General features: G+C 41.4%; 5 protein-coding genes across 5 annotated transcripts; 4 read left to right on the top strand and 1 right to left on the bottom strand.

Annotated features, from left to right (window-relative positions):
• Positions 1-6,143: 6,143 nt before the first annotated feature.
• hyal6 (hyaluronoglucosaminidase 6) lies at positions 6,144-8,596 on the top strand. The gene is made up of 3 exons (XM_070831084.1): positions 6,144-7,076; positions 7,430-7,519; positions 8,111-8,596. The coding sequence occupies exons 1-3, from the start codon at positions 6,144-6,146 to the stop codon at positions 8,594-8,596; spliced, it is 1,509 nt and encodes a 502-aa protein (XP_070687185.1).
• Positions 8,597-20,859: 12,263 nt separating this feature from the next.
• Positions 20,860-32,983, top strand: hyal4 (hyaluronidase 4). The gene is made up of 5 exons (XM_070830455.1): positions 20,860-20,881; positions 28,114-29,103; positions 30,579-30,668; positions 32,020-32,499; positions 32,903-32,983. The coding sequence occupies exons 2-5, from the start codon at positions 28,147-28,149 to the stop codon at positions 32,981-32,983; spliced, it is 1,608 nt and encodes a 535-aa protein (XP_070686556.1). The 5' UTR covers positions 20,860-20,881; positions 28,114-28,146.
• Positions 32,984-36,947: 3,964 nt separating this feature from the next.
• LOC139201705 (hyaluronidase PH-20-like) lies at positions 36,948-39,149 on the top strand. Its single transcript, XM_070831100.1, has 3 exons — positions 36,948-37,862; positions 37,978-38,067; positions 38,565-39,149. The coding sequence occupies exons 1-3, from the start codon at positions 36,948-36,950 to the stop codon at positions 38,892-38,894; spliced, it is 1,335 nt and encodes a 444-aa protein (XP_070687201.1). The 3' UTR covers positions 38,895-39,149.
• Positions 39,150-44,151: 5,002 nt separating this feature from the next.
• On the top strand, positions 44,152-48,233 carry LOC139201847 (hyaluronidase-5-like). The gene is made up of 3 exons (XM_070831277.1): positions 44,152-45,096; positions 47,620-47,709; positions 47,820-48,233. The coding sequence occupies exons 1-3, from the start codon at positions 44,152-44,154 to the stop codon at positions 48,231-48,233; spliced, it is 1,449 nt and encodes a 482-aa protein (XP_070687378.1).
• A 117-nt stretch (positions 48,234-48,350) lies between these two features.
• On the bottom strand, positions 48,351-52,339 carry LOC139201193 (low affinity immunoglobulin gamma Fc region receptor II-like). The gene is made up of 6 exons (XM_070830454.1): positions 52,309-52,339; positions 51,457-51,495; positions 50,384-50,656; positions 49,978-50,220; positions 49,073-49,195; positions 48,351-48,901 (listed from the first exon to the last, which is right to left on the bottom strand). Exons 1-6 carry the CDS (start codon positions 52,337-52,339, stop codon positions 48,801-48,803), a joined length of 810 nt encoding a protein of 269 aa, XP_070686555.1. The 3' UTR covers positions 48,351-48,800.
• Between the last annotated feature and the right edge of the window lie 6,083 nt (positions 52,340-58,422).

Raw genomic sequence — 58,422 nt, 5'->3', positions numbered from 1 at the left:
TTGCTTATTTTCTACTGTTGTTTTCTTTACTCTTTTTTTTCTATTGTTGCTGCTGTAACATGTGAATTTCCCCCTATGGGGGATCAATAAAGAAAAGTCTAAAGTCTAAAAACATTTTTAGAATGTTTTTTTTTGCAGACAACATGATGAAGACTTGAAAACACCATTTTGTTCATCGTATTTAGAGATAAAATGTAAATACAGCATGATGGAACATTTAACTTTACTTAAGAAAATCCAGAACAATTAACATTTTGAGACTATTTTTGGTTTCTAGTTTTGTGCTTGTTAAGATAGTTTCCAGACAATGAATCCTGAAGCCATTGGTGACCCCATGACCTTTCCGGTTGCACCACCATAAATTTAACATACCCATCAACCTCAGCTGCATTTTGGTGTTCGTTGCTAAGAATGCCTGGTTGTTTTTTTCTTTTTGCTGTGGAGGTAAAAGCCCCAGGTAATTGTAGTAAACAATAGATCTTTAGACCCTAGAATGTGCTCCGGTCTGTCTACTGTCCAGGACTTCATCTGCTGCTTGGTCCAGTAAATGAGAGTCCTGTTGGGCACAGATGAGGAGGGGCCAAACTAACAATAGTGGGGCATCTCTGCCCCGAGATCAGCCAGGGACCCGAGAGAGGGGGGACAGTGACAGAGAGACAATTCATCAGCGTGTCAGCTGAACAGCTTCTACATCTTAGGTTTAAAACACAAAAGACGAGGAAATAGTCCAACAGAAGGCCTTGATCCTCAGCACAGTCAGCAGGGACAGGAAGGTATGTTGTCTTCATCATAACAAACCATAAATGGCAGATTTGGTTATCACAGGCCCTGCAGGTCTTTAAATATCTACATCCATTAAGAAAAAAAATGAGCACAGTTTTTAAAATTTGTGCTCCTGCCATTTCTTGGTTCGATGATCTTTAGCAGGATTGTCATGACATTCTGACATTGATGATATTTGAATGAAATTTATTTCAAGCTTGGGTTGAAGTGAAAGATTTTAACACTGATTCTAAGCCTGGTGGACGTTACTTGAAACTGTATTAGTACCTACGCTCCCACATGGACACATGCTAACACTGCCAGCCTATGTTGAAGCAGATACACACACAGTTTAGCCAATTTCTTACATCTCTGTCCTTGTACTTGAGAGCTCCTTTCATACTGTTTATGCATGTAGAGAAACGCTCGACAGACCTTTTATGGTTATGGTCGCGGGGCTATGATTGGATTTGATTGCTGTTTGAAGGAGGGGTTTGGCGAATGGTCAGTTGAGTGATTTCTAAAATGACCACGAGCTGCACGTGTGAAAAGTTTAAATTAACTGCTGAGAACCAAACAATGAAAAATCAGTATCTCGTGGCGATTAGAGGAAGTGCAGCTGAAAACACTTCTGACTTAAACGCTGGGCTATGGGCACTTACATTGAGTCAAAGAAAAATGAATAGATTACGTAACACATGAATAATTCTTTAGTCAAGTCAGTGACATGGTAACACGAGTTGTGACAATTTGTTATCAACGTTAAACACCACCTTTAGGCCAAAGTGTGAATTTCTGAACAACAGTAAAATCTGAGAAAGTGTGTGAGGATTAAAACTGTTGGTGGCGAGTATCTAATCTCCACCTTTACCAGCTGCAACATTAAAGTGATATGTGCATTGATCTAATCTATCTATGAAATGAGCCATACTGCATAAGAAAAAAAATGTAAATGCATAAGAATTTTTTTTTTAAATGCAGAAGAATGACATTTTGAATGCAAGGCTTTTACTTGAACTAGTATTTCTACAATCTTCTGAGTACTTCGTCCACTGCTGGATAAAACATTTGACCGATGGACAGATGAGAGGACAGACTGGCTTAATGACTAAAATGTGAAAGTCAAATGGGAAACACAGCTTGTCGTTGCTGCAGCAGTGAAATGCCTGAACGTTGGTGTTAATAAAACCATAAAATCACATCTGGAAAATGCAGCAGAGAGACCGCAGCCTGAAAACCACACGTGAGCATAATCAGGACTCCAGTGAAACCTGGAAATGAACCAGATATAATCAGTGTGCTTGAGAGTGATATAGTATAAAGGCCTTGGTAGGTTTCAAATGAACTAGTCTGCTTTATAGTCCAATAAGAACTTTTTGAGGCAGACTGAGGCCTAAACCGAGTTGCACTGTACTTTTTATGTGTGTTTACAGATGACAGTGTTGGACGGAACAAACAACATCCTATTTAGCTATTCTTAGAGCCTCAGTAGTGGAGCTAAAAATGCAAAGTTTGTCCCGAGAGTGGCACGAGAGGAAAGATCATGGAGTCATTTCAATTTAAAGCGGTTTATTCTCTGGAGGAGCATGAGAATCCAAAACATGTTTTCTATAAATTTGGCATATATGTATATTGTTCTAATGTAATGTGCAATGATATTTCAGTCCTAATTCTGAGCATGTGAAAGGATGTTTTGAACATAGAAAAATAATTTTGGCATGCGCATATATTACATTTGGGGAGACATTATTGTGCAAAGAATAATATATGTTGAGCAAACAGAAATCTTTTTTGTTCTCCATACATTTTTATATGTTTGCTATAATGTGCATTAGCGCACATTGATAACCTCTTTCTAGATAAACTCTAGTGTAATGATTGGTCAATAGAGAGGTAGGGAAGAACTGGCAAAATGGTCTAGAAGTGTTTCTGTTCCTCAGGACTGTCTGACCACATAGGAGAAAAATAATCACTGGAGGCAGGGAGCGTAAACTATGAAGTGCAAAAACCAAAATATATTGCTGCAGTTTCCCTCCACAGCTCCTAATTAAGTGGAGGAGCACCGTGTCAGTGTTACTGTTCTCTCTGTTTAGGTCTTTTCAGCTACACAGCAGTTTGAATCATTTCTGATAATCCTCAGGTCTATTCAGACCAGTTCTGATGGTTGTTAGGTTTGGATCAGGTCTCTTTTTTTCAAGGATCCGTTATGGATTTGGTCAATGAAGATCTGCAGTCTGGAGATGCACACACAAACACAGACATTTGAAAGTCTGACTCAGACGTTTTGTGGTTTTAAAGCCCCCAAATACACACATACACACACACACCCACAAAGTCCATGATGTGTGGTGTTGCTGAATAACGACAGTCACTCTGTCTCTGCTTGTTGGACATTAACTCCTGGATCATTAACTGCTAATTCGAGGCTGGCCTCATATTTTCCAGATTACACTCTACAAGCTGGTCATGAATCAAACACACTCGCTCAGACCCATCCAAGACCAGCCTGAGACCCCCGAACACATCACCACATCTGCACGCACAGCTGCCAAAGTGCCACAGATAAAATCCAGCTAACACAAGCTAGTTCTGAGAGCTTTTTTTCCTCTTCAGTAACTTTATTAAATGAATATGACGAGAATAAAATACTAGAAAGATTGAACAGCCAAGATGAAGTAGAAAGAAGCCCATAAATCTACTGTGACTCACTAGCTTAGTCAGCCTCATTAGCTCAATTGCTAACGGGACAATAAGTTCACGCAGTTTTTTTCAAAGGCCAACGTCTGTATCATAAGCGGTTAAATAAACACTGCAAACAAGTTTGGACAGCTTCCCATGTCGAAATGGCTTGCTATTACTCAGTGTGAGTTTACATGTAAGAAGTTAATCAAGGTTGATTTCAATGTGAAAAATTCACACTGTCCACTGATTGTGGCAATTGTATTGGAGTGAAGATGATTTTACCATTTTAAATGCTGGTCTGACCAGGACTCAGCAGTGAGCCACACCAGAGACTCTGTGAGGCTGTACTTTGAGGGACAGTGCTGACATGCTCATGATAACAATGCTAACAGGGTGACGTTTAGCACAATCCAAGTTAGTTGTGTTTGCACGCTGACATTATAGCTAATTAGCACTAGGCCTAAACACAAAGTACAGCTTTGTTCTGTTTTGGTTTTGCATGTGTTTGGATATAAACCGAAGTAATGACTAAAGTCTAGCCTAAATTAAAATAAAGTTTTGATCTGATGATGGTGCTGAATGAAAAATGAAGGGTAACCAAAAGTATTGCAATTCATCCTCTAAAGACCATGAATGTGTTAACTAAATTTCATGGTGACACATTCAGTAGTCATACTTATTGAAATATTTCAGTCTGGACCAAAGCAATGCACCTAAAGACTGACATTCCCACCTCTAGGGCCATGCCTTTAGTATGGCTGAAAATCACGAGGGTTAGCTCACATTGACTGTTTACCTCTCTGTCCTCATCTGGACACAATTAGTTGAGTTCAGCTGCTTTTTAGCATTCCGTTGCATCTGTCTGAGACAAAACATCAAACTGAGTCTCCTGTGTCAGTTTGGACCCAGACTTTGTGTTTGGGGGGTCTTTCTTGTGGTCTGGAGAATCAGTGTTTCCAGAGGTTCTGGATCTTTCTGTGGTCTGGAGGACAGCCTGAGTGGCTTCACCAAACTCTGTTTGTCTTGGATAAGCATCATCAGAAAAGCCATCCAGCTGGGAGGATTATGAAACTTTTGAGTAACACACAGCCAGAAGAAATGCTTTCCTAAGCTGAGCTGGACTTGAGGAAACTCTTTGATAAATTATAGCCTTCTTAAAATGTTTTGAAGGAAACATTTAGACAATTTATTTGTGACTATAACTCTGAGTCCTCCATCTTCCACCATCTTCTCCTCCAGCCTTCCATTCACTGATCCATATCCAAGATTGCTGCCATCATAAAGTTCTCGTGCCATTAAAGTTATCCGAGAACATCAACTCCAGGCCACTCAGATGAATGAAAAGTTTAAATGATCGGAGAGGCCTCAGCCCACCGGTGGTTTCCTGCCCCGCAACTCTGGTTACAATCCCACTAACAGAATGATGGGAGATTTTCCGTGGCGTCCTTGGAGTCAACCTCAGTGGCCATGTTTCCCAAGAGCGGGTCACAATGTCTTTCCCCCAACTTTGGAAAAACTGAAATATGAATTACTTGCAGATGAGGGGGCGCCAAGAGCAATTAGATGGGAAGGGTAGTGGGGCTCTTACATAAAGAGCTGGAGGGAACAGTTTCAGAGGAGCGACAGAGAAGAAAATAAAAGGCAGAACTACAAAGAGAATAAATATGTGTACTTAGTATACAGAACGGGGTTTTTAAGCCTTACAGCTGTAGTTCCCAAATAAAATTACAGATTTAGATTTAGCATATTTCATTTAGAAATAATTGCTTAATTCTAAAACTATTCAAAAACACATGGATCATCTTGTCTGTGTGTCACCCTATAATTTTGTTTAAAAATGTAATTCTGTTTTCAATAATGTATGTCTAAAATGTTCATATAAACGAGCTCAAGAATGGCAATTAATATTTTTGAGCTTAAATCACAAAAAACTACTGATCAATTCTTATAATCAGACAGAATATCTATTTTGTTTATATCTATTCCATTGTTGTTTCAGTTGACACAGAAGCTGTGGTATGAGAAGAGGTGAATGCTTGCCATGTCCATTTAAGAAATATGTTGAATTATTTCGACTTAAAATATGTGCAGCAGCAAATATCTTGTCAACATCAGTCACTATTTTTTATGGATGTAGTTAAGTAGCTAGCTATGTAGGAGGATAAAGTGATGCTGACTTTCTTTACTGCCACAAGAACAGCTGAGAAGTGCACATATCGCCCATAAACCCTTAATAGCTGTGTCAAAATCCTCACATGCAAATCTGCAGTAGATGGGTTCTCAACCAAGGCAGCATTATATCTCTGTGATGTTCTTAATTGATGAAATAAGTAAGAATCTATTAATTCAGTCCTGTAGTAAAACCTACATTGGGACCTCCTGATTATGTAAAAAGCATCTCTGAGTGACTGGTTAGAAAATGAATGCTCTTCCTGTCCACACCATCACTGCTGCTTTGGGATTTGAACCAGCATCCTATTCATCACAGACCTTATCCCTCTGAGAACAGGGGAGCTTTGTGTTTTGTTGTGTCGTGGAATTTAGAGCATTCACTTCAGTGATTATCACCCATGTGTCCTCTCACAGTCCTGCCTGGTTAACTCTGTTCACTGAAGCTCATAATGTGTTTATTTTCTCTCCAAACATGTCAATTCTCCCCTGTGTAGGACCACTAATTGCTCCATGAGGAATCAGGGGCCATGGTTCTGATGGGGCTTCGTCTCCTGGCACTAGCCTTGTGGGTTGGCATTGGAGTAAAGCTCCAAGTTCAGGGTGACCAGATGAAGCCCACCCGGGCACCTCTAATCCCTCATCGGCCTTTTGTTGTAGTGTGGAATGCTCCTACTGAGTCCTGTCGCCTTCGATTCAAGGTGGACTTGGACCTTAGTGTTTTCGACATCGTAGCAAACCTCAACGAAACCTTAAGCGGTCCAAATGTCACCATATTCTACCACAGCCACTTGGGATACTACCCATACTACAACTCCGGGGTCCCTATCAACGGTGGACTGCCACAGAACCAGAGCATTTCCAAACACCTGAGCAAGGCCCGGGCTGACATCGACAAGCTAATCCCCCACAAGGATTTTCGAGGCCTGGGTGTTATTGACTGGGAGAATTGGAGACCTCAGTGGGTCCGAAACTGGGGCTCTAAGGACATCTACCGCAACAAGTCAAAGGAACAGATCCGGAAACTTCACCCAAACTGGCCAGAGAGTAAAGTGGAGAAGGTAGCGAAGGAACGTTTTGAGAGAGCCGGGCAGAGCTTCATGAACCTGACCTTAGCCCTGGCTGAGGGTCGCAGGCCGGACGGGCTGTGGGGATTTTATCTGTTCCCAGACTGCTACAACTATGAGTATAAGGAGCACCCGCAACGGTACACTGGAGAATGCCCCAACATTGAGCACGTACGCAATGATCATCTAATGTGGCTTTGGAAGGAGAGTACAGCCCTCTACCCGTCCATCTATCTGGACTACGAGCTCAAGTCCTCTTCCAACACTGTCAAGTTCGTCCACTATCGAGTCAAGGAAGCCATGAGGATCGCAGCCATCGCCCGTACAGACTTCGCATTACCTGTGTTTGTCTACTCCAGACCTTTTTACGCCTACACATTTGTGGTTCTCTCACAGGTACGTTTTATGTTTTTTGATACATCACACCTCCTTAGAGCATTTTAGATAAGCAGAATGAGTCAACCACCTGGAAAAAAGAAAAAAAAAATGCTCAAAAACCTTCATGATTTAACCATGAACTTGATCTTTCTGCCATAGTGGTTTCTTGGTTGGCCCTGATGGCGGTATTTAAAGATGCTTTCCCAAAGAAAGACAGTCCTCAGTATATTTGTAGCCATGTTTAAAGAATGCTTAAAGATTATGAAAAACTGAAAGAGGAGTGAAGCATTTGGATTGCTGCAAGTGTCATACAGTTAGTTTGCAGTTCAGGTGATTGCCAGGCTAAAAATGCCTGTACACATGTATTTCAGAGCGACCTGATATACACTATTGGGGAAAGTGCTGCCTTGGGAGCTTCAGGAGTCGTCCTCTGGGGATCCTCAGAGTACGCTCGATCACAGGTAACACTAAAAAGTAAAAATACAACCAAAAACTATTGTGTACCCTGATTGTGTACCCATTTTTTCTTACTGTCAAATGTGTCAGCTGGAAAAAGTCAGATGATGAGTTAACATTTATGAGATAGCTGATAAAATCTGCCATAGAGTCATTCCAGCAGGAAAATCAAAAGTCATCAAATTAGAAGCTGCTGTCAGAAATCAAGGGTCCCAATAATTTAAATGAATTTAGAGTGGTAAATCTGCTACAGCCACTATTGAAAACTGCATACAATCAGTGCTAAAAAAATCTACAGTAACAGTAACAAAAAGGGACGAGGCTTTGCAAGTGAGCCATTGCTTATGACATGAAGAAACAAACAGGCGTTGTAAATGTTAATATAATGTGGTTTAGCATATTTCAGCTATTATTTCTAAATTGTTTATGAATGAAATAATCAATACGTGGAAGCTAGGAAAAAACTGATCTATGTTGTGGAAAATGCTCAGCAGAGATACGGAGATGATTTGTGATTAGTGGTTGAAACATGAAAAACTACAAGTAAGTCCTTTTGTAGACTAATAACAGAGACTTTTGTCTGCTGCTTCCCACAGAGGAACTGCCTGACAGTGAAGAAGTACATTGACGGTCTTCTGGGACATTACGTCATCAACGTCACCTCAGCCGCCAAGTTGTGCAGCAAAGCGCTTTGCAAAAAGAACGGCAGATGTGTCCGCAAAAGCCTAGACTCAGGCGCTTATCTGCATCTGAACCCGCGCTTCTTCCACATCCACCGCAACCCGTCGCCCAGGGGCCCCCGCTTCCACGTCAGCGGTCACCTCAACAACCATGACATCCTAGACATGAAGCACAAGTTCACATGTCAGTGCTACCAGGGCTGGACAGGTGTTTACTGCGAGATGCCCCAGGCTTCACCCCATCCTCCTCCACCCCCACCTCACCCTGCTATCCCTCTGCCTCACCCCAGAGAGAACAGCCTGCTAGGAGACGTCCTGCTCCTCCTATCCCTCCATTTCTCCTGTCTGTGTATCATCATGTTCCTGGGACTGTGTCTGATTATCAAGTGTCTGATACTGTAGACACCAAGACTTCATTTTAGGACCACAGTCACTGTAGAAAAGACCACAGACATGTCTGTAGAATAAACAGCTACAGCCAGACCTGAAAAGTGATCAGCTGCAACTCCTCTAATGACCACTAGATGCTGCTCCTAGAAAACTCTATTGAAATGAATGGGAAAACCTCCAGCTCCCATCTGCAAATATCAACAAATATTTACTGGGATTTACTTCATCTTTATGTACAACATCAAATGTGTGTCTTAGTGTTGATGTTCAACAAACAAATAAATAAATACATAAAAACATCCATAGAAACTTCTAAAACCACTGCATCCATCAATTGTCAATTTCCTGCCACTTATCCAGGTTCAGGTCATACACCCATACTTCATAGAGGAGACCCTCTCTTCATCTTCCTCCACCATAAATGGATGCTTTGATGCCTGTTTTTGCTTTGAAATTGAGCCTTCGTGTGAATCCAATGTGAATGCAAACTACACATTCTTCAGAGCCTACAGCGTGTAAATATACTCAAAAGAAACATTTTTGGTTAAGTGCTGAAGTATTGAAGTTCGGCCAATTGTGCCCCTGTGTTTTTATAGACATGGTGAATTGCTGCAAATGTTTATCATCTTTAAAAATGTGCCCTCTTTAATTTCCAAAAAACTAAGAAAGTTAAATATAAAGTTTAAAAACCAAGAAGATCTTTGGTAATCAGCAGATTGTGTTTCAGCCTGTTGCAAACAGAACTAATCACTTGCTTTTGTATTTGATTTGTCTGGAAGTTAACTCATGTATTGTAAAACCTTTAGAGAAAAGTTCATTTTTTCCAGCAGTAGCAAAAGATAAACATTACTCTTTTGTGAAAACTTTGTAAAACTTTCAATAAATCAACACAGACAGTTCAGTCAGTTTACAGTCACAGTCATTTGTTTAATTTGGGATAATGACTGTAATGAGGCCGACATCACAGCCAGCGCTTCATCTGCCTGCTGAGTGAGTCTGAAGTCTGGTGGTGATGTTGCAATCAGTCAAATGAGTCACGGCGAGCCGCAGCGGGACAGGTCACATGACCAAACAGTTTAACAATAGTCTCTGTTTGTCCCATGGGAAAGGGAGGGACGGTGTCAAACACTGATTTGGGTGATGGGAGGAGAAGTTTCTCCTGCCACTGGAGGCTCATGATTCACGCCTGTTAAAAGAAGAACTGTCAAAACAGAGTAAACTGTGGATTAGAGACAGTGTTGAAGTCAGCTAATTACAACTCTTTGCCAACTCCTTTTTAACAGGAGCTTAAGAGTTTCGTCACTAATCTGCTGCTGCTGGAGGATCAGAGAGGTGCACATGATAGTCATTTTTTTACCTGCAGATTAAGTGAAGGCCATGAAATTTATGTTTTTATGTTTATTTTTTGTTTGTTTTCATATTTCTCTGAGGTTATTACTGAGCCCAGCAGGTTTTTGGAGGTAGCTTTTGTTACTCAGTTTTGAAAATCCTCACCTAATTTTCCAGATAAATTAAACAGTTTTAAAAGAATAGTTCAACATTTTATTTAATAAATATATTCATTATCTTTCTGAGAGAGAGAGTTACGTACACAGCTGAGGTCAGGACATGGCTAACCCAGCTTAATATAAGAACGGGAAGCCGTTTTAGTTCAAATAAACACCTAACGACACTGCTAAAGTTTACGAATTACATGTTGCATCTCACTTGTTTAATCCATACACACAAATAATTGTAAAAATCGCAGTTAGTGGTTTCAGACTGGAACTGTTTCTTGACAAACAGTGTATCCATCCAACCAATACTTCCACGCAGTGCCTCTGACTAAAGCATTGATTGTGAAATATGGTTGGCAAGCAAAAGTTTTGGTTTGGGTGTCTGTTTTGGCAGGATGGTACCAAACCGGGCAACCTCACTGTGCCGACACAACATCAGGAAGCCACATGCAGTCACTGTACTCAACTGTTGTCCATCAAGAAATAGCTCCAGTCATACGATACGATACGATACGATACGATATGATACGAAACACACTACCACATCAGTTGCACCAGTGGGAGTATTTGTAATTTGTAAACTGTGGCATGCATGTGAGGACCAAACTACTTCTATATAAGACAGCTGACAGACTCGTCCGATACGCCTGATCAGAATTGGTGCCTATATTGACCATATAAAGACGATGAGCCAAAATGTTTGCTCATATAAATGATTGTGTGCTGAACTTTTTTTTGTTAACTGACCTTTTGAGGAACCTGTTCATTAAACATATTGTGGAAATGAATTGCCGGTAGAAATACAATTAAGCAGCTTTTAGTGGTTTCAGCTTTTAGTGGTTTCAGCCCCTCAGAGGACAGAAGCTCTGACCGCACAGATGAACAACCAAATACTCTGCCCAGAGAGGAAACTGTCAGGTCCGCTCTGGAGCAACATTCATTCACTCCTGGCTCCACTCCCTTCCTTGTTGTTTTTGAAATGATGACAAATGATCACACCCAGACCTCTCTCCTCCCTCCAAAACATCTCATACCTTCAGTTTTTGATTTATCTTCTTCTAGTCATGTCATGCATTTCCAAGGTTACTTTACTATTCTGTGGAAATACTGTTTACAATCCCATCTGTGGTGTCTGTATGTTCCCTAACAGGTTTCCGAAGGGATACCTTGATGCCTTGAGTTTGGATTTTTAACTTGCCATCAACTTTTTGTGGTGTGAGAAAATCCTAATTGGCCAATGGGAATATAGATTAAGCAATGCTGGGTTGGGCTAAACCAAGGCTGAGTAAGAAAAGTAATCATTTAAAAAAAGTTAAACATGTGCAAAAGCTAGCTTGTCTTTGCTTTGTAGACAGAGTTTAGGGGTTTTCTCATTCACCTCAACAGTTAAAGTTTTATCTAGCAGCATTTAGTGAAAATTAGAGGAGCTGAACCTTAAAACCTTTTTATCATAATCATGAAAATCCATTATGTATCCCCTGTAAAACTGTCTATCTGAGCTACTTTTTTACTTAATGAGTTTGTGCTTGTTGGCTTTGACCGACTGCCTGCTGATTGTTTTAGATGTAAGCGATGACTCTGTTGCAGCCTATCATTCATCCGTCATGTTGATCAGGTGAGACGCTCGGTTGGATGTCGACCTGTAGTCTGCAGCTGTGCTGAGAGATCACATTTCAGCCATAAGGATCTGCAGCTCTGAGAAGAGATGAGACGCCCTCAAAGAAAATATAAAGAAACAAAGAAAAAGAATCTTGCAGAGAAGTCCACTTGAAAGAAATAACCTGAGGAAAAAGCAAAGACTTCAGATATTGACTTCAAAAGACTGGCTGCGTATTAATCAGCACCATAAATCAAAAATGTAGTAGCCAACGTGCAGCATGAGATGGTATAAGATGGTCAGTTTGTTGGTCATTTAATGGGTCCACCACTTTGGTCCATGCTAAAATATCTCAACTATTGGATTACAGAGTATAATTCAGTACAAACATGCATGTTCCCAGAAAAGACTTTGCTGACCCTCTGACTTTACCTTTAGCACCACCAGCAAGTCAAAGCTTTCATTTTTCCTGTGAAATCACTCATCTGCCACTGGATGTATTGCACAAAACTTTCATTCATGGTTCCCTGATGATAAATCTTATTGACTTTGGTGATCCTCTGACTCTTGAGATGACATGGATAGGACGGCATTTGGTGGAGACATTCATGTCCCCCTAATAACTCATTCAAACAGCATTGGCTATAGAGCTCTTGGCAGGACTGTAGACTCTTTATCTTGTTTCCTCTTCTGGACTTTTTGGTGGAGGTTTTCCCCATCAAGCCTGGAGTGTAGTACAGACTGTAAGCTCATTTGAAGCAAATGGACTATATAAATAAAACTGACCTGTATTCTGTCATTACATTTTCAACAAACCATATTTTGACCTTTTGGTTACATTTGATGAAAAGTCAAAGGATCACTAAAGTCATTGGATCCGTTCTCCGTTCTCCATGAGTGTCAGAACCAAATTTCACGGCCTTGAGGAGCAAATGTGACTCTGACAGAGCTGAACTTAACTCAGCTGAATAATTCTGACAGCACGTCTCTGTTGGTGTTATTATTGGATTATGATGACTGATAGGTAGGGAAGTAAACATCCTCAGCATCTGCAGGTCACAGTCCTCTCAGTTTCATGTCAGTGTCTTTTTTCTTCTTCATCTTCTAAACGCAAACCTGAGAATGCAGAAAACGGGATGACTTTTTAAAAACAACTTTCATACAGTTTGTATCCATCAACTGTTTTTACACAACCACATTAAAAGAGTTCAAAAACACTGTCTCCTATATCAGCTTTACAAAATAAACTCCTCTCTGGTTCATCATTCAATATGTGTTAAACATACAGAAACCAAATACCTGTAATTTTACAACCCAAAGGCATCAGCTAGCTCCTGCACTTTAACTAATAACCATAATCAGCTTTAGTTCAGTGTCAGCAGTCACTCTGGATGTTCAGCTCATCTGCAGTGAGCTGACTCAACATGAGTTTTAACGCTCTGTAAACCTGACAGTTACAAGTCTGAGAGCATTTTCACTATAAGACATCAAATCTAATCTACAATTTACTGGACCTTTTTGCATTTTATATTATTCTACATTGCATATTATTCAACATTTTTCTTACTGTAAGCAAATCTGATGAGAAGACTAAAAACAAAAATGTTTCAATTCGTCTATCAACACTACTACTAATACTTTTTAGGGCTCAGTAATGCTGTAGTTTTTAGCAAATGTTAAAACAGGAGGAAATACTACATTTGTTGAGGACTATTTGCAGCGGCGGATTAATCCACATTGTGGTTCCCAAGTGAGTACTTCCATGTTGGAAGAGCCTGAGTTGAGAGTCTGACCTGTGACCAGGTTTAGACTGCAGCTCTGACTGGCTGTTTATCAGCTGTTTATCACCTCTCTGCTGCCTCTTCATCAGCTGCTTCTGCTGCAGCAGATTACAGGCCGGGAGGGAAAGCAGCTAAACATTTATAACTTTGCACACAAACAATTAACGAGGTCTAAACACTGACGATCCAGATGGATCAGATGTTTCACCTCCAAAACCACCTTCTGATGGAAAAAAAACATCTCAACCAGCTCCACTTCCAGTTCTGTGATGAACCCTCTGGAAAACACATAATTTCCTTTGTGTAGAAGAAGGAAAAGCTTTTACTGTTAGATGTGAAATCATACAGTTGCAATTATGAATCTCAGGTAAAGCAGAGAGGGAAACTTTTTCTTCCTTCATTATTTCTGATTTCTTCAGTTCAAGTTGAGATTTGAGTGTGAAAGTTGAGCCAAAGAAATGTTGGGTGTCAGTATCGGTAGTGTTTTGTCCTGTAGACAGAGTGTCTTCTAAATGTTAACACAATTAATAAACTCGTGGTCACCAAACCATTGAAAATTATGCCAAACTCAGTAAAGATCATAAGGTGAAGAACAAGCCTGTTTCAAAAAACAAACAAAAAAACTAAACCAAAACGATAAATCACTGTAAGGCATTTTATTGTACTATAAGGAGGGAAACAGTTCATCAGAGGGAGCAGAAGTCTTCTCCTCCAGTAAAAACACCAACATGGCTGCTGTCCAGGAAGCTTGGCGGCAGGCTGTTGATTTTGACTCCAGTCAACCTCTCAGATCGCGATCCTACATCAACACAATAACATCATGAAGCACCTTGAAGGCCATAAAATGCAGAGTTAGGTTGGTGGGCGAATATGGCATCAGAAACAATAATATGACTGCTGGGGAGAACTTGCAATCCAGCAATAAAACACATGGTGTGTGAAATTCGCTGACATGTTTGAGTGAAACTACAGGACTATAACTGCAAACATGAGACTGAGCTTCAGTTCCAGGAAGTCAAAGGTCAGAACCACAGCAGACTGACAGATGAAGGAAATTATGTCCATTTCCCTCTATGTGATGAACTGATAAAAAGATCAGAGTGCAGAGAGAAGTGGTAGGATGTTGTTGTTTAGAATGGGAATTGATAATTATGCCTTACTGTAAACTTTGTTACATAACTCCTCAGATGAGATAACACTTCTTTTATTCTGAATGGGAGTTGACTGCATTACTGGAAGCATCAGAGGCTGCTCCTCCCTCTGGAGGACTCACTAGTCTGGACCTTTCCATGAGCAGCTGATGGCTGACCACATGGTTGCTTATTAACAGCAAAATGCCTCGTTATCAGGACAAGTGAGCAAAATTCATCATTTGTAACTGCCCTCCAGAATGACAAATGAGTGTTTTCTGATCTGACGGCCAAGGAAGACACCATCTTTCATTGCTTTTCAAACCTGTTACAAAAATAAAGTCGATTTTTGATCTTTCAGGTAAAGGATAACTGCAGTATTTTTAACCCTGGGCCCTCGGGGCAAATGCGGCAGATGAAAGAACATCCACTAAAAGTGCTTATTTATGCCAGTGACAGGCTCAAACTGATATTCGAGGAGTCTGACAACATAACATAACAACAGAGAGGATCCTGCAAGTTTAACCACAAATAGCTGTTATATTGTTTTATTGCTCAGTTCAAAGCCACCAGACTCCAATCTCACCCAATTTGCCAGAGGGATTTCACAGCAGCCATTACAGACCATTAACTGTCTGTTCTTGGCTGCCGACGGGGGCGATTTATTCGAAGACCAGTTCCAAGGGTTTTTATACTTACCAGTTATTTCAAACCCAAAATATGTAAAAATAGGACCCAGGTTTAAAAATACCAGAGACACCAGAGATATGTGTCTGCGGTTGATCAGATAGATCTTAAAAGAATTTGTGTGAATGCATCCAAGAAGCATTCAAGATGGCAAAACTTAAGGAGTGATCAACAGGAGTTTGATATATATAAAATATATCATATAAATATATATTTGATATATATGGGTTAAAACGTGCAAAACATAGTCTTTCAAACTAACTAAAGGAGATGGGGGTAACACTGGACCAATAGTTCAAACCGACAATATGATGACGGGATGACGACCTTCATCCACAACAACCATGCAAATCAGTTTTCAGTTTCCGTTCTTTTGAGAGTAAATTTAATTTCTGTCGACCAGAGCAGGCACCGTGCATGTTTTACAGAGGAAAGCCTGTTCATTTTCTCCTCCACATTATACAGTATGTATTGAACACCGACCGACCCTGAACCATCACTTCCTCCCCGGGCAACTCGATGCCTCATTACAGCTGAAGCTGTTAAGGCGGTGGGATCCATCCAGTCTGAGTGCAGACATTTCCATAACACAGTCCATATGTTCGTGAGGAGGTTCTGACCACCGCAGCCAGGGACACTGAAGTTTCCGTGCCGGGGCGAGTGAGTGGGTGGGTGTTCGGGGACGGGGGTGAGGAGGTGAAGGGGTTGTCTAGATTCAGGGTGGGCCTTTTATCCACAGAGGTGGTGGAAACAAATCTGCAGTCGGGATCACAACGCCAGGCCAGAGGAATCCAAATACACCCCCCGCCACCACCACCACCACCGCCACCACCCCTCCACCCACTGTGGGAATGTGGTTTCCTCCACACACACACTCAAACAATGTAATGGGGGAGAGGCATTATGAAATCAGTCTGTAGGTGTGTTTTCCTGTCAGTGTGCATTTATTTGAACATTTGTATGAGGTCAAAGTGAGTAAAGTACAGTCTGTACATTAGTGCGTACCTACATGTGTGCTTGTATTTTGTTAACTGTATTTTTACTTTGGTAATCTAAAATCCTTCCTGATAGTGAAGATGCCTTTGGAAAGTGAAAACACTGTAATGACATTTTTGAAAAGTTTTGAAACTTTATTGATGATCAGGACGTTTTAGATGCGAAAATCTATAAGATTTAAGCTTTTTTTTTTTTTTTTTACCATTATCACCGTTACTCATTAATCAGTTTTGTGATTGATGAATCCTTTTACCCACTACCAATATTGGATTGGAAGTTGCATTAATCACACACAGCCATTCAACAAAGCCATTCAAACTGTAATCTCTTGCTGCTGTTGTCTTGTTGCATGTCAATACTAACTTTTTTATTGGCCTCCTCATCATTAGTCTAATTTAACGGCTGAGGAGCGTTTGCAGTTCCTGAACTCTTTGGCTCCTGCGGCTTTTTAAACAGAAAACAGCTGTTGATTATTCAGGGAAAGTTAAAAATGCATTTTCCAAAACAAAACACAGCTTTGTTCAAAGGGGACACATTATGCAAAATGCACTTTTTGATGTGTTTAACATAAATATGTGTCTCCAGTGTGTCTAGAGACCCTCAAACTGTGAGAAAAGACCATTTTTCTCTCTCTTTTTTTCTGCTGCTCCATCTTTCAGGAAATGTGTGTGTCAAAACACTCTGTTTAGATTTGGCTCTGCTTGTGATGTCACATGCAGGGATCTGTTGATCATGTGACCTCCTTCAGCCCACTGAAAACCTGAATCAACCTCGCTGTCCACCATCGCTTTGTGGCTAACACTAGCTCTGGTAGTAAGATGTCGAAGGTACGAACAAAGCACGCGAGTTATTCTGTTGTTGGCTGCAAGAACCCACACAACAGTTTTCATGTCCTCCCACTTTCTCAGGAAGTGAAGACCAGAGGATTTATTTTATTTTGGATAAACTTGTGATGGAAATGTCAATTGCAACTGCAAAACACAACAATTGTCTGTGTGTGTAATGTTATTTGACTGCTTCCAAGGGCTGTAAACGGTACAAGCCCAAGGATGGATCAATATCAGACTTAGAGGCTGTAAGTTTCATCGTATTTTCTGACATTTGCTGTTTATTTGGCAGGTTAGCCTGTTGAAATTGGCATTAGCATGTTGCTCGACTAATGTGGCTCCCCTTCGGAGCAGAGACCGTACTTTGAAGGTGGCAGAGCTGATGCAAAGGTTAGTAGCCAATGCCTGCTCAAAGTTGCAGGAGCTGACCAATCAGAGCAAACTTTCCCAGAAAGGGACCAGAGCTACAATGGAGTGCTCAGAAAGAGGCTGAAAAAAATATCAGCATGTTTTTTGAACAATACAACATGTAAACATATTCTAGTTGAACACTCCAATACAAATGTGATTCTGAAAATGAGCATAATGTGTCTCTTTCAAAGTGACACTTAATTGAGGAGCGTATTTGAGCTGCTGCTGAGCATCAGAAAAAAGAAAAAGCAATGACTTCACCAAACAATGTTCCTGAGATTTCTAGTAACCCTCAACAAACTGCTCTCTCATGTCCCTCCTACGCAGAAATGCAGAGCATGTAATTACCACCCACAGTCTGTCACAACTGATGGAGAGTCCCATTGGCTGTCACATTATCTTACGCTTCAGATACAACCTTCTGCCTGGCCTGGCCATGACGCCAACACCGTGTGTGCTTTTGTTTTAAAAAGACAAAATTGGAGGGTATGCTAAGGAAGCAAATTAGAGAAAATTGCACCTGATGGGTTTGTAGAGAAGATCTGAGGGAGTCACTGATCACTGATTATCCAGAAGAAAGGAAGAAACATCTGAGGTTGGCTCACAGTAGCTGGTGATTTAAAGGAAACACACTCAAACTCATGCATACACACAGAACTTCTGATGTCAAATCTTAGAAAAAGCCAAAAGATACTTAGGTAAACTGTCTTGTACTTTTTTCACTGGAACCACATGAGATCAACATTATCAACAGTATCAACATTAAGGCAAATGACCCATAGTGTAACATTGAATACAGGAACCGGTGAATATCCAACAATATTCTCATTGACAAGGGCTCACGGCTGTGAAATCAGCAAGAGCTTGAGGGCTCTGATAAAGCCATTTCTGAACAATTCATAGATTGCCAATGTTAAATACAGAGATGGCAATGAAAGTCTAAAATCGTGAAGGAGCAGGCAGGAGAATGTAACACATACTACAAACTACTGTGAGTGGTTTATAGTATGTGCTACATGAAGACATTATCATGTTGATCTATGCTCATAAAATTCCTGTTTTCTGAAAATAAGCAGCCAAGCAACGCATGAAATATGAGCCCACTGGCCACAGAGATGCATTAGTCCAAGTAACGCCATTTCACTCTGTCATCTGACTGCCTGTTGCTATCTAAAGATTTAACAGTCTTATAAGACCTGATGATACAGTCAAGGCCTCTTCCACTCTGAACTTTAACAAAAATAAGACCAAATGGTTTTAGAAAGACTGGAGTTCAGAGAAAAAACCCTCGACTGAAAGAAATGAGGAGACAACTCCCCACTAAAAGCTTCTTAGCGTGGAAACATGCCCTCTGATGTGTGACGCTCATAATGAATAAACATAGATGATCTGAGATGTTAATAGTTTAATTATGAGTAGTAACAGAAAGTTTACTGATGCTGAGACAGAGCTGGGTTTTTCTCATAACGTAAAATCACCATGTACAATAAAAAATTACAAACTATGTTACATTTATTCCTGCAAATGAAAATCAGTGTAAATGCTGTTTAGTTGGATGACATATTTACTCTAGTCTGAAAACGCACAGTTAAAAAGGGAAAATCCCTGTGTATATTTAACGGAGGGACTCACAGAGATTGAGTTGACTGTGACTTTTGTCTTATGGTTGTAAATATGTGTGGTTAACCACAGGAATCTCAGCTCGGGCTGGGTTTAAAGTGGCGGGTCCACATGTAATGCCATTTAATCAGCGCAGTGACACTGCACCAAGGAGTGAGAGTGCAAATTAAGATAGCACTACACTCTACTGCATATTCATTTTGATAGAAAAATTAACAGATGTGTGTTGTCGTGAGTTTTTAGACCCTGATTTTACTTCCTGTTCACTCAGCTACACAGATTTTCTCAGGGCTTTTTGAGTTTATGTGGTTTCTCATTGTTAAACTGGGTTTGAGCCATTCTGTATGAGATTTTCAACAAAATGTTCAGCAAAATTAGAGAGAAAGCATGGGTACAAAAATGCACTTAGTGGCTACACACCGCAAGAAATGAAGTATGTATTCTACATTTCAGGTTGACTCTGCATATTGCTGACTCTGAAGCTTCACTGCTTGTTCTCATCACTGAACTGTAAATCCAGACCTTTTTTTTTTTTTTTTATTAATTATGGCATCTCCAAATTCAAAAATGTCTTTCTCAATTCAGGAAATGTACCTTTATTTCCTTCAAAAAAAGGAAGTTGTTGGCCATAAAAGTTATAAAATATACACTGAATGCTTGACATTTCAAAAATATACAGCTTACAGGACCAGTTTTCATGGTCTAAAGATCTAATTAAAGACGTCCTGTGGGGTTTTTATATTATATGTTATATTTACATGTGGTATTTTTCACCAAATACATTGAGGGCATCACGCAGGCTGAATAGATATGTTGAAAGTATCTCCTTCCTCATAAAACATTTGCAAATCAGATTTTTTGAGTTTCAATCCTACATTGTTTATATTCATGTTTACTAATTTATAGTCTTCTTCTTCCCAGCCTTTTGCTAGCGCAGTAATGCATTTCTTGGCACCATACCACCACCTATAGGCCAATTGAGTAATATGAAATAGGTAGGAATGTGTAACTCACATTATCTCATACACAAAAACTTTGCTTTATAATGTTACTACTGGCTTTATTAGTCCCTTTGACTCTTAAATGCATGGATGCTTTTTAAACATTCATTCTTTTCTTACATGTTCAACTTCAAACATTTAAGGACTTTGTTCATTGACAAATGTTTCCCTGCACTGAAAACACAATGAAGTGTAAATGTCAGTTTTAAAGTCGACCTGAATTCCCCCTCGTCTGCTCCATCCACATTAAAAATAAAACAAGGTGGAGTTTACTCATGAAGGGTATGTAATGGTATGTGATCACACACACACACACACACACACACACACACACACACACACGCGTACATGGACATTTGTTGTTGTTTTCCTGTCTGATGCTGATTGAAGTGGATGAGACTTTTCTTCCAGAGAGGATCAGACCTCAGAGGAGCTCAGCAAACTCACAGGGATTTAAAACCTCTAACTCTCTCTCTTTCTTTGCTGTGTGTCTCTACGTCTCTCTCTCTCTCCCTCTCCCCCCTTTCCTCCCTCCCTAATCGCTGTGTTGTGGTGGTGACGCTTTCTCCTCCCTCTCCTCTTCTCTCAGGGCTGTATATAAGTGTGGATAACTGGCTTGTGTTTCAGAACGACAGAGGGAATGAATGCAAGCCTTTGGGACGTATGCCGCAGTGGGCCACCATGACCCCTTCAGTGACCCTGAAGAAGAGACTCCTCCTCCAAATTATTAGTCAGCGTGCAGCATCTACAGGTGAGCTGTTCAACTCAGGTACCAAGTTTTCTGTTGAAAGCAAGTTTCTCACATTTTAATCAGGTTTAGAAAAGTCAAGTTCGAGTTTTCTGCAGTCTTTGTTTTGCTGCACAGAGAAGAAAATAAAGTGTATTTTTAAACCTTGAGGGAAGCAGCAACCCTGGGTGTTACAGCATGGTTTGAGCGTCTGTTTTGGGTGATGCAGGAATGGGAGAGGAGGAGGGGGAGACCGCCCCGTCATGCCAGGAATGTTGGCTCACCCGTAACAATACTCTCGCTGTAGAGAAATGTTCTCTTATTTAGAAATCAGATGCACGGCAGCACATTTTTTAAGTCTCCTAGTAGTGTTTTTACCCAACAGGCATTGCTCAAAAGCTGGAGACATTAAAGGTCCCATTAAGGTTGTGTCAGTCATTTAGTAGTTGCTCTGACTCATAACGACTTATAGTAAATAGTCAGGAAAGCCGACAACACGGGAGGTCACAGTTTGAGGAATGTCAGCGAGAGCAGCTGGATTAAAGTTCATCACAGCCGGCTATAAAAAGTCTCTCACTGTTTATGGGAGCATGCTGTTTTTCAGTCTGCCCTCCACAGAGAGAAAGAGAGTTCAAGTGTCTGGGGTTAAAGATCAAAAGATGAAGCTGGGAGCCTTGATTAGCTGACAGGATCCCAGGACTGTGCATTAAGCTCGGCAGCTAATCTGGAGGGTGCTTTGTGTTTAGGTGTTGCGTGGAGGAATTCTGGTGACAGACATAACCGGGAGCACTTGTATTGTTGTTATAATGATATAGCATATTTACGTATTGGTATATTGTTGTGGTGTGTTGCATGGTAAGGAGTCCTACTTGAATGTTGTTTAAATGGCACTTAATTGATCCCCTTGGGGAACTTCACATTGCAGCCGCACAAGAAACATTATAAAATGGTACAAAATACTATAAGGTTCCCAGCTTTTGGCTTTTTGAGAGAAATCTGGTTAGAAGTTGTATTGATTTAGAAAAACAAGGAACATTTTGTGAAGAAATCTTATCAAATAATTACAGTTACACCATTCACTGACACTGATATCAGTGGTCAATATCAAATGTATCAGTCCATGGTAGAAGAAATACTCAGACCCTTTATCAGTTATTAACTATACCTGTCAAATACCGTAGTGGAGTAAAAAGAACTGCATTTCCGTCTGAAATGTACTAAAACACTAAATGTGCATTAGTTGCAGATAAAACATGTTTCTCCACCTTCCTCCTTGTTAGACACTTTGCGTTATGACTCTTCCATCCTCAGCACTAGCCAAACAAACTGACATGAAGTTGCTACGAATGGGTAGAGCTCTACTGACATGAAAAACTCAGGCATGTCTTGACAGTCTGGAGGCTCTTAATGAATCTCCCTATGAAAAATGTCAGATCCTGGATAGAAAACAGTATTTTTCTGTCCCCCGTTCATTATTTTCATCACAATTAGGTTTTTGTTTTCTGTCTTCCTCATCCATCTGTTTTCTCCATCTGACAAATCCTCCCCAAACCCCAAACTCACAATCGTCTTCGTCCTGGCAGAGTGATTTCTGGATGCTTGGTGTTCACCAGGCCCTCTGATTAGCTTTGGCTCTGCTGAGTGGAAAAATTGCAGCTTTGGTGGTTCCTGTTCTCCAGCTTTTGTTTTCAGGCTCTCATGTGAGGAACATGAATCATGACCACATTCACCAGGAATATTTGTTACTGCTTCATTTTTTGCTCTGGTTAACATGGTTCAACCAGCTTCGTGAGTGATTCATGGAAAGTCCTGATGCAGAGTCATGTTACTGAGTGTTGATGATGGAGGAGACAAGCTATGGTGCAGTTTTGAGGATTTTCATTTTCAGCTGAAGGGCCTCTCTGTTTGATAAAACACTTGAATGAATCAGCTGCATAAACCCTTTGATACAGAGTCATTAGGCTGAAGACCTGGCTCTTTCTGGACGGTTACACGCTGCTCACATACGCAGCAGTTATCTGACTCAGCTTTTTACTCAGGCTACAGTCACATTACACAGCCACATTATGTAAATGCAAGCAGAGGATTGGTCAGTTGGTCCATCCAGCACTTGAGTCAAGAGCAAGATATCACATCATCTGCTGGCCAAACTACCATGATATTTAATATGAATATTCATGTCACCCTGAGTATGAATTCTAATGATATTTGTGACCTTCCAGTGTGAGACACGCCTGCCGTGTCAGGTGCTGTGATGTGCAGATCCAGACTAAGAATGTGATATAATTGCTGCTTTTAATAAAGATTGATTGATCAGTTTTCGTGATCATCAAGACAGTGATTGAGCATGGGCGTCCTGACACCTTATATCACAGACATGCGTATCTGCACCCATGTACAAATAGTCAGACAGCTGCTATTTGGCGATTTAAACCCAGATGAAGTATAAAGAATGGTTAATTCCTCCATAACTTGATGTGGGTGTGGTGGCTGAATGGTTTAATTAGAGTCTCTTGTGACACCAACCGCAAGATACAGTAATTTATTTGTATGCTTTGTGAACATTTCAGTTTTCTTGTATTATTATGACCTTTCAGTCCCACTTTGGTTAAGTTCAGCCACCAAAACTACTTGGTGAGGTTTAAGCTATGGGCATTGATTGGTGTGAATCTTTTAAAAAAAAATTCTATTTTGAACGTAATTTGCTCGATAACGAGTTTCGCCATTGGCTTATTCTGTCTCACAGTGCAGAAATAGATAACCTACATGCCAGAAAATTAAAACACCAACCATTCTCTGGTTGGAGTGTCTCCAGCGTGAGGATCTGCTGCTTTTCACTGAGTTGTATTCTTCTATTGCTAAATCTTTTTCTTGTGGAACTGTTGGTTGGACAATTTGAAGATGTCACCTTAAACTCTTAATGGAAATTAAATTGATCGGATATTAATTTATAGATTTCAATAACGCAAAGTAATGGTTTGTATATAATTAGTTTCAGCCCTAGATCTTTTTATCTGTCGGTGCAGCTTGTATAACTGGCGTGTGTAGTTTAAAGTGGAAAAGGATCTATGTTCTGCTTTGTATAGTGAGGTCAAGCTGTATATCTGAACATTGTTTACTGTAAATTGAAATGGTTCAAGTGCAAAGTTAAACACTGCTGAGCATTTTCCAAAACATACCATCAGTTTTTAGGTTGAGTTCCCTCCTTCCAGGAAAGCTTTTCTTTCTGTTCCTTTAGACATCAATTAACAGAGACTTCAACTTGAATTTTCAGGTGAAGGTTTGTTTTTTTTTTTTTATTACTAGAGAGCAACATTAAATGTCCATAGCTTCAATGTGTTTAAATCATTCACTCAGTTAGAATCTGAGTGAGCGAGTAGTCATATGACTTGGTGATGTCCGGTCGGAGTTGGAGCGTATTTACGCGACAGATGGCGTATCTGAGGGAATTTGTTATTCTGGCTCCCGCCCCTTGGCCCTCCATCATGGTTTCGGCTCGAATCCCAAACATCAAACTGAGGACATGCTTCACCCTTTCCTGGCATCTCTGAATGTGCTCAGTGTTCTCCTCTTTCCATCCTCATAGAAGCACGTCCATCAAACTGCCAGCTTCATTTACTCCTGAGGTCAAAATGCTTTATTTGGGCATGAATTTACTCATATTCCTTGAGTAACTTGTGTGAAATGACTTCCTTCAAGGCTGCTGAGGTTGTCGAGGTTGTATGGCAGCACATTAAACACTACACGAAGATAAAAGCTGACTTTCCTTTTTTCAGTCCTCGCATGAGCACAAAGATAAGAGGTCATGAAGTGATCTGCAATCAGTGCAGCGTTACAGAGAAGTGTGAGGTAATGTGCCCGAATGCCGGCCTCAAAGCTTCCTCTTAACCTTTGCCCTGCACTGTCATCTGGTTCAGGGACACTACTGTGAGGGTCTGAACTTCAGACACTGGCAACTGTGGCTCAAACTCACCCCAATTTTCCAACAGACACTGAAAATTAGACAGTCTCCCTCTTTCTGGTTTTGTTGAATGAGTGGAGCTCTTCCACAAGAACCACAGACATCAACAAACTCTTATCTTAATCGATGCCAGACCAGCCCACGGCTCCGAGCTCCTCCAGATAAATAATTCACTTTGACACAGAGCCAAACTTTAAACACGAAAGCCAGCATGTTAATTCTGAGACTGCTCCCTTCGCCTTTTATCACGATACGAACCATCAACTAGAGCGCATGAAGGCTCGACCCAGTTCAGACACTCATAATCGTTAGTTGAGCCCCACTTTTGGTTATGAAAGTCATTTCATGAAAGGGCAGGTGTGGACAGATAGATGAACTGAAATGGAGTCATTACGTTTCGGCACTAAAATGTGTGCTGCACTTAACAGATTGCCTACAATGGACACATTTCAGCTGTGTTTTTTCTGTCATCCTTGTCATGTGGAACAGATATGCTTCCATTTGAATCAACATAGCTATCTGCTATGTTGATACGATGTTGGTGCTTCAAACCACCTTAACATAAAGAACCGTGACTGAGAATTTTAAATATGTATGTAAAGATCACTTACAGATCATCCATGAGACGGTCAAATGAAAAATTATCCTGAAACGCATCTGGTGTAAACAGCCTGTTGGGTGCAACACACAACAGCCAACTGAATCACGCAACACCAACAAACATTATGAGATTTGATTGACGGCACACGTAAATTGGAAACTTCACATGCAGAAACACTTTTCAAGATCTTTCCAATGCTTATTCAGATAATTTTATACTGTTCGACAGAGGCGAACAACCCGTGTGTACTAACGAGAGAGATATTTATCCATAACCATGATGGTATCCACAGACCGCAAAGCAGGATAGACATCAGTCACACCTTGGTATTGCCCAACCAGGAGCTCAGAGTAATGCTAAGAGATTTCAAGCTCAAACAGAAAACCAACAAAGAGAAAAATCAGAAACATTGTTATCATCCACTCATGTCTGCTCTGCTCTCTGGCAGGCTTAGGATGGAAGTGGTTTCAGCTTAAACTGGGAGTCATTATCCAGACATACATCCATACATTTACTGTTCACGCTGCAGTACAGTTGGCTTTGAAAAATGATCTGCTTTCACTAAGTGCTGCAGTCAAATCATTTCCAAACCTACAGGGAAAACTGGCAGGAACACAGAGAAAGGAAAAGACTTTGATCCCAAACCAGCATAACTCAGATACGAAAGAAAACAAGTCACATTAGATTATAAGAACCAAATGAGTACACTTTATAGTACTTCTCAAGAATATCACCACCAAAAATTTAAAGGAACATTAAAAATTCCTTTTTGAAAAGTAAATGTAGGATTTTAAACACATTGATTATGGCTCATCAGGTAAATCACGGTAGACGACTTGCGATTAAGAAACTCTCCATGCTAACTTGTTAGTTTATGTGTTGTGAAATGAGAGATGAAGCCGTAAACATACACTTGAATTAGCTCTGCCTCATGCCAATGCTGTGGGCTCTAACTCTTTAGCATAACTTTTATTTAAGACGGTCGTATGCTAGCTCGTACGTTAGTGACATTAGGCTCTGCCATGTTAATGCTTTAGCCTGCACATTATTAAGAAAGTGATTATTGAGAAAATAGTCTGAAGTTCAATCTGTAATGAAAATATTTATTAGCTGCAGCCCTACAATGACAGCAGGCATCATGCTAATGCATTAACATTTAGGGTCTTTGCTAACACAGGAGTATAGTACTTTTTTAAGGAAGTCCAAATAATTCCCCAAGAAAATTAGATTGTCATCTGTGCTATACCATGAGTATGTGATATTAGCATTTGGCCAGTTGGGTGATAAATTGTTGACTTTAACTGAGTGACGCAGACTGAAATGACTTACAGAATTCTCTGTTCTCTCTCTGACTGGATGTTTGCTTCATCTAGCTGTATATGGGACGCAGAGACACAGCAAACACTGAGACATTTGGCAGGATAGCCTGTAATTATGGCCTGAGGCTTCAGCTCTGGTCAGAGGAGGACGAGATGTGGACAGGAAAGCAGAAGTCTGTTCAGCTCAAGTCCTCGTTCCAATCCCTGGGTGTCAACTGCCTTCCTCTGTGTGACCTCTGACCTTTGGGTGTCTATTAAATATTAATGTCACTGAAGACAGCAGTGGCCAGGAGATGAAAATGAAATGTTTCAATTCATGGGAGATACAATGAAACCAGTGAACCTGTGGAGGGAAAAGGTTGCTGCAAAAGTTGAATTTGAATTAAAAAAGAGCCAATGGAGGTTTCACCAGAAGCTTCAGAGTCCAGAACATCTACAATAGTGTTGAACAGCATGACAAATAGATCCCAACTGTATTCACAGACTTAAACATGGAAAAACTCATAGGCTCATAAATTCACATGTAAAAGCAAATGCTGAAGCTTTCATGATTTACCATTGTGCTGGGACTCCAACACTTAAACACTCACAGACAGAGAGAACAGTAAAACAGACTTTTATTCATATGACAGAAGCTGTGAGTCACCAGTTTGAGCTCATCCAGCTGTAACTTCCATAAACTCATTGAACAGGAACAATATAAAGACATTCAGAAGGTCAAATTAAGTTGAAGAGACTTCTGCAGATGGGCTGAAACACTTCACGCTGTCATTAAAAGCTTTGGGTTTGGTGTGTTTGCTGCTTATTCTGTCAGTATTGTGAAACACTACATGACCCCCAGAGTGTCTACATTTGTATATCAAATCTTTAAAAGCAGCCTTAGACCTTAGTACTTCCACCATTTTCAGTTCACACGTGAAAAACATTTAAAAAGTGGTGAAATGTTGTAGAAATGTTTCAGTGCTTGGCTATGGTGTAAGAGTTGGCATATTGAAAAAGTGAAGATGGGATAAAGGCATAACATGAATATACGTACATGGCAAAAATAGATCGTTTTTAAAAATCCTCCTTGACGTTGTACAACCTGATTCTTCTTCTTCTCCTGTAAACATCGTCAAGTCTACATCATGTCCTGATATCTTCATTACTGCTATTCAATAAATCTTGTCCCGTCTTTTGGAAAACATTTGCATTAACGTAATTGATGGAAACACGCAACTTTTACCTTTCACCTTTTATGTTTTTTGCTGATATTTCAGGAATTTGCTTAAAAACATGTAAAACGAGTGCAAGACTTTAGCAGAAATGCTGTCTGTTGTCTGTGGACTAGCTGGTTAAGCCCAAATGTATGAAATTATGAATTATCTCTCTTCAGGATGATTGACAGCTGCTCCTCCTGAACCCCAGGATGCCTGTGGTGCCAGTGGGCGGGACATCCTCCTCCCACCATGTCGTACCTGTTGCCCTCACCTGCTCCTGGCTGCTCTTGCTCTTTCACGCCGCCTTCGGTCAGAAACCTGCCAAGCTGCCTCTGATATCCAGGAAGCCCTTCATCGCAGCCTGGAATGCCCCGCTGGACATGTGCTCCATTAAGTACAACATCACCACCAATATCGACCGCCTCTTCCACATCCAAGGGAGTCCGCGGGCTGATTGGACGGGCCAGAATGTCACTATCTTCTATGCCAACCGGCTGGGCTACTATCCCCACTACACGCCGCAGGGCACCGCTGTGCACGGTGGCGTGCCACAGAACAGCAGCCTGGACATGCACCTGTTCAAGGCCTACCAGGACATCAACCACTTCATCCCTGCTGAGGACTTCCGTGGCATGGCCGTCATTGACTGGGAGTTCTGGAGGCCTCAGTGGAGCCGTAATTGGCACAAGAAGGATATCTACCGGCGCAAGTCCAGGGAGCTGACCGCTAAGGCGTATGTCAACGTGACAGCAGCACAGGTGGAGGAGCTGGCACGGCGGCGGTTTGAGAAGAGTGCCAGGGCGTTCATGCAGAGGACTATCCAGTTAGGGACACGCCTTCGCCCCAACGGCCTCTGGGGTTTCTACCTCTACCCTGACTGCCATAACTACAACCTGCACGAGCAGAACTACACAGGGTTCTGCCCAGTGCTGGAGAGGCTGAGGAACGACGAGCTGCTGTGGCTGTGGAACAGCAGCACAGCGCTCTTCCCCTCTGTGGCGATCAGGAAAAGTCACACCAACAGCATCAGCAACCTGCACTTCTCCCAGCACAGGATCAGAGAGTCGCTCCGCATCGCCTCGCTTACCTCCAAGGAGTACGACCTCCCCACCTACGTGTACCTGAGGCTGGGCTACCGAGACGAAGCCCTGGCCTTCCTCACTGCAGTAAGAACGTTTGTCACACCAACATAGCTGTTTTACTGTCAGTTCAGTGTTAATTAATGTGCAGTAGCTTGTTATTCTTACATTTTGCTGAATGTCGAATCACACCGCTGTAGTCGCTGGGCCACACCCACTTTCTGTTCAATCAATCAATCAAGTCAATAAAGAATATAATCACACTATTTCTTTAGTCTACACAAAAAAATGCAGTAAATCTGTTTTCATCTAAAAAATATGTAACCTCAAGTATGGCCTGGCCTCAATTCTGAGTGGTAAAAACATCATGATTTCCATTCTGTAGAAAATTATGCAGCTCTTCATGTGAGGTTAGTAAGATGTCGCCAGCAGCCTCATCAAAGATGGGTGAGGAATGGTGGGAAAAGGCTGTGAGTGTCGCTTCCATAGACCTGTGACAATAGTATATAAAAAGTAGACCACCGCGACGCCACCCACTGGTTTGTGGACTATTGTTTTGAGGCCTTGAGTGTGGCATTTTGTTCATCGCCATCTTTGTTTAGGAGCCAGAAGTGACATTCGTTCCACAAAGACCCTGCCTCTGATTGGGTAGTAGTCCTGCCCTATTTCTTAGATACAGTCCACGTATATCCGCCTGTCTGTTAATGGTAGATCATATTTTATTTACTGATTATATTTTGAAATTTTAATCTGTAAAAGTTATCAAATAAATGTAATGGAGTAAAAAAGTATAGCATTTCCCCCTGAACTGTACAGTAGCAGAGAATGGAATGAAACTCAAACTTAAATTCAGTGCTTGTGTAAAGGTACTTAGTTATTTTCTATCACTCCTACCCACCTTTTCATTTCTAGAAGAGTGTAGTGTTGAGAAGCTTCATAAGCTGCAGTGTCAGATGTAGTTTATACATAGATGTTAAAGACACAACAACAAATCTACTGACATACAGATCTACTGTTCATTATCACACTGTGTGCTTGCACTGACTTCTCTGAGCTATTCACTACTGCCATCTAGTGGAACTCCACAGAAAAGCACCAAACTTCTGATCATGCAAGTTATGTTGCAGAAAACTTTGGGCAGTTGTGGGAATGAGGTCAATGTTATGTAATGTGCATAAGATCCCCAACTTAACGTAAAACTTCTATGTAACATTCACAGATGCAGTGCGGTGTATAGATCAGTGTGCTGTCTAAACACATAGAACGTGTTGAGCTGCAGTTAATGAGAAGAGTCATTTATTTACAGAGGTGTGCTGACGATGTCGAGGAGTTATTGTACTGATTATAAATACTTGTGCGCTTACAAATTATTTACATCCAATAAAAAGACTATGACCATGGCACATGACAGAACTCTCTTCGCAAAAGCACATCATTTTTGTTTTGTTTGAGAATTTAACTCGACAGCTTTTTGGTAACTGTGTGTTAGATGATTTTATGTGTGTGTCACTGATGGACACAGACCATGTGATGTGACATCTGTAGTTGTGTGTTTCCTGTAGAAAGACTTGATCCACACCATTGGGGAGAGTGCTGCTTTGGGAGCTGCAGGATTCGTCATCTGGGGAGACCTGAACCTGACCTCGTCCAGGGTGGGTGTCCTTTACCCTGAACCAAAAAAAAACCCCCAAAGATCTTTACCCCCTCTTACTTTCTGTAAAAGTGACCTGATGGCTTACAGAGGAAAAATATCCCAGCTCCCTCTGTCAGTCCCTGATTCATTGATACACAAAGAATAATTAAATCCAGGTCAAATGTGTGGTTGTGGCGTATAATCTGCTGTCAGACTTTTTCTTTTGTTCTAACTTGTGCTGTAGAAACAGATGAAGTCTGACATTGTACATTCATGTGAAAAAAAAAAAAACATTCTTTCCTCAAGCTTCTGGATTCGTTTTGGACTCCAAACAAGCCACAGCTGTAAATATAGCCAGACAATGGAGAGACGACATCATGTGGTCGCCGTGTGTTGTGAAACCACTCTGACATTTTGAAAACTATAATGCACATGTGTTTACGGCCTGCTGCGATCCTGTCTGCATGGAAAAAAACGCTCGTCTGAACAGCAACTGATAGTCAGAGCCAGAATATCAGCTTTTCAAAAGTGTACAATTTGGGCATATCTGTTACCCGTCTAAATTCTTAAAACCTGCCATTAAATTGCTTTTGACAACCTTAGCTAGCTGCCAAAACTGACGTCAAGCGTCACTACCTCGGTACTAATTCTGGATCTTTTAATTGGCTTTTTTGGGGGGGGGTTGGCCAATAGGGGAACAGAACAACAAGATCACTCCATTGGAGTTGTGTTTGTGTCCACATAATGAGGGGATAATATCTCAGGTGTTGTATTAACAGTTTGTTCTGTTGCCTCCTAGTGGCCAAAACATCAGTGAATGCAGCTTTAAAGGGAAACTTTGCCTCTTTTTATGTGGATGCCCAATCAGCATTGAGGGTGAACGTATTGCATTGAAGTGATAAACACATCAGTGCGTGCTACATTGACCGAGTTCTTCATGCTCTAAGCGCTGTGCTGGCAGTGCCTACACTTACCATGATGGCTTCTGCGCAAGCTTCTCACTCACATATCCAAAAATCCTCTTCACTCCACTCTCTCAGGGTTACCATCCGCCACGAACAGCTCAAAAATGACAAAAGCAAGACTCAACAAAAACTCCCCATACTGAAATTCATTGAAGGTGAACAGGCTGATTAGAGCCTGAAGTTTTTCCTGGTCAGCAATGAGTCAGACGACCAAGAAGTACAACAGATTTTACAGCGGGGGAATTCATTTTTCCTTCGTCAATACAGCACACACATTTACCCACCCAACTCCAGAACAGGTGCTGTTTTGTCATTAGGCAACTCTAAAAATTCAAATCAATGTAATGACAAATTGAGCTAAAGCACATCACATCATGACTGTTATGTGGTGTTTTCTTTCCACAGCATAACTGCACCAAGGTGAAATCCTTCCTGAGCCACCGCCTTGGCCAGTACATCACTAACGTGACGCGAGCTGCTGAAGTCTGTAGCGACTTCCTGTGCCAGGGGAACGGCCGCTGCGTTCGCCGGGACCCCCTTGCCCATCATTACCTCCATCTGAGCCCTGACAGCTACCACATCCAGACCACAGGTGACGGGGACTTCACTGTCACTGGGTGGCACTCGCAGTACGACCTGCAGCTGCTGACCGAGAGGTTTCGCTGCCACTGCTACCAAGACCACGAGGGCGAGCGCTGCGACAGCATCAACAAAGTTAGGGAGGACGATGGGCCGCGGAGGGAGGACGAGGAGGAGGATGAGCAGAAGAGGCAGAGGACGAAGTGGGAGGACGAGCAGCGGTGGGAGGGAGGGGAGAGTGAGGCGCCATTGACTCACTGCAGCCTTCACCTGATGCTGTTGATGCTCTTGTTGAATTTATCGTTGGTAAATTTGTATGATGCACTCTGACAAAAAGGAGGAGTCATTTTTTCCCCACACAGCTGTACCAGATGTTACTTCTCAACACACAGACAGTATGATGTTTTTGACTCAAGATGGAGACAGACAAGCCTTTGGCTGGATTTGACCCCAGGACATTATTCTCTCTCCGGATCCACCAGCAGCAGCAGCATCATTTTCAAAACCTTAACAAATGTTGATCATCATCAAGTAATTGTTTTTTACTAAACAGTTTTTATTTTGGTTCCACACCATTGAATCACTGCTCATATCTCAGATTTGCTGAGTAATTCAAAGTAGTTTGGTGCTGTGCTCACAAACACCAGGTTTACTGCTGCCAGCAAAATATCAAATAACACATTCTCATCTTTCGTTCTTTGGACCAAAGCGATTCTTCCAGCTGCTGGTTTACTCCAACCAACTGTCCAACAACGCTATAGAGTCTACAGCTGTGCTAGCAGTTCTGTAAAACTGTGCCTAGATACAATACTGATGCTACCATCAGCATGCGTACAACGTTACATGTCAAGCCAGAATAATGTTTAGATCATATTTATAATCTTAGTTTAGTGTGTTAGCATGCAAACATTTGCTACTTAACAAGAAACTCAAAGTAAGTAAGTAAGTAAGCAACTCTGACAGTTGCTGTGTTGAAAAGTAATATTTAAAAAGAATGACACTGTGATGGCAGCGATGGCACTTTACGTGACACAGAGGTTCAGCACGTTGACAGATGAAGGTTCGGCGGACTTTTTTTGACTCCTGCAACAGTCTGCACTGCCTCTTGGGCCACAACTGCATCGGTTCTTCCGGGAATGTTGATTAGTAGATGTAGATGCTGTTTGTTAAACTGTGGACTGAGTCACCTTCAGCTTGACATGATGATCATCCAGCGTCAATGCAGAGCCAAGGATTGAATCGGAGGGATGAACTACGGTAAAATATGGCTCGCTGCAGGAAGATCCTCTGGTTTGTTTGGTGGAGACCGCCAAGACTTCCAATGGAAACCAAAGGGTGTTAATGCTACCACACAGCCATATGTAGGAAAATAATCACTAATATTTGACGCTTCGTCAGTGGTGTTTTTGAAGACATCCTATAAGGATTCTGGTTTGTTCATTTCTGATGGGATTGATTTTTTTATTCTCAACAATACACTTTCACTTGACATTATACATTAAGTGTGTATTTTTTTATATCGTTGCTTACATTATACTCTTCAAGTTCAGCTTGATAGGAAATGCCTCATATTTGAGCCTGTTGGGACGTGGCATGCACATGTTGTAGGTGCTATTGATTTAAAAAATATGATGTATCTGTACCATATCTTTCATTTTTTGTTGGGCTTATTGCCCTAAAAAAACCCTCAGTATAGAGGATCATGTTTGGTTATCAGTGATTATGTTCTGGTTGATGTTGCTATATTTCAGTTTGGAGGAATCAAATCAACAGACTGTGTTGAGTTTTTGATTGTATTTTATCTTGTGGACCAAACAGTTAAGTCTCTGTCAGTACTGTAGGTATGACGAAACACTGAACAGGATGTAAAAGATGGCACATACTGTATCTGGATACATGACTCAGTGGCTCTCTGTGGTTCTGCGGTTCTTCAATGCATACTTCTTGCCAAATCTGGATTGTAGAGCAGTAAATTATGTGATATGAGTGTCATCTCCTGCAAAAATAGGACTGAGAGCTGAAAACTGACGTACAACTCAACACAGGTTTTTTTGAGTCCAATTATTTGAACCTGACTTGAATCCGAACCTGAATAGATGTGAGTCCAGAAAAGTGGTTCTTGCTGGTTTTTTGGTGCCTCGATAAAGTTTTAAATTCTCTTTCGCTGTCTTGATTGATTTTTAACTGGAACTTTCCCAGTTTAATCCTACAGAGCAGTTAACGAGGACGCTAAAGTTCACAAAACAATCTCTTCTCAATGTCAATTTTCCTCCCTTGTCCTGGAGGTTTCAGCCTTAATTAGCAGATGGCGTTTACCAACCAAGTCCAAGATGGCCGAGCAGAAAACAGTCATATGAATAATGTGTAACAGTTCTGGAAGACACTGCTGATTGGGGCATCAGATCAGACCACTATAAACATGTCCTCAACTGTCTGGAACTGGCTATCTTGGATCGACTGACCTCGAGTTAAACCAAATCCAGAACAGCGGTGGACCAGAGACTAGGAAAAAAAGTCTAATGAGTTGAGTTTCCATAACTTTTTGGACTTTTTGGACCTAAACATGTAGCATCTATCCCAAGTCTGTGTAACACTGATCCTGGTTTAAACTGAGTCAGAATTTTCATCTCATATCTTCAGGTGAAGTTCAGGTTTGACTTCACTCATCATCATGCAGTAACTGTTTCCTGCACTTCCTGTGTTTTTTTTTGTTCTAAGATTGTAAACCAAATATGCAAGAAGGACTATGCAACACATGAAAAATGTTACCTGAATGTAAATGCACTGCAAATAAAGACTTTTCTTCATTAGACCTGTGTGTCTATTATTTCTGTGCACCCAAAGAGAGGATTTTAGGGGAGCTGATGGCAGCCATGTTGGATAATCAGAGAGGCAACTTCCACTTTGTGTAATATGTGCATGGCACACACAGTATGATGAGCATTAGTTATATAAAATATATCCAGAAATAGAAAAAACACTCTTTTTCCAAAGCAACAAACCAAGAAACCAGAATCACCTGCCAGCTGGCTTCCTGTCCAAATACTGACGACTGAAAAAGGGGAAGAGGTCTTAACTGAGAGATCACATTCTCTGCTTTCTCACCAGCAATGACACATGAGAAATGTCACACAGTCAAAACCCTGAGAATGTTTCATCGGAGGAAGTTAAATGCAGATGCTGGTCTTCAGTACAGTTACACACATAATTTGTCCCTAATGTGTCCAAATAATCAAACAGTGACACTAATCATTCGATATGTGACATGGAGATGGGGATTCCTTGTTTAGCTTTTGGATATTTCAATTATAGAAGTATTGATATAGTGCTTTCAAAATATTTGATATTTTGAGGCTGTGTTGTGATGCAACATCATTTTCATTAAATGTTATGTTATCTGGGAGCCGTAAATGACCTCAGTTAAAATAACTTAACGTTTACTCTTGGTTTCACAAACAGCGGCCCCTTGGGTGAAAGTCCTGTGTTTGACACGTCCAACCATCCCGACCTCTTCCCTCAGCCCCTGAAAAAACGACCACTGATGTTTTTGATATGAGGACAGGCTGTAAACTCAACCAGGAATTTTATGGAACTGGAGCACAATATAAAGAAACAGAAAATATCCAAATAACCAAAAGAAATATGCTGAGATAAGATAAGACATCGATCCGATAACGATCACAGTGAAGAAAGAGTTTCCTCCAACACATGAAGCAGCAAAAAAAAAGAGACATGGTTTCGAAACAGTCCTTCACAGATCACTGAAGAGAGCAGCAGGTAGGAACTGATGACATGTCAAAATATGGAAATACTGCAAAACTATTTAAAATATGTATTTCACTTACTGTATATGGTACAATAATGGAGATTATTGGATATGTAAACAATGTAGAATCAGTCATCTGATCATCTGGACAATATGTCTTCAGGTTTCTTCAAATTTTTTAGTAAGGTTTAAAGAGGTTCATAAAGGTTCATAAAGGTTCTTAGCTTTATAAAAGCTGAGAACCTTTATGAATATATTCCTCTATCTTTATTTCAAATATTACATGTTTGACAAGAGACACTTGTTCAAAATGGCTGGGTAGTTATCACATAGTCGCATAAAAACCATACTAAATTAATTAAGAACATCCAAGTACAGCATATATAATGATAACATGATAATAAACTTCTGTATACAGTTGTTTGATCTGCTGACATATTTCATTAGTTTATTTCTTTGGAAGAAAATTCATTGATCAACAGATAAAGTTGGCATAGAAAGCTATTTCTACTGTTGTTCCAAGTCCTATGTTGAAGAAAGCCGAGCAAATAGAATAAAGAACAAACAATTATCATATAACTTCTTTTTGATATCTTATCATTTCTGTCAACTTCCTACAAATATAATCAAAGCAAGGAAATAAACAAACTCATTAAAACATTTTAACCCAGTATGGATGGTATTTCATCTCTGATCCACAAGCCCTCTGGACAGCTTCAGACTGATAAGGCAGTGTGACACAGGTCAAGATTTTATTGGACCCATCTCACACAGTGTGACATGCAATACATGTACATGACTGTGCAGTCTACAGGCAATTTTATACAGTGTTTTTTCCATTTGCAGCTCTTACATGTACATGTTTGGAACACACCAACATGTTTGACCTTTGATATGACAAACCCTGAACATGAAATATGAGTGGATAGGCTGACATGGGAGTGAGCCATATTTGTTATCTTTCCTCCATTTGTCCAGAGACACCGCGATGGCCAAGTCCTTCCTGTTCTGTGTCACTCTCTGTATCATTGGCTCTACTACCACCATCCTTGCACTACCGCCTACTGAGTCACCACTGATCCACAACCACCCCTTTGTGGCCATATGGAACGCCCCCACTGATTACTGTCAAAAGCTTGACATCCCCCTGGACACCGCAGCCTTCCAGGCAGTGACAACACCTGCTGCCGTGCCTGGTCAGTTCCTCAACATCTTCTACGAGGACCGCCTCGGCCTCTACCCTAAAGTTGACATCACTGCACGCAAACGCTACAGAGGTGGAGTGCCCCAAAACGGCAATCTGACAGAACATCTGGCCAAGGCCCAGAGTCAAATTGATCACTACATCTTCCAAGATTCCACGCCTGGGCTGGCTGTCATTGACTGGGAGTCTTGGCGCCCACTGTGGGAGCAGAACTGGGGATCGAAACGTATTTACCAGAGGTTGTCCATCACTCATGCCCTGCAGATAGCCCCATTTTTAACATTAAAGAAAGTTTCCCAACTGGCAAAGAGCCAGTTCCAGCACGCTGGGCGGCGCTTCATGGAAAAGACCATCAGCCTCGGCATTGGTGAGCGCCCAAGCCGTCGATGGGGGTTCTATCTTTTCCCCGACTGCTACAACTATGGCTGGGAGAAGCCTGGTTACTCTGGGAGGTGCTCCCCGAAGACTCAGAAGCACAACGACCAGATGCTGTGGCTGTGGGAGCGTAGCACCGCCCTCTTCCCCTCCATCTACCTCCACCACACCCTGAGAAACTCCCCTCAGACCATGCTCTACGTCCGCAACCGTGTCCAGGAGGCACTGAGGGTAGCCATGCTGCCCAAACGTCCATACACAGTGCCGATCTATGTCTATTCCAGGCCACTGTACCGGGACCAGAACCAGATGTTCCTGAGCCAGGTGAGCCGGTGTGATAACTCAAAATTAGCTTGAAATCAATTTAAAAACTACCTATTAGGAGTGAAGGTATTAGTTAAGACAGTATGCATTCTCTATTTGGTGTGTCCTCTTTCAGATGGACTTGGTGAGCACTGTGGGAGAGTCTGCAGCTCTGGGAGCGTCAGGCATCGTAATGTGGGGAGGAAGCAAAGACTACAACGACAAGGTCACTGCGATTTTTCTGAAGCACACTCACTGGTCACTAGGTTAACATTCACATACCAATGTGTTTTAAAAAATGGCTGTGACGGTGAAGTGATCCCTCCCAAACATGTCTACACTGACAAAACCACAGTCTTTTCAGTATGAAATTCCCTGTTTCTGTTTTCACGGATGATGTTTCCTTCCTGAGCTGCATCGGAGGAATCGTAAAACATAAATGTTATGTTATTATAAAGTTTCCATGCATGTCTGCAGCTATAGTAAAATGGCCTGGAAAGGGGAACACAGATGACCAGACAAATAATTAATATGCCTTTGTTTCAACTTTTAGGAGGAACTAGCAGCCAAGACACTGCAGAATTTGTTATCTGAACTAAAAGATGTTGAAGAACCTTCATTTTGCATTTCTGCTCTTATGTGTGTTATTGACTTACCTTTTCTTTCTGTCCTAAAATACACGAGTCTCACTTATAGACCCCCCCCCACCTCCCCTCCCTCCAGGCTACCTGTCAGTCTCTGTCTGACTACCTGACATCGACCTTCAATCCATACATCGCCAACGTGACGGCAGCCACCATGCTCTGCAGCGAGGTGTTGTGTCAGGGAAAGGGCCGCTGCCTCAGGAAGCGCTACGACTCCGCCCACTACCTCCACCTGGACCCCGCCTACTTCAGCATCCTGCGTGCTGACAGGAAGTACGTGGCGATTGGTCTTCCCTCCGCCGCCAACCTGGACGCCTGGGCCAAAGACTTCACCTGTCAGTGCTATGCGGGGTCGAGCTGTTCACCGAAACTGCTGCATCCAACCAGAATCAAACTTATCTGGGTTTAAACTTTTTACGGTTTTCAAAACTGTCCTCATATTTTATTATATATTCATTAATGCAGATAAAATTTGATGTAATTTGATGAAATGATCTACAATATATCAACCACCTGTGTTCATTAAAAAAAAAAAAGAAAAGAATATATGATGATATATAACACACGTTTTGCAAATTATAAGATAAAAGGTGAAAATATAAAACTAATTTATTTGAATTGAAAGCTAAAATTAAGCAAATTAATAAATGCTTTTTAAAACACACTTTTTGGTTTTCATTCACAGACGGTTCTACGAAAAGTGAGGAACAGGTTGATAAAATCAGACTAATAACAAAACACACAAGAGGTGATCATTCCTTAGACAGAAAAAAGTTATGTAATTATTTCAGGCAGGGCTGTAATCAAAGGCCACCAAATCTGGTCTTAGATAAGTTCAGTTAGTTTTGTGATTGTGTCAAGAGTCAGTGGACTCCAGATAAGATGTGTCTTTAATCGCTCGGTACAGTTTGTATCAAGAAAAGTTTGGAAAGTGGTAAGAGCACAAAACAACTTACATCTGCCTAAACGATGCATTAGTCGTCAATTATCAAAGTCTGATTCCACACAGTTCAAAATGAGGACTTTATTGCATGTAAAAACACACGCGAGTCAACAAAACAAAGCCCAAGTCAAAACAGCGACAACACCCATGCCACTTTTGCCCACCTGAGATTTTCTGGTTGGATGTTGAAGGTGAGAAATAAGCATGAAATAAAGTGTCATTTTGTACTTCTGTTTGAATTCTCTAGTAAAAGAATATTTATATCATTGCACATATTTTGGCTTGTCACAGCAAGAAAAGCTCGGATAAAATTAATAACAGCAGTGATGGATCCATTCCATTTACTGTTGCTTTGCCAATGAAACAGCATGTACAGCTTCAACACCCTGGCATGGCACACCTTAATAAAGTGCTGTCGATGTGATGCTTTTATGCATGTCTGTATCTGAAAAAGGAAAATATTTGTCTTTTGGACATTCCTGCTGATCTGTGATTTTAGAGCTTTGGGATGTAATTTCAGATGCCATCCAGGCTTCAAAACAATACCGTTAACACCGGAGATGATGTATGAACACCATGTTGGAGATTGAGATGACAAGAATGCATTTTAATGGCAGATGTAAATGCAAAAACCACACCAAACACATCATAAACCGTTATCTCCTCCATAAACAATGGAGGAGATAATGTGCAATGGCTTGAAGAGGGCCTTAAGCTTAAACACACTGGTCTGACAATAAAGTGTGACGGTGTTACGAGCCCAAGAGGTCTGGTAGACTAGGACACATCCTTTCGATTTTCTGACCACATGACAGAAAATGAACTCCCCAATATTGAGGATTACACCACTTTCTTTTCCAGGTGATAGTTTAGAGGCAGGTGGGTGGGTGCCGGCAAGGATTCTGTGACACAGCCGACAAAACAGAGCATCAGCAAAAACTAGTAACTTGAAAGTTTAACCAGGAGGCTGAGTGTGGCTGCTGCAGTGGCAGAAACAACAATCTGGCAAAGAGAGGCAGCAAAGTTGGGGCTGATAAAACCTACTGCAGAGGTGATGAGCTGATTGCAGGCAGGTGAGCAGGAGCCAGGTGAGTGTGTGGCAGGACATGAACACACACACACACACACACACACACACACACACACAAAGTTTACATGCGTCACTTTTGGGCACATTACATAGAGTAAAATTGATTTCCTGGGGACTTAACCCAACCCTAACCATACTCACTACTTGCCTGACTCTGAACTAAGCTTAGCCTTAACCACTGACCCTAAAATAAGCTTTCTCCAAATGTTGGCCACAGATTTTGTCCCTAATTGGATATGCTTTTCCCAAGTATCTGGTCTTTAGTCTGATATGTGTCCCTGAAGGAAGTCTAAGTCAGATCCACACACACACACACACACACACACACACACACACACACACAGTGCAAAAGTGGGGACATGGAAAACATGGAAGAGAGAAACATGACAGTGCCCATGACAGTTTTACCGATTTCATGTGCGTTTGCTTCCCATTTCAGTACAGTTTAAACAGGTAGCTGGTAAAATTCCAAAATTCTTTCACTAGTAAAACCACAAGTAAGCTGCTTCCCTTTGTTACACCCTTGGTGATAAAATCCAACTGAAATCTGTTGACATAAAGCTTTAACTTTGAGCAGAAGGTGGTGATGAGCTGTGATTGAATGAGCCATGCTTCTTTATTGTGTGACTCATCTCTTATAACGAAACAAGGTAAGTTCCCACCAGCTCAGTACATTTCCAACCACAGCTGACCAAGTTTAAAGTCTGACTGCATTCTTTGCGTGTCCGGACAAAGGCCTCGGATATGAGCTGTGTCCACACACATTGTCCCCATCGCGGAGCTTCCACAGATATCTTTCTCCAGGCACGAGGGAGGTGGCTCATCCTCAGCCTGGAACACATCAGGACGTCCCAATAAATAACAGAACACCTCAGGCCTGCAAATCATTCTGCTCTGACAAGTTTCCACAAGTGCGCTGCCTGTAATTGAAGCTCCTGCATAGGCTTATTTAAAGAGGAGCTATTTAGACTCCAAGAGGAGAGCGAAGTTAGTGTTTATGACTAACAGGTAATAATTTCACTGCTCACTGAGTGTGCAGTTTGGACGAAAGGAGGTTGGACCCCCGGAGCAGGTTGGTGCTTATTAATGACTTCTCATTTAACTGTCTCATTTGGGTTCAAAGGTTTATTGGGTGTTTTCAGTGAATTTAACCTGAACATTATTGGGGTCATGTTTCTATGTTAAATTCAAACCGGCAGGAGTGTAATTTAATTTATTAACTCTGAAATGACAGAAACCATGAAAGTGTCATACTGTAACCTGCCTCAAGGCAAAGAGACTGTAGTTACTTATTGGATCCTGTGACCTCGTAAAGATACTGAAGCCTGTGTAGAGCGTGTAAAAATATCAGTCAATGCTTTTAACAGTGAGCACTGTGTTTGTAGTGTCCTGTGAGTCCATGCTGATGAGGCAGCAAGCAGGTGTAGGTGAACGGTCAATTAGTATAAGTAGTTGAACAGATAAGCCTTGTGAAAAAGGTCAAGAGCGGGCGATAAATAGTTTTCTAGGAGACCAAAGACATGAATATGGGAGACTGTAGACAGCAAACTATTATTAGAAGTAAATGTCTCTGTAGCGTCTCGTTTCAGTCACCTCTTTTTGTTTTTTCCTGAGTGTTGGCGCCATCAGACAAATGCCAAAAGCATACCATAGATTCATCAACATCAGCATAGATGTTGGCTGTTGGGAAATCAAAGATTACATGTACTGTATATAAATGTTAAAAAGCTCAGCCATCTGTTATGTGATCAGTAAAGTCAATGTAGGCTGCACATTTCTGTACAAATATTCATTTAAATAATAAACATGAAAGAGACACAGACAGGACGTCAATGAGAAGACCAGGTAATCTGTGGTTGCTGGATGTAGAAGTAGGCAGCTGGTTGTCAAAATTGACATGTCTGGTCTTCCACATTACACTTTTTAATGGATAAATAGTTTGTCACTTTTTGCTGACAGCAGCTGGAGATAAACAGGTCCACAGTCACAGTCAGTGAGGGAAGGAAAGTTTTGTTGACATTTCAAAATGTTCACAGCTTGATTTGTGGCTGCAGTGAATAATTACTGAGTCAGCCCAGTTGCCTTCAGGATATTAAAAGCCCATAAATCTTCCCTGAAGTCAGGACATGTGGTGCTGGTGTCGGTACCAGATGTGCTCAGCCTGCAGGATCAGGTCCTGCATCTACAGATGATGTAACACATTATGACATTATGAATGGCTGCACGTCGAAAAGTGCACTGAAGCCATCTATAGTGTGTATTTAATTCAGTGCTGTACATTAATGCCTTGTTGCAGTCTGGAACTATTTTTAATTAAAAAAACCAAATATTAATAAATAAAGGAATCTCATTCATTTCATTTACTTTGTTTAAGTAAAACCAAAATTAAGTAACTGTTTCCATTCACAGTGGAAAAAGATTTTGTTTTTTAATTAGGAATTAGGTCCTATATTTTGTAGATGTGTGTAATTTAGCTGACATCTCTTTTCTCATACTGACAAAGACACTGATAAATGATAACCTCTGACTAGTTAACTTTGTTAGCGTTAGCCACTGTTAGAAGAGTTTCTATGTTGAGGCTTCAGCAGCATACAGTACAGCATGTGGATGATTAACATTACCTGTACTGGTGTTATTTAATGATGAAAGTTACTTAGTTTAACTAAGTAGCTACCTGAAAAGTGTGTGTTTGGCTACCAGTGTTTCACTTAAGCTAGCTAGTCACACAGTTGTAAACAATAAAAACAAAAAATGTAAATAAAAATAAATAAATAATAATAATGAATATATGAAATATATACATGTGTATTGCACAGGAATACAATAACAATATTTGTATTTCCCACAAACAGTCATTAAACCAGATCATTTAAATTTGTTGGTCAGGAATCTGATCATCTGTTTATTTTTTAAAAATATTAATCTTTTCAAAAAAAAACTGCAAACTTGCTGTGATGGTATCAGAATGCTACATTAAAACTTGTGTTTGTAAAAATACATCAACCATTGAGAGTCATTTTGAGCCTCTTTGCTAAGACATTGAACAGGGATTTCTCCAACTTATTGCTCTGTTTGCTGTGACTCAGGTGAGTTGTAGAACTGTTACAGTCCTCTTTTCATCATTAGTCTGAATGCTAACACTTCAGTCCTGCAGATCTAAGATTCCCACTTTTAACCCTATAACTTACAGTTCTTCCACCTAATGTTGGAAAAAAGACTAAGAGATCTCTACTATCGTTTAAAATAGAGTTCCTTGAGTTGTGTTTGAACAATTCTTGAAAAAGTTAAAAGTGACTGAATTAAGCTTTACGTCCACAAAGGATTCAACACATTATCTGATGCTGAAGGAAAACAGTTCCTGTGTCGACTTTGTTCCTGTCTGTCTGTAAACTGCCAGAAGTGTGTTTCTTTGTGTACCACCTAGTGTTACTGCTGAGTTTGGTTGTTAATGTTTAATTTTGTCCTTTCTGGGAGGATCAGTCATGGCCCAAAAGAATTAAAGTAGGGTTGGAGACTCTAAAATGATTATAAAGTTAACTCACTACTCATTTGCTAGATTTATTTAAGAGCTGCAGGGACTTAATATTTGTGTTTCTGTTTTTGTTTCCTCGCAGGTCAGATTACAGCTCCAATATGAACCAAGTCAAACTGCTCAATGCCAAACAGCTTTTCTTCCCCATCTTCATCACCGTAATGGCCCTAATGTGCTCCAGCCGGGCCTTACCCAGGACGGACCCTCCAATCCGACCCGGCCACCCCTTCCTGTTCATGTGGAACGCCCCGACCGAGCTGTGTGACATCCGCTTTGGCATGCCACTCGATCTCTCTTACTTCCACTTCGTCAGCAGCACGCTGAAGACGGCAACCAACCAGAGCATCTCCATATTCTACACCGACCGCTTTGGCATCTTCCCTTATGTGGATGAAGACACCGGCGAGATGTATGACGAAGGCCTGCCGCAGCTGATAGACCTGCAGGAGCACCACGAGCTGGCCGAGGATGACATCGAGTACTACATCCCCACCAACCAGCCGGGCCTCGCTGTGCTCGACTTTGAGGAGTGGAGGCCGCAGTGGGCCCGAAACTGGGGTAGCAAAGACATCTACCGTCAGATTTCCATCGAGACGGTCCAGAAGAAGAACGCATCATTGTCTGATGATGAGGCGGAGGAACGGGCAAAAGTTGTGTTCGAACGTGCAGCCAAGAGGTACTTTCTCCGGTCCATCCGTGTTGGGAAGAAGCTGAGGCCCAACAGACTCTGGGGTTACTACCTGTACCCTGACTGCTACAACTATGACTACAACCAGGACATGGCGGACTTCACCGGAGAGTGTCCCGCCATCGAGAAGGCCAGGAACGATGAACTCATGTGGCTCTGGAGAGATTCCACGGCTCTCTTTCCATCCATCTACCTAGAGCTGCGGCTCAAGAACTCCCAGCAGGCCCGGCTGTTTGTCCGGCATCGCATCCAAGAAGCTATGAGGGTGTCGATGCTCCCCAACAGCTCCTACTCCATCCCCGTCTACGCCTACATCCGCCCTGTGTACAAGGACAGCATAGACGACTACATGTCAGAGGTCAGACACATCTGTGATCATCGAAAAGACACATTGTTTTATACACAATGTATTTATGTTTAATACTAATCACTAATTGGTTGGCAGACGTGTGCTATCCTAAAGTAGAGCTTGAGGTGTATTAAACTGCAGGTAACCATAGCGACAGCACTGATGCTTCAGTGTCTGCTAGCTGTTAACTGTCTGATTAACTTATACTACTTTACCACTTATTCCATTGCAGTAGAATTGGTTGTGGTACAGGCATGATAATCTGATTCAATTTAATTTCAGGGGTTTTATAGAAAATAATCAACTCAAAGGAGTAAAAGCTTCATTTTTTACCTCCCCAACTTAAGTTTATATCAGCACAACACACTGTGCATTATCATCATACTTTAACCAGAAAGGGGGACGTTCATCCCCCAAAGACTTCACCTCTGATTGGTTAGTCACAAGGTAGTCCTGCCCAAAAGCATACCCTGCTTTATAGTCTTTATCGTTTATTGAAGATGACATTAACCTAACAACTTCGACCATAAACTGTTCGGGAAAATCTTTACTGAGGTAATAAATCGCATGAAAATTAGACTCTCAAATTCTCAGACTTCAATACAATCAAACTTCTTTATGGAGTCGCCCCCTGCTGGACATCAGAAAGAATGCAGGTTAAGGCACTTCCACATTGGCTTCACTTTTTACAGCTATGGCTACTTCTTTTATACTGTCTGTGACTAAGATGCTGCTACAAACTGTGATTAAAAAAATGCTTTGGAAATTGAAAAACAAATGTTTGAAAGTTCAAACATTGGTTACTTTTGGTTTGAACAAGCTTACAGTGGGGCAAAAAAGTATTTAGTCAGCCACCAATTGTGCAAGTTCTCCCACTTAAAAAGATGAGAGAGGCCTGTAATTTTCATCATAGGTACACCTCAACTATGAGAGACAAAATGAGAAAAAAAAAAAATCCAGAAAATCACATTGTCTGATTTTTAAAGAATTTATTTGCAAATTATGGAGGAAAATAAGTATTTGGTCAATAACAAAAGTTCATCTCAATACTTTGTTATATACCCTTTGTTGGCAATGACAGAGGTCAAACGTTTTCTGTAAGTCTTCACAAGGTTTTCACACACTGTTGCTGGTATTTTGGCCCATTCCTCCGTGCAGATCTCCTCTAGAGCAGTGATGTTTTGGGGCTGTTGCTGGGCAACACAGACTTTCAACTCCCTCCAAAGATTTTCTATGGGGTTCAGATCTGGAGACTGGCTAGGCCACTCCAGGACCTTGAAATGCTTCTTACGAAGCCACTCCTTCGTTGACCAGGCGGTGTGTTTGGGATCATTGTCATGCTGAAAGACCCAGCCACGTTTCATCTTCAATGCCCTTGCTGATGGAAGGAGGTTTTCACTCAAAATCTCACGATACATGGCCCCATTCATTCTTTCCTTTACACGTCGTCCTGGTCCCTTTGCAGAAAAACAGCCCCAGAGCATGATGTTTCCACCCCCATGCTTCACAGTAGGTATGGTGTTCTTTGGATGCAACTCAGCATTCTTTCTCTTCCAAACACGACAAGTTGAGTTTTTACCAAAAAGTTCTATTTTGGTTTCATCTGACCATATGACATTCTCCCAATCCTCTTCTGGATCATCCAAATGCTCTCTAGCAAACTTCAGACGGGCCTGGACATGTACTGGCTTAAGCAGGGGGACACGTCTGGCACTGCAGGATTTGAGTCCTTGGCGGCGTAGTGTGTTACTGATGGTAGCCTTTTATTACTTTGGTCCCAGCTCTCTGCAGGTCATTCACTAGGTCCCCCCGTGTGGTTCTGGGATTTTTGCTCACCGTTCTTGTGATCATTTTGACCCCATGGGGTGAGATCTTGCGTGGAGCCCCAGATCGAGGGAGATTATCAGTGGTCTTGTATGTCTTCCATTTTCTAATAATTGCTCCCACAGTTGATTTCTTCACACCAAGCTGCTTACCTATTGCAGATTCAGTCTTCCCAGTCTGGTGCAGGTCTACAATTTTGTTTCTGGTGTCCTTTGACAGCTCTTTGGTCTTGGCCATAGTGGAGTTTGGAGTGTGACTGTTTGAGGTTGTGGACAGGTGTCTTTTATACTGATAACGAGTTCAAACAGGTGCCATTAATACAGGTAATGAGTGGAGGACAGAGGAGCCTCTTAAAGAAGAAGTTACAGGTCTGTGAGAGCCAGAAATCTTGCTTGTTTGTAGGTGACCAAATACTTATTTTACAGAGGAATTTACCAATTAATTCATTAAAAATCCTACAATGTGATTTCCTGGATTCTTTCCCCCCATTCTGTCTCTCATAGTTGAAGTGTACCTATGATGAAAATTACAGGCCTCTCTCATCTTTTTAAGTGGGAGAATTTGCACAATTGGTGGCTGACTAAATACTTTTTTGCCCCACTGTATTTTGGTGTTGAACCTCAACAAGCTGCTGTTAATCAATCAGCATGACCCTGTGGAAGCTCATTTCCTGCTCCTCTCTTATTTTTTAAATGTATTTTTTTGTAGTTTGATCTGGTGAACACCATCGGAGAAGCTGCCGCTCTTGGTGCCGCCGGCGTCGTTTCTTGGGGAGACATGAATGTCACCGACACAGAGGTAGACAGTAAGATCACTCTGGGGTTTTCTGGGATGCTGTCTAAATTATTCTTCTGTTTGCAAATTCATTCAGAACTAACTAACTAATTTAATATCCCCAAATCCTGTAGGACTCCTGCTTTGATGCTCGACGCCACCTGGAGCGGGTCATGAACCGGTACATCCTCAACGTCTCCACAGCAACACAACTGTGCAGCAAGGCGCTCTGCCAGGGCCAAGGCCGCTGTGTGAGGAGGCAGTGGGACGACGATGTCTTCCTTCACCTGGACCCCAGGCGTTACCACATCCAGCAGCAGCACCGCGGCGGCCGACTGACTGTGAGTGGAGGCCTCTCGCAGGATGACATCAAGTGGTTCAACCGCAGTTTTGACTGCATGTGCTTCAGCGAGAAGCCGTGCAGATCGGACTTGGTGCTCAACACCATACAACAGGCCTTCGTCACCACGGGGAGTCGCAGTGCTGACAGGCCAGGCCCATTCCTGCTGCTGATCATACTGATCTGTCTGAAGTACGTTTTGATGTAAATAACACAAACCTCATATGTGGTTGCAGGCAATTAAAGGACTATTCCACTGTGATTTCAGCTATTTCAGATATTTTTAATCCATTTTAGATTTCTCAGTCTCATTCACACACTTTCTTTTGGCTTTTGCATGTGAGCCCAATATCAACTACAATGAGGGTTAACGTGTATCAGTATTAGTGTTATTACCGTCAGTATTATTATCTATTTTTAGAATTAAGTTCTTGATACATGGTTTTGGCTTGGCATCCTTTTAAAATAAAGCTAAGTTATCTAAGAATTTCCATAATCAATTCAATCCAATGAAACTACATACAGCTTGTCAAGAAAAAAATCTTAACTCAAGGAGTTTTCAGCAGTTTCATACAGACAGCCTGGCTTTGGTGATCGGACATTTTCTCCTCTCCACAAGACTGAAATGTCACCAGTTCATACGATTCAAGTGTCTGAAATGAAACATTCAACTAAACTGTGCAGCTCCAACACACACACACACACACACACACACACACACACACACACACACACACACACACACACACACACAACATGAGACAGCTTCTTCAGGTCAGAAATCATGCTCAGTGGTGACATTAGCAGTAATGTCATCATACTCTTCATCCATCCTCTGACTGTGTTCAACACGGGGGTCCGTCTCCATGGAAACACCTGGTTTAATAAGCATGGACGAAGTTAGGGATATGATAATTGCTGTATGTGTATATTCAGTTCTGCCATAATGATGCTTCTGGGTGTATCAGAGATGACAGATAGCTGCCAAACAGACTGACATTGGGAAGCTGTGTGTGTGTGTGTGTGTGTGTGTGTGTGTGGTTTTACCTTTCCTCTTGCTGTAATAGATAGACACCATCAGGATAGTAGTAATGCAGTACGGACAGATGGCCACTAGATGGCAAAGCAGCTTGACCAAAGACAGCGAGGGGGTATCTGGAGGAGGAGGATCTAGAGAGAAAACAAGGAGTCTTTACAGCAGTCCAGTATTTTTGGTATTAAATTGCCTCTTTGTATTACAATCCCTCCACTACAGCTCAGCAAGTAAACACTGTCTATGGACACACACGTTGATCAATAATGGGTAGGCTACTGCTTGATCTGATATTTTCAGCTTTGATCAGTCACTACAGTTGTCAAGATGCCTGCTGGCATGGTACTCCTCATCTCTGATAAACATGTCAAGTAATAAGAAGAAACAACCTTTTGTTTTCTCCTGATAACAGATGGATAATCTCATTATCTCAAGATAGCAAAGCTTGTTTTCCCGAGATAACAGCATTAAAGAATTAACTGCAAGCATAGCCGTTCTCGGCTTCCATGCAGTTCAGCTGGAAACGTATTTATGCTTGTTCAACAAGAAAAATGGAAGCGAAACAATCCTGAACTGCATTATAAATGTGGCTGTGTATCTTCTGTGGACAAACTGCAACCAATTTAAGTAATTTTCACTCAGAATGAGGACTGTGGATTTTGTCCTCCATTTTTTATTCCTGTCCATAGTGGTTCACAGCCAGTATGAACAGGAAGAATGGTCACAGACAGCAGCAAGTCTTAACATGTATGTGTGGACATATGAAAACTGGATTATGCTATTAGTATCCTATCCTTGTGGCTCAAAACATCTAACTCCTTTACTTCTAAGTTCAACGACTGTTTATCTATCTAACCACGGCTGCAATATAATGATAATAGTGATAATACTAATAGAAAGTGAATGTTAGTGTCCTGACCTCTGACACTCAGCCAGCTCTTTGATGACTCTGATAACAGACCAGAAGAACACCAGTAGAAACCCTCATGAGACGACTGGACATCACTGATGGTAAACTCTCCCGCCTGTCCAGTTCCCAGGAAGCTGTCATTCCTGAAGAAGTACACTGTTTGTGGAGAAGCCGATTTGGTTTTACAGTGCAGAGTGACCTTGCTTCCTACAATCACAGGAAGTTGGGGCATCTCCAGGATTATGGAACGATCTGAACGGGAAAACACAGACCAGAACCACACACAGAGTCAGTCCAGAAACATATAGCTAATTTAATCAGATTAGAAACATATAGACAGAGTTAGTGCATCAAAACAATACAAGCAAAGGGACAGACATCAGGCAGGATTAACAGAACAGATTAGTTTCTGTACCAGACACGTTGACGTTGACCTGGGCGCTCCTCTGTCCAGCGTTGCTTTCACACCAGTAAACTCCGCTGTCTGCTGGAAAGAGACGCTGAATGATGCAGGAGGAACCATGCATCATCCCAAAGGCTTGTTGATCTCCATCACACGACTGCGTCTGTCCTCGTGTCGTCCTCTTCACCGTCCATCCATCCACTGTCAGCCCATCATCAACACAACTCAGAGACACAGAGTCTCTTCTAAGGAACAGCCGCTGGTCTGGACTGACGTTCAGAAAGACTGGAGGACACAATGACAGGCAGAGAGGCTTCATCGTTATATATTGTTGTGGTTGTGTCTGATTGAACGTTCTCCCTCTCATGTCAGCGTAAAAACTAGACTAAAGGCAGGGTATGCAACTTACTTTAGAAGCTTGTTTTGTTCTATTTGTTGACTGCCCACACGGAATCAATAAATCAAATGGTTTGACTAAATAGAATCTGGCATCTGTGGCCGTCACAGGCCTGTAACAAGCCCGTCCGATCATTTCATTCAGCCTGAGTGATTTGGTGCTCATTGCACATGAGCAGAGTCCACGAGGTCAGGCAGACTTAATGCTAAAGCTAGTGAGCTGGTTGCACAAGAATGACAGAGAAAGTACAGCCAAAATGTATGCCACGGCATAGTGACAGACTGTAATTACCCAGCATCAAACTCTCAAATTTGTGTACCACGACTTGACTCATTGGGTACACTAACTGCACTCTCTGAGCCAGGTGACTGCAGCTATGAGCTAAAGGTAGTCACGCAGTGTGCATTCATGTGTTTTGGAGGAAAATGAAGGGAGAGATGGAATATTTTTCATTGGGTATTTTCAAAAATCTAGCTACTCTAGCTAGTTTCTCCAGTGTTAGAGATCCTATGTTTAAATGAGACATATTATGATCATTTTCAGGTTCATACATTAGTTCATTTCATTCATTAGTACATTTGCATATTGAGTCCCCTTTAAACTACTGTAAGACAGGTTTGAGGTAGAATATGAGGACAAACAGACAAAGAAATGTATTTTTATTATCATTGGAGTGTCATCTGCTCACCTGCAGAATCAGTCCATCCAAGCAGCAGCACAGGCAGGCCTGCACCAGAACAACAGGGTTCATAAAGGTTAGCGGTAAGCAGGGTTACAGCAGGTCAACGGATGTTGATGTCAGAGGAAAGGCATCTGAGATCAGTGGAAACATTCAGCTTGTTGCCCTCATCGCTGAACTTGGTTCTAAAACTGGGGAAATTTCAGTGACACGCAGTTCAGGAGAGAAAAAGGAACCACGTGATGGTTCAAAGAAGCAGCAGGAAGGAAAAAAGGAGAAATGTGTGAAGAGTGTGGACTTCCTGCTGCTTTCACCAACACATAAGAAACAGAAAAAACATTCAGGTGATTCCATTTTTTCTCCAGAGATTCTTTTCTGAAACAAATACTTTTTTTCCATGAAAACAAAAACAATAAATCAAATTCATGCTTATTTATGTTTCATGCTGACTAGTTACTGTTCACTGAATACTTACTGTTTACTGATGTGTTACTGATCCTTTACTAGTTTTACCTGTTTACTGTTATCGGGTAACGCTCAACACTGACTAGTTAGTGTTCACTGTCATCATTGACACTTAGTTGTTAGTATTCAGTGACTAGTTAGTGTTCACTGTCATCATTGACACTTAGTTGTTAGTATTCAGTGACTAGTTAGTGTTCATGGACCAGTTGCCGTTCGATGTCTAGTGCAGGGGTTTAAGCAAGAAATATTTGTGAGCCTGAAAAGTTGTCCAGGATGAAATGTGTCCAATGCACTGAAGTATTATACAAATTTAAAACTGCTCAGTGAGTGAAAGAAGACGTGGTGCCTGAGAACTGTCATCATAAAGTCGATGTTTTGTAGGTATGTTTGACTCACCGAGGAGCAGAGAGAAAGCTGGAACCTTCATGCTGCCTGGATTTACATCACATTTAGTTACTTAAGCTGGAGGAGCTGTTGTCATCACTGAAGATTCACAAATGAGGAAGCGTTCTTTGGTAACAGATTAATTCAGTGACACAGACAGGAAGAACCACAAACCAAAGGCGTTGTGCTGATTCTCTATTTAGATTAGGGAGAAGGAAGTCCCATCATTTTAAACGTAATACTTCCAGACAACATATCATATCTTTATTTTATGATGCATGTGGATTTATCATTAATTTACTTATTGATTTCAGGAAGAGCAGAATTATACAAGATATCCAAGGTGTACAATAGTTCACCAGTAGAAACAGTCTGAGCTGCAGTGCAGGTTGTTGTCCTGCAGGGGGAAGCAGAGCACCATTCCATTATAGTCACTGGTTTTCACTGACCCACAGAGAAGAGAGGAGGGCACCAGGGTTAAAAGGATACTAATCACACACAAATTAACAAAAACTAACTAAAGCACTGTGTTACCTGTGGTAGTCCAGTGTCATCTTGAATAAATGATAAATAGGGTTAGGGTTGGGGGGATTTTGCCCTGAGTTTGGTCTTGCAGGCACAACTTCCTTTTGCGGCAACTTCCTGGGTTGGAGATGACCCAGTTTGGATGGCCCTTTTAAATTATAAGAAGTAAACCCGATTCTTCCTGTTTTGTGGTGTGTTGGGTCTTCTCAAAACCCTTTGCGCACACCAGGACATTTTTTTCAAAGTGGCTCCAAACAGCAATTGTGGAGGCTGTTATCTTTTGCTGTTATCGTTTTTTCTTCTTCTTTTTTTCCAGGGCAGTTATGATAAAACACGTGCAAAAGAAAAAAAAAAATGTCTGATTGAAGATGAATCTGGCCAAAATGTAAAAATAGCACTTTGTGGTGCAGCCAGAAACTGATGCAACACTGAACAGGCTCTGGATAACAGCTGAGCTAAAATATAGAAAGAAGAATGTAAATGTGAATCTACATGGTGGATTTGGTGCAGGACATGATGCTGGGTTCATGTGGGCTGTGTAGCTCTCAGTGCGTCAGTGATCTGTGTTTGTGTCTTCACACTCGGCTGTCTGTCCTCAAGGCAGCAGGATTTTCTACTGTTTTCAGTTCTGCTGTCAGAAACATTTTCCTCCTCCAGCAGCCGGCTGTGATCGTCGTCACTACTTCTGTTTCCGATTTCACGCCGCAAAGATCTGAAAGACACGCAACTCATTCACACTGAGCTCGGCACCAACACAGCAAATAAGATTATTCCAATGTCATCACAGCTCAGCTTCTAAAGAACTGCCAAATATGTCATCTCTGTGAAACAACAAACTTAACCTAAAAGTATTTAAATATCTGGACGCCTTGTGAAGCTCATGACTCACCAGAAAGCTAAATTAGGGCAATGCTTTATTTTACAGGTCTGTAAATAGTTGTATTTATAATTTTCTGTGGGGATACCTCGACACAAAGACGTCATTTGGTACCAATTACAGGAAAAAAATAAGACAAACTTTTTGAGGCAGTTATTTGAGTTTAGTTGAGTTTAGTAAGTTTACTTATTTCTAAAAAAAAATCTTCAAAAAAAAGAGAAATTTGTTGGCAAATCTGCTCACTTTCCATCTTGGCAAGAGTTACATGAGAAGTGTGATACCTCTCTAACATCTTTATTGTAACTAGTTAGCTTAGCTTAGCATAAAGACTAGAAACAATGGGAAACAGCTAGCCTGGCTGTGTCTGAAGGGGGAAAAAAATCAGCCTACCAGCACTGAGTAATTCATAGGAGTAAATACATTGTTGGTTGTAAAATAAAACGCGTTCTGTAGTGTCTGGAATGTGCAAAGCTCACTACTCAAACACTCACTCATTGTTTAGTTGTGAATGACTGAATTACAGAGCACAGTGAGATTTTATGTCACAACACATCATTTCACGTCCTCTCATCCATATTCAGGCTCCTCAGCATCAGCTGGTCTTTCAGGAGAATCCAGTATCTGAGTGACGGAGCCGCTCTGATGAACGGCCGGCCTGTTGTGTGCTGTATGAATATTTCATGTCTGGCATCTCTTCCTGGTTTCTGAAGCTGAAAACATTTCTACAAGTCAGTGTGGTCTGCTGAGGTAACTGACTGCCCTCAAAATTTGTGAGTAGTAGTTTTGGTAGCAGAGGTGTAGCGGAGTGCGTGCACAGATATACAGCTTATAGCCACCTCTGGGCAGGGGGATTCATTCATAAATACGTAAAGTGGCCACACACACACATCAGTGCACAACTTGCAGAACAAATCCAAAGTCATTCATGTTACAGTCTTTGATGAAATCTGTGGTGCTGACTGCAACAGTAATGTAAGAAACTGTAACATTATTGATGATAGAAACAGGAGCTTGTCAAACCCTGTACAGATGTCCAACTATATCGATCTTCAAACCCGGAGCATTACCAGTTCTTGAGCACTGGGCACGTGCACCCATCATGCCACAAGCCAGCAGGGCTGATGTGCACATTCAAACATATTCTAACTCTGAAACAAACAGTATGTGAGTCATGTCTATCTTTACAAAATATTGGCAGTTACGTTTAAATATATAATACAATTTTATGTGTGGCGATTATGCAGACTGCTTTTGACTGGACGCTACAGATGTTACCTCGCATTTACATCAGGATCACAAAGACGTTACCTGCTAACGCTTGGAACAAACACATAACAATCGCTGCCAGAAACTTGTGCAAGATGTTTTAGTCTTTGAAAGTGGGGAAGGAGGATAAACTTTAAGCATTAGAGGTCTTACTCTTTAAATGCAACACAAATTGTGCTGGCAAGCCCAAAAAGGGAGGAAAAGGTGAGTTTGGGTGAGATCCTGGATGTACTATGGCCTACAGAGGGAAATGGGCGTGAGTGAAATATGTAAGGCAGAGCTGACTTAAGTTACAGTTGTTTATTTACTGGTATGTCTTCTTCTGGCAACACGCAAGTGACGTCATCATTTGGCGATGTCAGTCGTCCAGGAGAGGAGGTAACTGTGTGGAACTTTTTGGTCTAATGGGGACAATAGAGGAAAAGTCAAGGTGTTACCAAACACATCAGATTCAAACATCCAGCCATTAGCTTTGCAAATACCTTGTTGAGGCCAAAGTGGGGGTCAGACAGTGTGTGGGCTGGTGGTGGCCCACCAGGAGGAGTCAGGGGGTCACCAAAATCCTCACAGTTAGAGAATAAACTGAGTATGAACACAGCCCAACAGCTGATTGCTCACTGAACCGCAGCCTCTTCCTGGTGGAGCTGTCGCCCTCCGTGCTCTGGCAGCCTGGTCCAGTCCGGCCCAGCTTGGCTCGGCCCGGTCGTCCTCCTGCCTGTATAATCTGCTCTGTCAGATGCAAGCTGTCGTCCAGGGGGAATAAGAGCTTTATTGTCCCGATTCCTCTCCTTTGTTGGGGATTGCAGCAACATTTCTAGGTCACCGGCTGTGACTGAACGCCCCGCTGCCCAAACTGATTCTTCACTGAGGGAATTCACCCCCTCTCTATACCCCCCTCCCCATATTTCACCCGGTGCTGTGTGGGGGAACACAATTAGAAATATGCTCCCAGCAACAACAGCCGGGCCGCGATCTGCCAAACGATTCCAGCTTCTGTTTTCTGTCAGAGCAGATACATTATGGATGCTGACTCAAACTGTTTGTCAAAAGGCTCTTTCATGGTGATAATTGGTCGGACGGACTCTCAGATCTTTTCCCCATCCACATTTCTCCTCATAATTATCTTTAACCTTTTACTTTAATCTCTCTCTGAGGGGTAAAGCATACACTGATGTTCTTCCTTGAAGCTGCTGTCAGAGGCTGTGGTTAATCCACACCTGTATCATATGTACATTCCACCCTTAATCTAGTCTATTATATTTATACAACCTGTATATCATGTCTATATTCATTCATCCATATAACCATATATTATGTTTACTAGCACACATGTTCATAGCACTAATCTGCATATAGCATCTGTAAACATCCTCACTCTGTATATTCTGTACATACTTTCCATATATCTTTGCACTTGCTACTAATTGCACTTCTGGTTAGATGCCAAACTGCATTTCATTGCCTTGTACTGTACAGGTGTACTGACAATAAAGTTGAATCTAATCTAATCGCTGATGCAATTTCACATTTAAATGAATTGTTTTCCCTCAAGTTTCAGCTCAGTTGAAGTTCAACTACAAGAAGAATTCAGGATCGCTGATTAACACGTTACATCTTGTTTGTTTAAGTCATATAAAAGTGTAAAATTGACCTTTCTGACCACCAAGGTTCCTGGAGATAAATAATCCTCCAATCCTCGTTTTTATACTCTGGTTTTTATCTCAATTAAACAGAAGAGACTCAACATTTTTGAGTGAAATAATAGTTAACAACTATTGGATAAATGTCTGTCTAAGGATGAACTTCAATAACATTTGTGATTCCTGAACTTTTCCTTTAGTGCCATCATCTTGTCAAAAATGTTCAGCTATTTTGTCCAGCACCTTAATTAAACTTCATTACATTCCCATCAGTCTTAGTTGTAATTTGCGTTTAGTGGTAATTAGCAAATGTTGGAATGCTAGCATGCTAAGCTAATACGGTGAACATGGTAAATGTACCTGCTCATGAACGGGATGTTAGCATTGTCACTGTGAATATGTTAGCCTGCTGATGTTAGCATTTAGCTTAAAACACAGCTGTGCTGAGGTTGTTGCACCTGCATTTCAGTTTTTTCACATTCATTTAAAAGTGACGAAATCACCATGAAAACTTCTGCAGCTAAAGTGGGCCATATTTGGTTTGATGCCACTCAGCAGTAATTATGCACCATCTCCATACTGGTTGGTTTCCTGTTTCTGTAGACAAGTTAATATTTCTGCATCTTTGTAACCAATGACGACACTGGAGCAAACAGCCTCTCAGTTTGATGGGAAATCCTAAAAACAACATGTCTCCTGTATTGTGTCAGGCCCTTCAGAAACAGCCTGAACTTTCTGTTCTTTTTCTTTTCTGGATGTGAGACTCAGCAGCAGGCGATGCGAGGAGGTGACACTTCAGTCCGCAGAGTTTCAGTTAGTTATGTTAAGAAACAGATTGGATGTGAAGAGTTTGCAGAGGGAGCTGCAGCAGGAGCCTGGAGGGAATCTTTAGAGTGAATCAGATCACTGCAGCTCTCTGACAGCAGTTGCAGTCTGCCTCCATTAAGACTCTTCACCGGGGGGCACGGAGGGCTGCTGCAGAGTCAGAGATGCTTAACAGCAGAAAACACTATCGCACTGCAGTGGAGAGAGAAAAAAAGTCAGGTTATGGATTTTTTTTATGTGTGAAAACAGCAGAAAATAAGGATGAAGATGTTGGTGCATCAATGCTGCCGTCTAGAGGAAGATATCCTGACATCCTCTGGTCAGATTTCCATAAAATGTGCTGAAGATGATTCATTAAAATGCTTCAAAAAAATTCTCTTTGTTGCAGAAAGCAAACTGACTGTAAAAAAAAAAAAAAAGGCTTTCAGATGCTTTTCTCTTTTCCTGAGTTTGAGGACTGTCCTGTCTAGTTGGTCGTAGTTTGCAGGACTCCAGTCGATTCAGTCCTATCATCTCATCCAATTCTTCAAAATGCCTGACAACATTATGGAAAGGCTCTCTGCAGAGATAGACCTTTTTTTATCAGAGGGGAAGATCCTTTTTTGTTTAAAAAGAAGCAGACGTTATATCGGTCGCTTCAAAGCCTCCAGACTCCTTTGACAAAAACAGTAATTTTACCTCACAGATCACAGGAATTGCTAGTCTTCATTTGTAACTTTGGTATTTTTTTATCAACAGTTTTATCATTTGTCACAGTCATGACAAGTATAACGTTCATGTCCCCAACAGAGGATCCACTTCACCCATCCTCCGCTGGAGCAGAGGAGGCAAATCTCACAAGGCAATCCTCAAAGGATGTATCCATTTTATCTTTATTTTCCTTTGAACTCAAGATCTTTATTTTGGCCTCGAGCACAGGTTTTCTGCCTTTTCTATTCTCTTCCTCTTTTTCTGTTCCCTCTTTGACTGCAGTGTCTGTGAGGTTGGCGCTTT

Source organism: Pempheris klunzingeri, chromosome 5 (assembly GCF_042242105.1).
Source record: "Pempheris klunzingeri isolate RE-2024b chromosome 5, fPemKlu1.hap1, whole genome shotgun sequence".
Classification (NCBI taxonomy): domain Eukaryota; kingdom Metazoa; phylum Chordata; class Actinopteri; order Acropomatiformes; family Pempheridae; genus Pempheris; species Pempheris klunzingeri.
Note: the sequence above shows the minus strand (reverse complement) of the source record. Positions and strands in the feature narration are given on the sequence as shown.

Excerpts from the sequence above, each read along its gene's own strand:
- hyal6 (XM_070831084.1), top strand. The coding sequence starts at position 6,144 with ATGGTTCTGATGGGGCTTCGTCTCCTGGCACTAGCCTTGTGGGTTGGC. Across the intron at positions 7,077-7,429 it reads CATTTGTGGTTCTCTCACAG|AGCGACCTGATATACACTAT; the intron begins GTACGTTTTATG and ends CATGTATTTCAG. Across the intron at positions 7,520-8,110 it reads CAGAGTACGCTCGATCACAG|AGGAACTGCCTGACAGTGAA; the intron begins GTAACACTAAAA and ends TGCTTCCCACAG.
- hyal4 (XM_070830455.1), top strand. The coding sequence starts at position 28,147 with ATGCCTGTGGTGCCAGTGGGCGGGACATCCTCCTCCCACCATGTCGTA. Across the intron at positions 29,104-30,578 it reads CCCTGGCCTTCCTCACTGCA|AAAGACTTGATCCACACCAT; the intron begins GTAAGAACGTTT and ends TGTTTCCTGTAG. Across the intron at positions 30,669-32,019 it reads TGAACCTGACCTCGTCCAGG|CATAACTGCACCAAGGTGAA; the intron begins GTGGGTGTCCTT and ends TTCTTTCCACAG.
- LOC139201705 (XM_070831100.1), top strand. The coding sequence starts at position 36,948 with ATGGCCAAGTCCTTCCTGTTCTGTGTCACTCTCTGTATCATTGGCTCT. Across the intron at positions 37,863-37,977 it reads ACCAGATGTTCCTGAGCCAG|ATGGACTTGGTGAGCACTGT; the intron begins GTGAGCCGGTGT and ends GTCCTCTTTCAG. Across the intron at positions 38,068-38,564 it reads GCAAAGACTACAACGACAAG|GCTACCTGTCAGTCTCTGTC; the intron begins GTCACTGCGATT and ends CCCTCCCTCCAG.
- LOC139201847 (XM_070831277.1), top strand. The coding sequence starts at position 44,152 with ATGAACCAAGTCAAACTGCTCAATGCCAAACAGCTTTTCTTCCCCATC. Across the intron at positions 45,097-47,619 it reads TAGACGACTACATGTCAGAG|TTTGATCTGGTGAACACCAT; the intron begins GTCAGACACATC and ends ATTTTTTTGTAG. Across the intron at positions 47,710-47,819 it reads TGAATGTCACCGACACAGAG|GACTCCTGCTTTGATGCTCG; the intron begins GTAGACAGTAAG and ends CAAATCCTGTAG.
- LOC139201193 (XM_070830454.1), bottom strand. The coding sequence starts at position 52,339 with ATGAAGGTTCCAGCTTTCTCTCTGCTCCTCG. Across the intron at positions 50,657-51,456 it reads TGGATGGACTGATTCTGCAG|TCTTTCTGAACGTCAGTCCA; the intron begins GTGAGCAGATGA and ends TGTGTCCTCCAG. Across the intron at positions 48,902-49,072 it reads CTATTACAGCAAGAGGAAAG|GTGTTTCCATGGAGACGGAC; the intron begins GTAAAACCACAC and ends TTATTAAACCAG.